This window comes from Amblyomma americanum, chromosome 8 (assembly GCF_052857255.1).
Source record: "Amblyomma americanum isolate KBUSLIRL-KWMA chromosome 8, ASM5285725v1, whole genome shotgun sequence".
In the NCBI taxonomy this organism is placed as follows: Eukaryota; Metazoa; Arthropoda; class Arachnida; order Ixodida; family Ixodidae; genus Amblyomma; species Amblyomma americanum.
Window position 1 is genome coordinate 31,318,497 of NC_135504.1, and position 72,089 is coordinate 31,390,585.

Below are 72,089 nucleotides of genomic sequence, written 5' to 3' on the forward strand. Positions count from 1 at the left end.
GTGTGTGTCTTTCACAGTTGGGCTTAGTGCTGAGCTAATGAGTAAAATGAGTGCGGGAACAATGTAATTAGTGAGACAAATAATTATATTAATTAAGTGCAGCTAAGTATACAACGGTATTACTTGATTTCATGTGTTTACTTGGCTTGTAATGGCCAAGGAGGTCCGTAACGTTTTTGCGTGGAGCATCACGGGACTAAGTATCGCCGCGCCGGCGGCGGTCACGCGCTGTGCCACGAGCGCCGGAAACTGCGATGACGTCACGCGCGCCTCCAGGAAGTTGCGAGGTGCATTTAGTGGCGTGTACGAATGCTTCCGGCGGCCCGCTGTGCATGGTGTGCCGTGTACCAGTGTACCGTGTACCGTGAATTGTGAGCTGGAGTGTCGTATGCTGGGTCCTCGTCGGGGTTATCCGAATTAATATCCTGCAATTCATGCACTGCTTCTTTTCATATTTCATTCCGGGTGGTCTCTAGAATGCCACTGTGTTTTCTAATTGGCCCCTAAAGCCAAAGCGTCAACGGTGAACTCGGCATAGGAAGTGAGAAGGCTCTGAAAGCAGCCTGACTTACTGTCTTCCTCACGTGAGTCTCCCTCACGTTCTGTGACCTCTGAAAGATACGATAACATTTTTCTGAAGTTCCCACAAACATTCTTCTATGCCTCACGAACAAGTAACTATCACCACCGGAAAAAATTATTATATTCTTTTAAAGTGCTATTTTTAGTGCTTTCGGCAAATTGTTACCCAATGGCTCATAAAATGCGATGGTGATGATCGATTTTCAGGGCGCAAGGCCAGCGTTAGCCAATCAGCGCCATTGCACAAGCTATTGTTACAGAAGAAGACGTCGTGGACCAATTTCCAAGCAATCAGCCCGTATAAGCCGACCATCAGGCCAGGGGAATATTTGTACACATTTTCTCAGCGATAAGTACCAGGCAGCCCTCGGGATCGATTGCCGAACCTACTGCATGCGGGCGCAGGGTCATTCATGAGGAACCTCTGCCCTCATTCATAAAATACTTTCTTCTCGCGAGTGGTAAAATTTCGCCTTTGCAGCTTAAGAATAGAAGGGAAGATGACCGATAGCGACACATCAGCTACTACGATCCAAAGAAAAAATAGTTTTACTTACGACTTTTATCTGAAATGTGAACGAAAAAATGCTCAGGCCCCTTGCGTTGTTGTGAGTCACTCAAAACTTGCTGGCGCATTCCACTGGTGTTCTTGAGAAATTTCTCCTGGGGTACCAAAGGCTGGGAAGGCATAAAAACACAGCCTTCAAAAATAATATCGACACTATTTTAAATGAGTCGGAATGATATAACTTAGACAGTGAGAAGGACGCAGGTGAACTTTTAAATATTTGCAAGGATTGACTTGAAAAGTAAAGTCCTAGTGTACGTACCCGCGATGAAGCTAGCTGCAAAGAACGCTAGTAATTTTCTGTTTACAATATACACTTCCGTAAACATCCTAAATTACGCACGTGAAGAGTAAATACTCCTTTGCGCGAAATATATTTAAGCTCACGATGTTTTGGCGGGCTAGTTAGTTACGAAGCAATATGAAGCGAAGGTCGACATCTACGTCCCTCGTGTTCTTCGTCCTATTGCAAGTCTAAGTTTGCGTTGTTGTCTTTATGGTAATTAACGTGTAAGCGAGAAACAGTCCAGACTTTCCAGTTTAAAACAAGCGCTGATGTCCTACATTCTAACATGTTGAAACGCAATGATCTTACAAAAGCTTTGAGAAGGGCAGAGTATATTAAATTCAAAAATTCAAAAATCGACCTGGCTACTCTTTGAGAGCGCGATCTCTTCCAAAGAAACAATGTCGTCTCGCGCAGAGTGCACCGTGCGAACACTGGGACTCTGTTCCAAGTTTGGCGCACCGTGTCTACTATAGACCAAAAAAAGAATTGAATAATAAAAAAAACCTCTCGCGAGGTTGAGTGATGCATCAGAGCTGTCGCTGTTATCTTGGCTGTCGTTTCCCGCAGTACAAGATTTCCTCTCCTCCATTTTAATAATACCTCAATTATGTCAAAAAGCAACTCAGGTCGTAAGGATTGTTTACGAAAACTTCAGTGAAATCGATCTGCGGCAGTACGTTGATGCAAGGGTGCAACAGTTCTTTTCTGTTGCTCCAGATTTTAGCACAGCCTTGCATTTTTGAAAGCTAGAGCACTTCTGTTCTTCGTTTAGAGATTGTTTTGTTGGGTGTTGAAGACACTGTATAGAGATGCTAGAAAATACTTAGAAGTACTGCACAGCGGGAAGCTTATATGAATTTCAACACGATAAAATGCCAACCAGAGAATGTGTCTAAAAAAAGCACCCTTAATTTCAATGTTCCTCACCACGTATTTACAAAAGCAGTCTGAGAGTTCGAAAGGGAATTATTAGGATTAAAGTCAACAGGGAACGCTCTAGTAATTTTCGATTTGCTGAGCATAACACTTTCTGTGGTAAGTGAGAATGAATTTCGCAGTATGGCTAAGCCCATAAAGCGCTAAAATTAATGTTGGCAGTAAAAAATGATACAATAGAAAAAATGCTCAGACCGAGAATGTTGGCAGTAAAAAATAATACAATAAAAAAAATGCTCAGACCGAGAATGGAGCAACTAATTACGACAGTCGTTGAGATTTTGCAAGAGCCGTAAGAGATTATACCTATCACGGCCACGCAGTGAGCGCAGATACGAAGACCTAGCCGATGAAACTAAGGAGAGTATGAACGAGCTGGAGTCTATTTGGCATGAAGTCTCAATTGATGTGTAGCAGCTTATCAGCAACCCTTTAAGAAGGAATTACAGAATACTACTATCTTCCTACCAGCCATCGTTGTGGTTGAAGGACTAACTAAATTAAAGGTTCGAGATAAGTTTGCGGATAGCTCTACGAGTTAAGGAAACGGAAATGACCGCTTCAGCGCTGAAAGACAGGAAGAGAGCAAGGTGGATCAGAGAAAGAAGCGTGATCCAATACCAATAGGTATGCTAGGAGGAATAAAGAAGAAAAAAATGACCACGGCCACAGAATATAATGGGAAGGGAAGGTAGCCTAATACCGCCAATGGTAGAGTAGTGGTCTATACTCGTAATTGTCCGTGCTCTATGAAACCCCACGCTCACCCATTTCAGTGGATGGACTGCCACTTCGAGGTCCTGAAGGCTGCTTGGCGGAATATAGCTGGGATGCTTTACGCCAGCAGGACCGTCCGAACCGGCGCTTCTACTTCTTCTTCTTCCTCTTAATACATGGCACGTACCCAGTTTCCAGGGAAGGTCTTTTTCGTCGACGCCAGGTTGCACGTGTTCCACCTCAGATTCATATTTCGCGTAGCGAACCGTGCTGCTTCGATATTCAGAAAGAACACCACAAAGAGCGTCACCGGGCGATGTAATAGGAGCGTAATGAACCCAAAACTTCGGAGAATGACGGATAAATTGAAACATTTCGCAGCTAAATCTGTATGAGACACTTTCGCCGGGTCTCATAATTTTGCCAGTCGGTATCAGCGCTGTAGATCGTAGGATCCGTATACTCCGATGTTCTCCTCAATTCATGCGATAACAGTTTCTGTAGTTCACAACCAATAATATAACTCTGTGCGCCCCATCAAGTGACAGCATATATGTAATAGCGTAGCCATAACAGAACGTAACGGCCTCACCACTTATGCTAGAAATGAGCCCAATGTTCGGCGAATAAATTTTTAAGTCATTAGAGCTGGTGCACAAAAAAAACAAAATATTCTTTCATTCATGCAAAGATTTTCTGGTGTAGAGTCCGAGGAATACATCTGCGACGGCAGCTGTAATGACAGTGGAGTCGTCAAGAAACTGATTATTGATTATTCATGATGATGATGATGATGATGACGATGATGATGCTTTTTTATGGCTGAAGGCAGCTTGGGCAAAAAGCGCCATGTAAAACGGAAATTTTTCTTCACTATCTGAGGAAAAAGACCCATTTTTCAATCAATCCGCCCCTGTTAAGCCGAGCACCTGGCCAGACGAACGCAAGCTATCTTTGGTTTCACCGGTGGATACCCGGCTGCTCTGAGTACCAAACCCAGATTTTCCGCATACGAAGCGGTTGTTCGAATCTCGAGGCCACAGCTGCGGTTACTGAGAGAAATTAATGGAATCCCCTCATTGCCGGAAAATCATACCAAGATTAGTTGTTTTTTTTTTTACTTGGCAATATTTGTTTGCTTGCAACTTACCTTGGTGCGTGAGGATTGCTTATTGCGCTCACGTCTGCGTGGCGCCGTATCGAAAGCACAAAAGATTCGAGCAAATTATATGCAATATGAGTGCTTGCTTGAAATGACGGTCAGCCGCCGCGGTGGATGAGTGGTTACGGCGTTCGGTTGTTCATCATGTCGCTCGTCATGAAGAACCATTCCCCCTCAATGCCGCTGCCTTACGATGCGGAGCATAATAAAAATACGCATTATTTCCGCCTTCTAATTGACCCCAAAGATACCCCGTCGATTTAGGTGTAGGCCTCCGTTACACACAAGTCTCAACTTTTTGCGAGTCGGGGAGATAAGTGTGGTTTTCGTATTTTTTCTGCCGGCTAAATTCCTACTATTTTCAGCTTGAAGGTTGGTCATTGAACTCGCAATCCACATGTTTTTGATTGACTGTAAGGAAAGATTTTTTTCCAATTTACATAAAATTCGCCCTTTCCAACTCCCCAAGAACATCATTCCACACGCGGCAAAAAGAAGACGTCAAGGAACCCGCGTGCCCTTTTCCTTCCGCGAATATGCCGCCTCCGTACGAAGAAACCGGGCAGAAAGCGTCTACTATTTGGACGGTATTACTTTGCAGACCACTTTTGCAGACCACCTACCTCCTGTTGTCGAAGTTATACAAAGCAGGACCAAGATGTATGAGTGCATTTCTATGTGTCGGAACTGATGCTTCCCCAGGTGTCAGTTATGAACATCACGTGAGCTACAAACCATCGCCGGCGAAATGCATGTCGCGCGGCGGTGTCACACTTCCCGAGGATGCGTACTCGGTCAGAGAGCGCTGACCTTGAAGGCCACTGAAGAAATGCGAGTTCTCGGCCTATCGCCTCAGCGACGACAACTAAACTTCTTCCCCATTGATTGAGTAGCTCTCCCAAAACTCTAGTCGCCAGTCACAAGTAAGATCTTGCTCCTTATTTTTATTTTACCTCGTATCTTAGCGTATAGCATGTTGAAGATAGAAAGTAGTGTGTATAATAGATATACCGAATCTATATTTCATTACTTGGGGCGGGCCAACGGTAGCAAATGCCGCACTGAAAAAGTCTTGAACGTAAGCCAAGCCATTATTTTTTCAAGGTCACGTCTCCTCGGTAAATATGGGCAAAGCTAACAAAATGACAATACTTTCGTTAGCTTAAGAAGTCTTGCATCACACTGCATATATTTATTTTCCGACACTTTATCTGCGAACTGTTTTATCTACGCATTATTAGGAGGACACGCGTTGTTAACGTGTCGGATAAGCTTCCGCTTTAAACAAACATTTAGCCCCAGAATTACGTTTTTAAAGCTAGATGTGATATTGGCCTCAATTGATGCTATATGTGCGACATGCGCCTTCATTTTTTTTTTATCTGCACTGAGAGAGTCCCTGCTTTCCTCTGCGTGTTGGGGACCACATTACTTGATACAAGTAATACGGTGCGGATACCCTTTACCAAGTTTTACTAAAGCATTAATGTATCACCACAAGTGTTTCGTCGTCGCTTATGAGAAGTTAAAGAGATTTCGGCTGCCCTTACTGTAGCAGCTCTATCGCAGCATCATTTTAGCACACTTTTAACATCGAGATAAACAGAAGTGTGGTCAGAAGTGTGTATTGTGCCTTTATTGTTCATTCTGGAGCCCCCAATTTGTTTTTCTTGTATTTTAGATTTTTCTCACACTTATAGAAAAAGACCATAATTGTGATTTCTATCCTTAAAGACGCCTTCTGAAAGTAAAAAAAAAATTAATGGAATGCGAAAGGCAGCAACTGCACGAAGTTTCTTCCCAATCTACGCACCGCACAGTTGTGACTCAGTGGCTGCTTGAGCTATTTATGTGTCTACGATGGAGCACTCCCTCTTAGCATCAACCTGCAATCGCGTCAAAAATCGCATGGTGACTTACTGCGAAACGAGAAATATCGCATTCCTATCTGACAGGTGCGAAGCACAAAAGCAAGCGCTGTGACACTAAAGGAGAAAAGGATGCGTAGCCTGCCTGAAATTAACACTAACGCGAATCCAGACTAAACCAAGATCCTGCTTGTAAGCACAACCACGACGTTTGAAGTTGTCTATCTTAAAGAACACTGCCGCTTAACGTCTGAATACGGCACCTGCCTTGCTAACAGGCTCAGAAATATGGTGTTGGTTCGAGTGAAACGAACTTATTAAGCATCCATTCTAAGACTGACTGATTCCTTTCTTTCGGAGAGCCGAGTCCCTTTCACCAAGGCTCCGGGAAAATGGCGATGGCGACATTTTTGAGCCCCGCCGCGGTGGCTCAGTGGTTAGGGCGCTCGACTACTGATCCGGAGTTCCCGGGTTCGAACCCGGCCGCGGCGGCTGCGTTTTTATGGAGGAAAAACGCGAAGGCGCCCGTGTGCTGTGCGATGTCAGTGCACGTTAAAGATCCCCAGGTGGTCGAAATTATACCGGAGCCCTCCACTACGGACCTATTTGTTCCTATCTTCTTTCACTCCCTCCTTTATCCCTTCCCTTACGGCGCGGTTCAGGTGTCCAACGATATATGAGACAGATACTGCGCCATTTCCTTTCCACCAAAAAAACCAATTATTACGGCATTATTGAAATTTTGATTACATTAAAAATATATCGCCTCAGCTTGAGCTAGCTTTTCTATAACACGGGTGTAGCAAATAACACGGTGAGATTTGTTTGTTGATATTTCATCAAAACTAACATAACGCCTAAATTTGAATATGTTTGTAGCGTTTTGCCAGACTTCACCATATTTGAACATTTTGGAGGAATAATTTCAGAGTTAGAAGGCTTTGCCAAGTTACAGTACTCAGCCCAGCGCAGCCACACAAAGCTGTCATGAACCTTGTCACCCCTTCATGAACGCTGCTTTATTTCAACGTTGTGGTACATTGAAGAACGTGGGGTGAAGTTATGTTCCCAATAAGTTTTGTTATGTAGAATGTTTCGTTTGTTGTGTTAAACACTGGTACACAAAGCTATATTGAGGCCTTGAAAGCACTCAGTCGATCTCATTAAAAGTAAGCAGCATTCTATCGTTCTCAGAAATGCGGCATTATAATACATGCATTGCATATTTTCCTATTAACGCTGGATATGAACACAGAGGTTCATGGATGCCGAATATTGGTACGGTGCCGTGAAAGTTACAATGTAATCTTTTTCAGATGAGATAAACAGACTAACATTTGTAGATATTATGATGAAAGTTGTTAAACGAACAGTATTGCTGACATCGCTTGTGGTGTTTATGCTAAAAGTGCAAGTCACAGATGGTTCCGGGAAAACTCCCGTCCGTGACCCAGAAAGTAAGCATAGTTCCGAATCTCTTTCTTGGCCAAAATTAGTGCTTCTGAATGCGAAATAAACGAAATAGGCTTGAAAGTTTGTGCTGAACGCTTAATTTTGTAATAGTATACACCCACGGAAGGCCTCTCGCACACATTAATGAATTCGGTTTTTCTCATTCCTCATGAATACCTCACAGTAACGCTGAGAGATTTTGATTTTTATTTTCCGTAGCACGTAAAAACCACCAACCCGCGTGAAACAAATTTACGCCAAATAAGAGAGGACTTCACCTTAGGACAGGCGTAGGACAGTCGGCAGCTGTCGAATTATATAGTTGCAACAGTTGACGTGGAGCGGAACTCTACCGACGCCCGCAGTCCAGGATTACTGGAACAACGCCTGCTCAAGCCACTTTAAACACAGACAGCTCTGATAATATCTAGCGGTCTGGCGCGCATTATTTCAGTAAAGTTTCGATCCATGTAGATCGGCCTCAATGCAGAAAGCTATAGTATACGTCTAAAAAAGATCACACCTTTCCAGAATAAGAAAACATCCGTGATGAGTATTAGATATTTGTAGAAGAATTCTAGCAGTGGTGTCACAAAAGTAAGTAATATCATAGCCTTATACAGGCTGACTTCAAATGGATGCCTTCAATTTCTGAAAACACTCTATCTTTTAGTGAAAAAAGGAAATCTTAGTGGTTGACGCCTTCTGCAAAACCTTAGAAACATGCATCCCGTTAAGGATAATCTTTTAATGCGCATTCTTACAAAAAACTGAAATTGCCTGCATGCCACTCCGCTTTGCTTATTGATCCTAACTTGGGAATAAATTTAGGGTTCTAGCATCGCGAAGAAAAATGCTCGATTTTTCCGTGGCTTCATGTGATGCTCGTAGCACTCCTCAGCGTGTCCTAAATGGCTTTGGCATCGTAATTGATTAGCATGGAATCTTCCCTCACTTAATTATTGGCTTCAACGTGTCACTAACCAGCAGAAATTCTTCACAAAGGCGCCGCCGCGGTGAATCAGTGGTTATGGCGCCCCCGGCTGCTGACCCTGAAAGACGCGGGTTCGATCCCGGCCGCGGCGGTCGAATTTCGATGGAGGCGAAATTCTAGAGGCCCGTGTGCTGTGCGATGTCAGTGCACGTAAATGAACTCCAGGTGGTCGAAATTTCCGGAGCCCTTCACTACGGCATCCCTCATAGGCTGAGTCGCTTTGAGACGTTAAATCCCCATAAGCCAAACCATAAACCGCAAACTTTTTCAGAAAGATGATATATGCACCGCCGCTTTTTCATTGGCATTGTTTTGTTTTTCTTTCTCTCTCGTTAGAATGCTATTCCGACCAGGGCACTGAGCTTAATCCCAAAGAACTTGAACGCTCTGCATCTAAAGAGTGCTTATTGTGACCCAGAGAACAAGACACTGATAACCGTAACGTAAGTTGGATAACACGTTTATTTTGTGGCCCATATTCTGGGCAGTACGCCTCAGCCGCAGTCATGGGCGGTATATAGATGCTAAAAATGGAACTCAGACGAATTTATCACCATACACAATAAGCACCATTAACCACGATAAGCACCAGCGGTCTTTTGTCCCATTTTTATCTTCTACCTTAACTTTAATATCACAAAATCTTCCACCCAAAGCTGAAAATGGCCTAAAACAGTTTGCATTCCAGTACGCTTTTCCGCTTTGCATAAGCATTCTCTTTGATTAAGCCAAAATCGACACAGGCATCAGTATGGATTACTAAATTAAGGTGTTTTATATACATGTCATTGGTTCCCATTTTCTATCGTTAGCCACTGCCATATCATTTAATTATTGCCTATCTTGTTTCTATTGCCTCATGATTGATATGAACGTGACTATCTCAGTCTCCTAAATTTTATGCTGCGAAGGCTATGCATGCAGCACCACTATTATTGCACTTGCATTTCGTATGACATTCGTTCGGAACGGCAAAATTTCAGGTGAACTTTTCCTCGCTTAACATCGTGCCGCGGATGACAAGTTCTGTAAAGTCGCGAAGAATCCCAAACCTTCATGTTGTATCATATGGCTTCTCCAGGCCAGAAAACACCGCTAGGCAGCCATGTTTGTGTATAAAAGCTTTACGGACAGCATTTTCAAGGCAAACTAGTCGTTGAGCATGTTTTTCTATGAATCATTGATGGATGTCAAGGAGTTCGCGTGATTCAAGTACAAAAGTCAATCTTAAATTAACGACACCTTCAAAATATTTCGCAAGGGAAATGGTAAGGGATATCGGTGTATAGATTCTAGAGAAATTAGCTGGCTTTCCAGGTTTAAGAAACGGTAGAAGAATGGCTTTCTTCCAAATCTCAGGTATGCTTCCTAGTATCAATGTTCTGTTAAAAACTTTCAAAACTCCCTCGACAGCAGGCTGCGAAAGATGGGCCATCATTGAATAGTGTATTTCATCACGTCCCGGAGCAGTTTGTTTTCCGGCAAACAACAATAGATCTGTTAATTTCTTGGAGTGTAATGAGACTGTTGTATTGTACATTTGTGCTGCCGCTTATTGGGGGCTTTTGTTTCTCGGCTATGTTTTTGCATTTTAAAAACTCGTGCGTGTAGTGTGAGGAACACGAAACCAAAGCGAAGTGCTCCCCTAATATGTCTGCCTGTTACCTTACACTTGTTTGTGTACCAGGTTTTGTCAAAACAGGAAGTGAGAACGGTAAGAAGCTTTCATTTAATTTTTGAAGCTGCTCCCACATTTTCTTTGAGATGTGGATGTTTATAGATGAGATGTAACTTTTCATTAAGCTTTCTCGGTGCTACGACGGCCGTTCCGAGCTTTATCTCTCGCTTTTAAAACTTTACGAAGATTCCTGTGGCGGGTACCATCGCAAAATATCGTTTGCTTTGTTTTCATGTTTTTTTTCCTTGCACTCTTCTGTCCACAACATTTAGTGGATTTCTCGAACAACTCCAGAGTACTTATGAATTGCTAAGTGTGCGGCAGTTATAATAGAATTTGTAAATTTTTAAGTTCCTCATTGATGTTACGATTATCTAAATTAAGTTTTTCTAAAGAGGCCTCTGCTGTAAAAATTTGTGAGTCTGCGAAATGAAGCTTCCAATATGTCTCTCTTTTGTTGGGATAAATTTTGTTGCTGATGTTAAACTGATTAGCACAGGAAGGTGAATGCTGCTATAAGCGTTGTCGATGACATCCCATTTAAAATTGCTAAAAATGCCGGGTTAACTAAAAGACAAAACTAGGCAGCTCATTTTTCCCGAAGTTCGGTAACAATATCTCGATTTACCAGAGTTTAGCAAACGAAAATACTGTTTAGAATAAACCCTCTATAATTTTACCTCTGGTATCTGTTTTCTCATTTCCCAAGAAAGACGAATGTGCGTTAAAATCCCCATATACCTGATAAGGCTTCGGTTTTAAAAGAACTTGTTGCTGGGCTAGTTGGTTTGGTTCATTCTGAATTATTTATGGCGCAAAGACAGGACGAAGGTATAAAAGCACAGGACGAGGCGCCCTTCCAACTAATTTATTACATGCAAGAAACGTACATATATAGGTTTTTGTCACTCATGCGCTGACAAGGCACGAAATATCAAGATGGAGATGACGAAGCGCGCTCCAAGAACTTCTTTTCAACACTCTGCAGCACGATCGACGTGTCGCTTATGCACGGGTTGCCTTTGTTTCTGATAAAAAACGCTTCGATGAGTTCTATGGCTGTCGTGTCCTTACTTTTGCTTAGAATGCGCACCTCAGTGAAAATGGCTAACAATTCATGGACCCGCATTTCCCAATGTGCTTCGCCGAATGCGTGCCGTCCCTCTTTTCTTCTACACTGCGCTCATGTTCCTCGTTCGCTCACTGACACATCGGCCGGTTTGTCCTATGTAGGAGATTCCCCAAGACAGGGGATTTCATAGACCACCCCTTCGGCGCATTTCACATATGGTCTCCTATGATTCGTACCACAGCCACGTTCCTTGTTTTCCTTCTTCCTTTCAATACGGCCGCAAATGCCGGCGAGCTTTCTGGGCGTAGAAAAGAGCAGTGGTACGTTATGGCGGCTTGCGACCTTTTTCAAAGGGTGTTTTTGCAAATGACTTTTTGCATTGTGACCTTTTTGCATTGGATCTTGTGTGATGCCTGTGCTATGTCACATTTTTTTTATCCCACACTGACCATGTCCAGCAGCCGGTTTTACCCGCTAACAAGGTTTTTAAAGTTTTTGGATATGTGGACGATTTTATGATTGTTTTAACTAAACAAGGAATTGCCCGTTTTGAGAAAACAGTGGAATGTGTTTGAAGATAATTTAGACTGCATGGAAGCGGCCTGAAATGTATATTTGAACTTCTGGACCATAACGTGTTGATGGAGAGTAACGCCGGTAGTAGTTGCGTGCTTCTGTAACCCAGTCAATTGGGGGCGACAGTCATTGGTGAACCTGGGAAGGGCAATGGCGACCCTCTTCCTATAACCTGAAGCGAGAGTGTTCATACGCCATGTAAACTTAAGGATAGGCTTCTGTGGCTAAGTCTCAAGCAAATACGCTGCAGGGAAATCCCCGCTGACTAAAGTCATCAGGGGTAGGGGTGTCCCTGTGTAACCAGAGCACTACCATCACTCGGGAGCGCTGCTTGAGTCTGCTCTCGGTCCCCCTCCGGGAAACCAGGGCCATCTCTAGGAAACGCCGAGGCCTGCGGGCGTCTCAGCAGGCGAAGAGACCGAGGGCGAAGCGAAATCAGGACTGGCGATTGCGTCCTTTGAGAGCCTGTGAGAAGTACCTCTGTGAGACCATACGGGTGTGGGATGAAGCCCACACTCGTACTTCCCGGTACGTAGGCGGTAGGTCATTACTTAGTACACCAGGGCCGGCGTCAAATCCAAGACGCTTAATAAAACTTGGTAGAATCGGGCTCTCGCTTGGAGCGCGGCACGAAAAGATTACCCGAAGTCAAGGGTGCTTCTGCGTCTGGCAGGGGTGCGCAGCACGGAAGCCCACCACGGGGAGTAGCGACCTTGCCTATCCAATACTCCTGGGTTGGATCCAGACACGACAAACGGGGGTGGCAGTAGTGGACCAGCCCGCCACGCTTGCTGGGAGGGCTTTCAGGCCCGAGGATGACCAAACCTAAATTGGTACAAGAGCAGTCTCTGGTGTGGGAGTCCACCAGCTGTTGAGCTTGCTCCAACTTATGGGACTCGCTTCTTGGGAACTGGTCTGGTCAAGGCCTACTCCATGTATGGTTGGGGGGGGGGGGGGAACTTTTGGGGCAGACCGAAAACTTTTTGATCGAAGCGTGGCCTTGTAGTAGAGCATCCGCCTGGCTTTCGGGAGGTGCTGGGTTCGATCCCCAGTGCCACCGGGTACCCACCGGTTTTTAATGGGTACAAGATTTCCCCCGGCCTGATGCTCTGCTCTTCTGGGTGAGATGCTTGGGAAAAGGGTCTTGACCACAGCTGCTCTGACGTATCAGCGATAAGTTCCGCCGTCATTAGCGTTAAATCCGCCTCGTGCGGTAGAAGCCCATTTGTGGTCCTTTTTTTCCATGCTCACAGAGACGAGATTTGAATGCGCAGGCTCCTTTGCCAAGCCATGTACCATAGCAAGCCGAGCACCAGGCCGGGTCATAGCTTGTACCCATTTTGAGAAAACCGGTGGGTAACCGGCCGGCAGTGGGAGTCGAACCCACTCACATCCCGAAGCCGAGGCGGGTGCTCTACCACGAGGCCACAGCTTTTAGATTTGAAACTTAAGTTTTGTGGAGATCGAGTGTGTTGATCGTACGCCCCCCGTGCAAAGAAGCAGCTTCTGCCGTTTGACTCCTCACGTTCTAAGATTGTTAAAACAGGGATTGTCTTACTTTGCCTGGAATCGGTGCTCTGGAAGTCATGCCCTCACAGAATGCGGGATAGCCTTAATGAAAAATTGGCTAGGCTGACAGCAGCCGCGTTCTTTTGTTCGCGCGTGACAGCGGTGGCTGAAAGTGTCCTAAAAAAATAAAGCGAGGTCCTCGGCGGAAAAGGCCAGAAGTCCATCGAGAAAAGGTAAGACCTGTGCTGGGGCAATATGTACACCGAGTGGCCCGCAACTTAAAAACTTGCACGGCATTTGCGGCCGTATTGAAAGGAAGAAGGAAAACAAGGAACGTGGCTGTGGTACGAATCATAGGAGACCATATGTGAAATGCGCAGAAGGGGTGGTCTATGAAATCTCCTGTCTTGGGGAATCTCCTACATAGGACAAACCGGCCGATGTCTCAGTGAGCGAACGAGGAACATGAGTGCCGTGTAGAAGAAAAGAGGGACGGCACGCATTCAGCGAAGCACATTGGGAAATGCGGGTCCATGAATTGTTAGCCATTTTCACTGAGGTGCGCATTCTAAGCAAAAGTAAGGACACGACAGCCATAGAACTCATCGAAGCGTTTTTTATCAGAAACAAAGGCAACCCGTGCATAAGCGACACGCCGATCGTGCTGCATAGTGCTGAAAAGAAGTTCTTGGAGCGCGCTTCATCATCTTCATCTTGATATTTCGTGCCTTGTCAGCGCATGAGTGACAAAAACGAAAAAGGGCGCCTCGTCCTGTGGTTTTCTACCTTCATCCTGTCTTTGCGCCACAAATAACTGAGAAGGCTCTGGTATATAGTTTCTCTAATGGTTCTCTAACTAATTCATAATTACCTTTCGGCGCGGCTTGAGGTATACGAAGCACACTGAAAGAGTTTTATATGTAAGCAGACTGGCTGCCACAGCCTCTTATCGACTTGCAAGTTTTAGTTCACGGGCTGCAATACCACTTTGGACTATAATGGCTGCACCTTCCGATAGCCTGTTTGCATGCGCTCGGTCACGGCGGAATATCTTATATTTTTTAGTGCATTTTTACGCTGGGCACCTAGGTTAGTTTCCTGTAGGCACAGAGTAACCAGACAAAAAGAGGTTAAGATGTCCTTTGTATCAGACAAATTATTTAACAGTACCCTGCAATTAAAGTGTACTGTGAAAGTCATCTTATTTTATGTACGTGGGTTAGTAAAGCAGATTTGGGTTGGCCCCGTGATTCGGGGCTTGTCTTTTTTGTGATGATCCAGGCAGTTCCGCCATACCTGTGACATCGACGGTACGGACCTACCTTGACTCGTGTCCATCGCCCCTTGAGAGGCACTGAACGATCGTGCAGGCTGCACGTGTGTTTTGTGTGATACCTCGCCTCGACAGCAGAGGCCTTGAGGCCCGCTTCCTTGAGAGGCAGCATGACCTGCTTTGGATGCGGCGGAGTAGTTTCAGCTACTTCCACCTGGCGCGAGAATGGTTCTGCCGCAGCCGCAATAAGTGAGGTCTGGGCAAGTGCCGGAGGCCGGTGTCCTGCACTGCCCCGTCGCACCACATGGGCGGGCGAAATTGGGGTGTAAAGGCAAAAAAAATTGCCTGCCATTCCGATACGTATTCTTGCCTCGCTGAATAAAATGTTTTTTGTTGTTTTCAATGTAATTTTCTTGTGTCTTCTACGATGGGCAAGACCTAGAGTAGGCTGAGTGCTCGTCTTCATAGCGCAGCGGAATGCTGCTTCGCAGTTTTCAGAGCAGTGTTCTTTTGAAGCGCATTTCGAGCAGGTTTTGTGGCCTCGGCATCTCTCAGAACCATGGCGAAATATTTTGCAAGTAAAACAAATCTGGGGTTGGGGATGTACGGTCTCACAGCAATCTTTCAATGGATTGGGGGAGTGTGCAGCAAGTAAAAGTACAATGTGCTTCGTTGAGATTTCTTCGTTTTCCTTTCTTATATTGGCTCGTTGAACTTTGGTGACATTTTGATCGGCTAGGCCGTCCAGCATCTCCAGGTCGGTCAGGTACAGAAAATCAATTTCGGAGGCCACACCGCGGACAGCATTTAGTGATCTGTGGGGTGGGACAGAGACACGGATGTCCCCAAATTACAGAATGTTGGAAAGCTCAGTTACCTGCACATTGTCGCGTATTTTAAGGAGCAAGTCTCCGCCAGCTAGTTTGTTTAATTTGCAACCAAGGCTTCCTTAAGACACTATATAACTATGGATCGGAATATTTTCCTACCTGGCTTTTCAAGATTGTCGCTGTGGACAACATGCTATTTCGGAAAAACTTCTTTCCTGTACGAACTGTTCAGTTACATCGATCCGCCCTTTTTTCAGAGGCCGATCATTGGACAAAAAAGAAGGGCCATAGGATATGTATATTATTCGCCCATGGTGCCAGCCACCCACCATGGTGCCCACCGACGGCACAGTGCAGGAACTTGCAAGCAAGCCCTGCCCACGCCAGCTCTACACCCCAACTATAACCAAATATGACGCAATTTAGGGTGGTTGGGCACACAAGGTTAACCCACGCCGCCAGGAATAAAGAAAAAAACCACGAAGTGAATATGAGACAGGAGAATTGCGAGAAAGGAGATAGAAAACTAATAGATGGAGGGAAGGACAAGAAAAGGCGAGTGCCGATTTCCCCTGGTCCGGTCAGGCCGGACGTGCCAAAGTGGTGTGTTGCCTCCGCCGAGCGGCCTTAAAGGTGCAAACGTTCGGCATCGGCGCAAACCAACAGAATCCCCTTTTCCCCGCACACGGCTGAGCCACGCGCGACTAGGCGCGGGTGCTCGGGTCCGCGGTGACGTACTGCTCATCATCATCCCCCTGCGGGGATGTCTCTGCCGATGCTCTGGAACCCGTGGTGTCGCAACTCACCATCTGCATGTCGGGACGCATGTTTTGCATAGCAGGACAGTTGGCAAATGCTGCGTCGTCTGTGATCAACACGCAACAACCCTAAAAAGGATATCGAGTTGGGACGCCGGATGATATTGGAGTGTGGGAGCGTAATATTGGTCTTTCCAGAGGACAAAAAGGATTTTCATCTAAGCACTCTGTGTCCCTGGGGAACACAGTCACTGCTGCCTGTTTATCTGAGCTGCTGAATAGTCATTATAGATACGCTGCTTTTTTAGTTCAGTGAAACAGTAGAGGCCTGTTGAGGAATTATTGACATAGCAGATATTTTAGGGTCAATGTTGCCTGTAGCCTTATCTCTTCAGGAAACCAATCTAGGTCCAAAACTAATGAAAATCCTGAAACATTACAAAACTTTTAGATGCGATTGCGAGCAGGCTCACCATCTGCATGTCGGGACGCATGTTTTGCATAGCAGGACAGTTGGCAAATGCTGCGTCTTCTGTGATCAATACGCAACAACCCTAAAAAGGATATCGAGTTGGGACGCCGGATGATATTGGAGTGTGGGAGCGTAATATTGGTCTTTCCAGAGGACAAAAAGGATTTTCATCTAAGCACTCTGTGTCCCTGGGGAACACAGTCACTGCTGCCTGTTTATCTGAGCTGCTGAATAGTCATTATAGATACGCAAAACAAAAGAATAGTGTTGTGGACTGATATCTCATTGTGCCATTTTGCCGCAAGAAAATGCTCAGCTTCTTAGGGCTTGTTTAGTAGTGGCGACCATTGATTACGAACATTTTTAGCTGCTACCCCAACCTTTATCGCTAGACACACGTTTTTAAAATGCACTGGAAAAAGGCGTTTCAAGCCGATGAAAACGTACAGAGAGCGTTGTATGACTGGTTGCACAAAAGACTTCGATCGAAATCAGCACTTTATGGCCAGATCCTACTGCATTACCTTGAGAACACGAGACATAAGGCAAGACCGCTCAGAAATCAAATAAAATTGTATGGCCGAGTAATATTGTGGACAAACATCTCCAGGACGCATACCCAGGAACAAAAGCAAATAACGGAATTCATTACACCAAACTTGCGGAAGTGATAATCGGACTCAAGTACTCGAATGTGGTGCAGTGTACGAAGATGTTCGTTGGCAGGTGTGACACCTAAGGACCTAGACCTGGAGAGATTTTCCCCCAGTAGCACATGTAGGATGCTTCGCTAACATAGATAACCTTAAAAAATGAAGACGTATTAATATAATTATTGAGCTTGCTTCCTAAATCTCTTTCAATGCATTTTTTTTCACTCTGTGAGTGAGTTCCTAGTCTGCTGACATGAGCTAATACGGGGCTGAAAATTGCTTTTTTTGGCACGCAGAGAGATCGTTCAGCATATTTGGTGTTCGGGTGTTGAGTTAGAGGCTGCGGGATTGAATCCCGGGCACTGACACTGTATTTAACGCAATAGCGTCAAAGGCCCCATTGTTCAGAAAATCCGGTGACGGCGTTGTCGGCGTTGCCGGTGTTGTAACCGAAAAATCACGGGCATGGCTCTAGAATGTGTTCCCCAGAGACCATCCTAGGAGGGAGGTGGGCAAACCTAGGTCAAGGGGCGTCACGGCGACATCACAGCCTGCCCACAGTGGCAGACGGTGCTAAAATAATGATTGGACGCTTGGGAAGAGCAATCTGGGACACTGAAGGCCCACTGTTGGGAGCAGGTGCCAACGCAGTACAGTGGCGCATCGCTTATCCTCTGCGACTATGCGCCAGGAGGGTTAGGAGGATTTCCAGGAATCCATGAAAGCAAAATAGAGAATGACCGTCTGCATATATGTCATTTAACTAATTACACTACCGCGTCATTCCGTCAAGGCGGAGCTTAAATGCTTCCTTCATTTTTTTCACTGATGGCACAGACAAACGACACCGATGTGCTGTGCTTTGTCGTTTCTTGTAAAACAATCCCAGGTGGCCGAAAATGTTCGAGTTTCTGCAAGGCTAGCTGATATATCGTTCAGAAGCTCATTTCTGCTTTGCTGCTGAACATTTAAAAGAAGCAATTGCCATCACTGAAATTAGCCTCAAGCGCAAAAAAGCGAAAAAATTTTGCGGTCTTCTATTTCTTCTTTTCGAGCCTCGTCGTTGTGCTTGTGTCTTTTGTTACCCCATCTTGGTTTAAACAGACGCTTGTTATCGGCCTACTGCGCCAATTACGCCAGCGAAAGACAGGCTACACATTGGAGACGACGCCGTGAACGATACGCGAAGGGCGTAAAAAAATTTCTTTATTGGGCGGGCATGCGCCAAAAAATAGCTTAATGAAGAGTTAAGCAGCAGCGGCAGATACAAGAGTACTCGGCGTTCGCCGAACAGAATGTGTGCTACTCTCGGCCACGCTCAATTTAAAGCTGCTAAGCAACCATATAGGTAAGGCGCCAAAGCAATTACTACGATCTGGAAGAATATGGAAGCAGTTTCACGTGGCGGCGATCATTACAGATGAGTTTGTTCGCATCTCCTGACAAACAAATAAAAAATCCAAGGGCCGGAAGTTTTTGGGCTGAACAAAAAAAAAGCAGTAAAAAAATTTGCGGCACTATTTAGCTTCACACTTGGGCAGCCTGATATCCTGAATGTTCAGCAGGCGAAGAGTGCTCTAGAGCAACTTGTGGACGCTATCGCCAGCATGATCTCGGCTCACGGACAAATACTGAAAACGCTATAATTTATTTCAGACCTTGACCGCCTTTTATCGCTGAAGGATACCTAGACGAGGATTTACAAATTTTTAAAAGCACATTCACTACCATTGCAACTTCCAAAACAAAGCAAAGAACTCTAAATTGACCATGCACAATTAACAGATATCTAAGCTGTCGCAAAATATAAAATAACCTAGTACCGAACAACTAAATAAAACAAATGCATATCAGGCTGGTATCCATACAAAAAGCATAGCGTTAAAAAGCGGCTCTCGATCCACTGCGCAAGAGATCCCCAAACTGCAGGTACTATGTTCTGCTGGGCGTGCAAGGTACTGCTAGGCCTGTTGGCTGCCAACAGTGACGCTGAACCAATGGCTGTGCTAGAGATGGCTGGCAATGAGGCCACAAAAAAAGGCTGCAGAGAAAACAGTATTTCTCCAAGAAGCCCACGGCAACGACGTTACAGGTTCGTCAGGATGATAGGGCGAAGCCAGAAGTGACTTACACCAAGAGAAGCACTGGGAACATAGAATTTGTGTGTTTGGATAGTTTTATTGTGGCGAGCATATAATGGCATTTTGCACAATCTGCAAAAAAATATTTCATGCACTGTACAACAACACCCAAGCTGTTTCGACACGACATATGAATACACTGTACAATAGAACGTCAGACATAAACCTCCTGAGCATAAATTGAAGAACGCTCCATGCGGCAGGCGCAGGTCTGTGGATAGCAGCGCTACAGCGGCGAATTCCCCTTATCTTCTAGTTGATTCTTTGTGCAAGCAGAAGCAATCTCAGTTCTCCGCTATTCGGGTTGAAGGTAGTCCTGCTCCTTTTCTGAGTACATGGTCGACATAAAAAGAAATTCGTGCGAGATCCCATTGTCTAATCAGTGACTTGAAGGTCAGTAGCATTCGCGAGTTATATTACCAGCAGTGTGGTCATATAAGAAAATTGCGTTCCTAATGAAGCTAAAAAGCACATAAACCATAAATAATTCAAACGCTGTTAATTTTCAACGTGAAAAATTCTTCGCCTGATACTAGGCGCTTAATAAAGCACAGCACGTGCAGTCTGTGCTAGAATGGCCACAGTGCCCTGTAAAGTGAGCACATTGTGCCTCTTTGCTTCCTGGAGCTTTCAATCGGCTACCAAATAGCGTCCGTTTACCAAAATATCCAAAAATATAATTTCATAATTCGGTCTTCTTCATCGATTAACGTTTTATTTTTTAACGGTAGCAAATGGTTAATGAAAGAACACTGTTTGTACCAGTGCAGATCAGATTGTAGAAAGCGCTGCTGGAACATTTTTATTGAAAAATATATTTGATATAAATCGCATATCATTGCTTGCGTTACCCACCTCCCGCAAATTTGGAAATTTTCATCCCTGCCGCTTGTATTTTCGTGCCTCTGCGATGTCATAATGGTGTCGAAATTTCTACATGTCTGAGTTCTCTCTTCTTCATAAAGATGCGCTTGTTATGAACCGTCAACAAGGCCGGCAACGTGATACGGGCTTGTCAGCGAATGAGCTCTATACAATTTAGATCACCAAAGGAAGTACTTCTTCGGCAAAGCATTTATTTCAAAAGCATGTGAAAAAGAACCATGATCTTGTGCAGATTGTTTTGAAATTTAATGCCGCTTTTTGTTCTTCAAATTATTAACTGCACGCTGAAGAATGTCACACCCCGCCGTCATAAAGAATCTTGGTGGCGAACAGGGGCTCAGCTTGCGACGATTCTTAGTCATTGAACGGCCAAGCAGCTCTGCAGCTTGCCGGCGTCAGTAAATTTGTCCCGCAAAAAATCTCGCACTTTCCTGACCGTCCTTGTGCGAGTCAGGTTTCCTACACTTAAGCCCAGTCCGGGGCAGGAACGAGGCATGAAGTCGCGCTCGGTGTCAAAAAAAGCGATACCGAACGGGATTTTTGGGTACGCCGCCTTCGCCTTGCAAATCTGCAATGCAAAGGAGAGAAGAACGTATGTGATATGGTATGGAGGTTTTAATTTTCCAAAGCCACACATAACCTATGTTAGACGCCGTAGTTAATTCTAGTACACGAGGTGTTCGTTACGAGAACGTACATTGTTAAGCACGTGACCATTTTTCTTTTCATCTCCATCGAAATACTTCGCCCGCAGCCTACACTCCATCCCACGACCTTGATATCAGCAGTCGAACACCAAAGCCCATTTAGCTGTATCGGTGTGTACAATGAAGTGATTATGATATAAATACGAACTTTCTGTTCTATCGTCCAAAGATGTTAAAATATAGTAATGTGTCCTTAGCTGCTGGCGAAAGCTTCACCTTGGTAATCAATTCTTGCACCAGCCTTGGGGCACCCAGGTAATACATTCTACGCTTCGTGTACAGTGCTCCTCAGAGTGCCGTCCGAATTACAGGGTAGCCCGGCACGCTATAACGCTAACCAGTTCTCCCTCCTCCATTGCGCAGTTGTACCTCCGAGAGCGCGCGCCGCGACTCAGCGCAGCGAGCCTGGAACAACGTTCACAATAGGGCCGCAAGCATTTTGTGACTATTGCACAACCTTAAAGAAATCTATATAAGCTGCAGGGGTCCCCTCCCAGAAATACAGAACGGCCTGTTTTGAAGCGGGAACGATCCGTCTTTTCATGCTGAAAAAAAAAAATCACCTTATCTCTTCTAGGGAAAATAGATCCTACAGTGCTGCTATAGGAACCACTGCACACCGTACAAGCAGTCACCATTGGCTGTTTACTTCTACCAACGACTCTGCATAATCTCGACTGCACGAACAGCAGAGAAGATATACGGTTCGTACATAAGTTCCAGCTGTACTCTTGATAGAAACTGCTTTGCTTTGCAAGAAACTGTGACTAGATGAATTTGAGAAAAATTTGACATTTCAAAAATAAGTCAAACGTAGTAACGCTGACATAATTTTTCCCACGAAAATGAATAACTTTTATTTACTTCCGTCGTTGAGCTGCGATGAGAAAGTTCTCAGGAAGACCCTAAAACCACTAATAACATTGCCATTCACGGACCTTTAAAATTTCAGTTATGCGACAATTCCTTGCGTTATTTCAGCGGGGCTGTCTTCCAAATCAAGCAAATAGATTATCCTCGAGTAGACAACTGTTTTTTCGTTCTGCGAGATTTTTGCAGCTTTTCCTCTGCTGCTCTGAAAGGCTATGCACAAATCTCATACCGACCGCAATTTTATTTTCCATGGAGCATAGTGAAGACCTGTGCGTATTGCCTCTCTTTAACGGCACCTTCCCCAGCCAGCATCACTGTAGTTTGGCGCTGTACAACATAATGGCGTCCTGGACTTCACATTAATGTCACAATGTGATATAGACAAGAGTCATTACCAACACCGCAGACCGTCCGCTATCACAGGTCCGGATGTTGTACGTCAGGTAACATGTCATGCGATAGCGAGGACAGCCGTAAAGCTGGACCATCACGGGTAAATTGGTCACCAGTCCCACCCACGTGACTAGTGCCACGCATATGACAGTGTGTAGGTTCTGAGCGCTGTGGCAGCCAAGTTTTCAACACAGTGCAGTGTGAAATCTAAAGTACCCATATTTCTTAAAGATGCAACATGCCAGCGAGAGCGCTCGCTAGATATGTGAAGTACAAAGCACATAACACTTGAGAAATGTTGAGCCTAAACTGTTTCTTCACGTCCGCAGGCCTATATCCTCGCATTGAATTCTTGTGTCAAGGGCACCCTAACTATTAACCTACTTCAAGAGACAAGTGTGTTTGTGTCGTCTAGCCGCGAAACAGCGGTGCTTTTCAACAGCTACGTCAATGGCCTGATATCATATCAAACTTCAGGCAAGCTACAGAAATACTGAGGAACGCTTCCGTACACTCTAGGTCTTGCAGCAGTGTGAAGCAATGCTGTGGATATGTTATAAGTGTAGATAGCGCACCGGCTAGCAAGTGTATCGGTTTTAGGGAGTAGCGCATGCTTAAGCTGAGTGCATCGTGTTCGAAAGCTTGGTATAGCAGCCACTACGCAAAGATTCGGGTCCACAAAAATATATCTTTTCTGCTGTAAGCGATCGAGCGAAGGACAAAGCTTACACAGTTCACTACAGAAGAGCAGTGAATCGCTCCAAGGCTTCGTATAGATTGCGGTTGACCATTACATGCACCGCCGTATTGTTGCAGTTTATAGTGCACCTTCCACCACAAAAGATATACAACGCAAAACGGGCAACCCATGTTTTGGCGAGGGCTTTTGTACTGTACCTGTGGAATTGGATAAAATATTTATCGAGCGCCTGAAGACCTGTCCAGGTAATATGCAACATGTGTTGACGCACTTGAATAAGCAAAGATGTGTTCATTTACCAAGATAAAAATTACCTTCAGTTTGCAAGCGCTAATAAAAATTCTGCAAAATGTTCGATGAAGTATCAATGATGCATCACTGAAAAACTTGCCTTCGAGCCCGCTAAATGAAACCCATACCATAGAAAAGTTTTTTCTGCTATACAAGTACGTATAGTTTAAATATCGGTGCCAGGGTTCTCAATGCTTTTCTCGACTAAGAGCCCCGGCGTTTGGGTTACGGCAAAAACGTGCCGGAGTAAAAGAAACTATCCAAGAACAGTTGGCGCTTTTCTCTCGATTCCGTTAATTGCTGCACCTCTAACGTACGTGATGTGCACTATATCCATTTTTTTGTTTATTACCAACACCTGCCTTTTTAATACGGATCCCAACTCGACCTGAAAGGAAACTGAAACCAAAATTTTTCTCTTTCACGTGAAGCCAATGACTCGAGTTCAGTATTGTAATTAGTAGAAACACTTCATCTAAACAAATCTTACAGTACTAGTTTAGAATGGAAGTCAGGCGCTCAATATCTGTGCGCCGGAACGTTAGGCAACTCAACAGGGCTCACCGAATACCTCCATTTGGACGGAATACACTTGACACCAAAATCTTTCGGGCTGATAGTGTTGCGAAAAAGTTTGCGTTTTATAAATTTCTTCTAGGTCTACTCTATGAGAAGTCAATGATTGGAAACATCGCACCCTGATATGCTTCAAAAAGCATGACAAAAGCTCTTCAATCGGGTGGTTGAACAATAATCGTTTTTCAACTTCTGCAAAGTCTGTGGCGCTCCTCTGGACGTCCGTCCTTTAAATGATAAAAAAAAATTGGCAGTGGCTTAACTTGGCTAACACTAGAATTTAGGGAGAAGCAAGCAAGCTTGCTAAGCGTCTGACACTCGTCCATGGCAGCTCCCCACACGACCGGGTAGCTATGAAGGGGTATCACATGGTCTTACCACACCCTCATTCGATGTCATCAAGTGGCTTCACAACACCCCATCGAATGTTCTCAAGGTTAAAGGTCAACCTAAAGGTCACCCAATATCAAAGGTCAGAGGTCAACTCAAAGTAAAGGGTCAACTAAAGGTCATAGGAAAAGATCTTGGGTCAAAGGTTCGACACCCTATGTATACAGCATATGGTCATACACGGCTAACGTGGTTGGGCTGAAGGTCGTTCAAGGTCGTTCTCCGGCTTGCGCGACGACTGATTTACCTATCCTAGTTAAGCTTTTCACTACAAAGTGTGATGCCGTGGCATCGAGTAGTCGGTAGCTGCAAAGAAAAGAAATCTCTTCAAACCTTAATCCTGGGAGAGTATTAATTACTGTATCGTGCTGTTAGCCTTTGCAAGAATTGTGACCTTTGACACTGGAGCACCAGGCATTGTCTAAAAATGTGCACTGTTTGCCCTAAGAAATGATACACGTACTCTGCTCAGGACCTGAGCATTAGTGCACCACATAGACGAAATTATTAGTGCACCACATAGACGAAATGATAAAGATCATTCCCCTTATGGCTAACAAGAGGTCGTCGATTTATCCGTGTCTTCAAAGTGTTGATACCTACAAGTAAAATTTATTAAGGCTGCCGCCATTGTAGGGTATGTACTGATGTTTCATTGAAAATCACACCAACTACGTATCAATAAACGTCTCCAAGACACACACGAGAGGTTTCGTACCACTATTCGGCTCTAAACCGATGGCCTTTTCGTGCCACGTCGGGTTCATACTTATTGTTATTCCAGAAAACAGCCCACAACCGATTAATTCACACGTAGCGTAAACAGCAGCCTAAAACCTGCCATGATCATAGGAGCTTAGTACTACCTGTCCTCATTTTTTCTCATTTTATTTTTTTCCGGAATCTCGTTTTGCCGTGCTGCTTAAAAAATGCGTGTTTTACAGGTCAACGCGGTCACTCGTACTAAGCCACCTTACACACTGGACACAGCCTTTCAAGCCCACGTTCACTATCTCACCACTCTCCACACCCTCGGATTCCTGTCTGCTGCATTGGACTTATAAGGCGAAAGCTTTATTGGCCGCGAACTTACGATTTCGCCGTGGCGGTGCTCCGAGGAGGCACATGACGTCACAATGCGCGCCTCGCCGCCGAGCCGAACCGGTCTGGCCGGACCGGCGGCGGCTGGCGCGCTTGGCACGAAATAGAGACTTGCTCCAAGTCTCCGCCAGTGCGGTCAGAGTGCGCCGAAGCCGCCGAACGCGTCGGCGGTCAAGCGCAGTTGCAGTATAGAGGGTCTCGCTTTGGCCGACGTGACGTCGCCGTGCAGCGCGCGTGCGTTACGCCGGAGTATAAACGCCTCTTAGAGCCTGCGCTTAACCGCTAACGAACGTATTCGGCGTCGGGATCTATGGGAGGCACTGAAGCTCCCCGCTCACTCACTGAATAAGAAAAACCTGTGCCGAGTCTCGGAATCGAACCAGGGCCTTTGGCGTTTTGAGGCAGAGACCCTCCAGGTTGTAACATCATTCGCTCTTCAAGCCCTCCTCTCCGTTTTACAGAGCCTTCCACTTCGGAGTGAAGGCACTGTTTAAACTTCACAAATGATAGACGCTTTGTGCAGACGAAGACGAGACCTCTTGCTGGAACATAGGCAAGCACCCTGAGCCATACACGCGTTTCTCTAGAAGAGCGCCCACTGCGCAGCTGGCATGCACATCCCTACAACATCGAATCAGGCCAGCATACCTGCATCATGACGCATTAAATGACCATCAATTTAAAAAATCAGCTGCGGTTTGACTACTGTTACACCTGTTTAGAGAGAAAGTGCTGTGGAGGATAGGACAACTAGACGTGGCTTGGCGCCTCCCACGTTGAGTGCGTTCCGGACAACTTCGCTACTCGCTTAATTGGAACATCTGTAATTTGCATGCTCATAATAAAATACTCATGAACCCCTGAGTGCATAACTCGAATCTAGATTTCTAATACGTATGTACATTAACTAGACGCCCGCCATCTGCTGTACCATCGCCGTACATTGCGTGTTGGGGGTTTTAGTGTTTACCGCATGTTGGCGCTACGACTGCACGCCATGAACAAAGCAATGTCACCGAAAACATACTTCGCTGCTCGCTTAATTGGGATATCAGTAATAACATGCTGATTATTAAGCTATTCACGCACGCTTGAGTATAAATTTGGAAGGTACGTTGCTTAGACATCTGTGCCATCACTAAACGCGCCTTCATTAACTTCCAAGAGTCGCACAATTGTGGCGGAGTGGAAGTGTCCCCCTCCTGTATACCGGAGGAGCGAGTTCAATTCCCACCTACACCACATTCTTCATCGGCACTTTATTAATTTAGGCCGCTTCAAGGTAATATCTGCGCCGAAACACGACTTTCTTGGTTTGTACGCGGCAAGTAGAGCTTACAGTCCAGAAACAGACACATATTTGTTATCGACGGCACCTCACGTAGAAGACCGCAAGAAATGACCAAACAGCGCAGACCTGCGATTGAAAATGACGGTTTACACTTCGTTGCCTGCAAGGTAGACTACCTCCGGTTATGCAGGTAAGCGAGGAACAACGCGCGTCAGTAATATTAGTTCTCTCTACTAGATGGACACTGGACGTTGCGATGCGTACTAAACTAATGGTGGCACAGTGTATCAATAACAGAAATGAAAAGCGTCAAATTAACGGCGAATTTTATGCGCGTAGACCGCGCGATTAAAAGACCACCTGGCAGCACGGGCATATAGGTGGCGCCAGACGTCCGGAATATTCACGTATCGGCAGCCAACCAACTAGTGTAAAATATTGTGGTTTAGGCTTCAGTTCCTCCCAGATGTATTGGGCACGCAACAGTGACCTTGGAGGTAACTTAAACTGGAATGAAAGCCCTTAAACGCATGTCCCTGCCATTCGAGGTGCCTTCTACGGCACCTCAAATCTCTGTGACCGCCGCAGCATCCATTACAAATCCCCCAAACTGGAGGGCCCTCACCTAGCTGCTAAGCAAACATCAGTGCCGCATTGCGCTCAGAGTGGTGTATTGAAACCTTACTGCAGGATAAAGCCTTACCTTTGCTTTCAAGACCCGGTCGTTGTCAAATATATACGTATCTTGTCTTGATAAACTGTAAGTGAACACTACTTCTATATCAGGGCGGTATTGAAGATTGTTGACTTCATCACCGGTGCAGATCTGTGCCCAAAAAATAGCTCTCATGAAATGAAGACGTTCGCCATAAATGCAAAGCATTATCAGAGGTGCTAACGGCGTTACTATTATACTTGACGGCCGTACTTGCCAGTAATGTTAATTGCACTGCATTCATCCTCATTTTCTGCGCAGCATCATAACAAAAAGTAAGAGACAGCAAACTATTTGTAAGACATCTGAGGGCGCAGGATTATACAGATTAAATTAGTTAAACTATATTATTAGCAATCAGTTTTTATGTGTTTATGGGGTTTAACATCTCAAAACAACTCAGGCTATGAGGAACGCCGTAGTGAAGGGTTTCGGTAATTTCGACCAGATGGGGCTCCTTAATGTGCAATGACATCGCAGAGTACATGGTCCTCTAGAATTTCGCCTCGTTCGAAAGAGTAATGGGTTTTTAATTTATTTCTTCTTAATATATATTTTTCTAGAGGCAACCAAGGAGCAATAGAAAAATGGCGTGCGGTTTTGCCTGTTTAGGCCAGGTGCTAATGAGGCCTGCTAGCACTTTGTTTCCGTGTCGAGACTCGGTTTTCAAGGTCAACCAGGCTTGCAGCAATGATAGGCGAAATCGGACTTAAGCTCCGCCGTAAGAGTATGACGCGACAGCTTTATTGGGCTGATTGCCACTTATGCGGAATTGGTCTTCCTCTGGTTAACATTCACAGATATCGGGAGTTCATCGTACCAGTCCTGGTGCAGTGGTTCAGGGGTTAGGTGGATCGACACTTTCCTGCTATAGCGGGAGCTTCCAGCGGTGCGGTTGGTGAGACCCAGGATGCTCTACCCGAGCATCCCCTCGAGACCAATCACCGATTTAACTGCCACCTGCCAAGATGTGGAGTCCGAAAACCGCACTACCTGACTGACAGGCTACGGTTTTTGGGATGACTGGAATCTTTAGTGTTACCTCACCAAAAACTTTCGAATGTTAACATGATTGTGCCCACTGTGTAAGCGTGCACGTACTATCGCGCTCAATATGAGTTGCAACGCGCCGTCATCGACCGGAGGTGGCTCCCTCGTCTACATCCTCCAACAATCACTCGGAATTCTGGGAAGAACTGCCATTCCAGGAAACGACCACACTCCCTCTCACAAAACAGCTTAGTATAACTGTAATGCATTCTGTTTGACTGTGGTATTATTCTACTGTATCCCAACTACCATCGATAATCGTTATATATTTCCTGTTATTGGCCCAATTAAGAATTCAAGACGAAATATGTGAAACTGAATTCAATTTCATGCAAGCCAATTCCGTGAACACGTTTCACGTAAAACGTAAACGGGCAGTCCAAATCAAGAGGAATAAATGTGCACATGAGCAGGAAATGTAATGCGAAGGCAAGATAACCGATGGTCATTAAGAGTAACGGAGTGGATTCCATGTGAAGGCATGCGTAGCATTGGGCGGCAGAAAGTTAACTGGGCAGATGTGATTAAGAAATCTGCAGGGACATTACGTTCAGGCCCGGTTTATATGGAGAGACATGAGAAAAGCTTTGACCTGCAGTCGCCTTAATCGGGCTCATGTCCACAATGTCTTTTTCAAGCAATCCTTGAACTCGAAAAGAAAGCTCTTATATCACCAAAAGCGACTCTTGTGAAGATGAGCTCACATTTGATCTCTCATAAAAAAAGGCATGCACGCAAAGAGCACGCTAGACTTTTCGTCACAATTAACATGATGGCTCTTTCATAACTCATTCAGTGAAAGTGCGCATTGGGGCATGTACCGAAAGTTGCCTATTCCGTTAGGATTTTCTTTAAGGTCACTAGACGGGTAACGTTTGTTGCACTGCGTTTGTCGCAGAAAAGTTTTAAGAAGCCTTTTTGACGTATAATCCTTCAACAGCAGTGGACTCACATCTAGACGGGAGAGCGAACCCTGGCTTCTGCATGGCTCGAACACTTCGTAGTGCTTCGTCACCCACCGTCCAGACTCATAGGTTTGGTACAGTGGCTGGAACTTCCGAATATCACTTGTGAAAGAAATGGCCATCGGCATGCTGATATCGTTCGACACTGTCATATTCAAGTGAGCCATCGCTTTCATCTGTGCATTCGCAGAGCAAACAAAAGAAAGAAAGGTGAAAATCATTGGCAAGTTGTTCAGGGCTGAACGTTTCATTGCATTTCCTGAACCCGTTAAGGCTACGATGCAATCGTTTAATCGTTTGCGATGCAATCGTTTAACAGGTCACAGAAAATTGCAAACAATTCACCACTTCGGCTATATACAGAGCACTTAGGATGACATATACGTGTAGGAGCACTTAGGAAGACATCTACGCGTCTACATCAGAATTTATATGTGCATGTAGCACAGGTCCAGACATTGATGAATGATTCGTTCACCACAATTCTCGCAGCTAGTTTCATCACCGCGCCGACTTGTCTATTAACTCCACATAGGTGCCTCTGTATGTAAAAACACCTAAGTGAATAATTTCATCATCTGTGAGTCTCAGTTTTAAACATAAACTTTAAGTTTTTGCATCTTCCTATAAAGAGTCACATCGTGTGAAAGAGTGCAATGACGTTTCATACAGGAGGCCGATCCTCTTTAGGAGAAAATTCCATTTAAAGGAAGAATGTTATGTGGCGCCTAAAGCCAAAAGTTAAGAATTTCATTAGTATAACTAAACCAACTATGCCAATAGTGCTTTATAAATGACCTGTCCTAGTCTCTAGTTAGCCCGACTTCTATTTACTACCCACTGGATAACGTTCCTGCGTGAGATAAATCACTGAGTGTGGCATTGCTTTGTTCTAGTTGCAACCTGCCTCCCAGAGCAGAATTTTCGACTTGCCATTTATACACCATTTCACGAATTCCATTATTTTCCGATTGTTTTTTTTAACCTCACACATATTCATACGTCTAGCCATGTTTTGTCCGTGATACATAATTTACTGCGATAATCTGATATGTGTTCAGTGGGCGGGTGACTGCCAGGGTGGTATGCAGAATCTCTATGCGGTTTTTGAATTGCAAGTGTCGGCGATAATTTCGTAGGGCTCACTAAACCTTGTAAACAAGCTTTGAACAGTGCCAATGGAAATTAGTAGATCACTCATTTCGAGCTCGTGATTTAAAGCAAAAAATTTGCCGCGCCACCGTCTGGAAGTCGTTGAAATAACGAGCGTTAGCGTTTGGTACCGCAATCTATCATCCACAAGATGCATTACCACGTGATTAGGTTACTTTTCCCTACCTCACGGCGATCGGGCGCCGACCGCCTTGAGGTCAGATATTTCTGGCCATTATGGGCCGAAAAGGTTTTTCGACTCTCTGGAGGTGCAATTTTTTCTTACCTCAAGGCAGTAGGTGCCCGGTCGACATGAGGTATGAAATTGTAAGCTGCCGAATGCTGACGTCACGGCCGCCATGTCAATTAAGCCTAACTAGAACTAAATATTAACCTAATTAGGCGATATTGGTTTTAAACATATTCTACTCATTGAGCCTGTTACGAATATGCCATTATATAGATCATGACATCAACGGGTAATGAATTATAATCAAATAAATTCAAGGCTAACCATACCTAAACTTTACCTTAATTAGTTCATTCTGACGTCTACCGTACTCTCCTCATCTGTTGGATCACAAATATCCCATTCGTTTTATCATGACCTCTTTAGTTACAGAGTTATAAGCGAATAAAAATAGTCACGTTACTAGTTAATTATCACCACAAAATCAGTGACCTCTCAAATCAATCAGCAATTCTGTATTACTAATGACGTCACCAATGACCAGTTGGGTTGCTATATCGATTTACTATGGGGGCCGCCATCTTAAATTCCTCGGACTTATAGAAAATTTCACGCCGAAGGGAGGTGGTAGCCGACCCCAAGAAATCGAGAAACGTGATGAATGAAAGCTAATATATATACATATATATATATATATATATATATATATATATATATATATATATATATATATATATATATATATATATATATATATATATATATATATATATATATATATATATATATATATATATATAAGGATATGATTGATCCGGTGTCGACCCCTTACGACTGAAATCGAAGCGCTGAAGTTTCTCGGGGAATTCAGCATGGAAATTGGATGGATCAAGCAGGTTGCGTCGTCGGTGTTAGTCTTGTGTGACACGGCAATGTACAGCGACGGCATGAAAATGCTCCTGCGAAAGGATAGCAAGCACACGAGCATAATTTCAGACGAGCCGATAACACTGCGAAATAAAGTCATCAAAGTCTTACAGGCGTGGTTATTTCAGTCGAAAACTCGCGCTTGGGTAACTCTACTTGGGTACCAGTGATATCAACCGCGTGCATTTCGCTTTATTTGAACAGTGGGTAGCTTAGTGCTAGCATTCTATATTAGCAATATTCGAACCGTCCCGGGAAAAAGCTTTAACGCCTGCCCCCCATTTGCAGCATGGCATAGTCGAGTTGGCGCATGTTGGCAATGCCAGAGTATTGCTGCGGAAAACATCTTTTTGATGAGAAATTTGCACTTGTTGGTATACTAAAACAAGCTGCCTAGAAAATCAAAAGTTTATTTTTTCTTTTTTATGACCAATGTCGGTTCTTGTATCGCCTCTCCATGTAGGAAATATATTCTTAAACCTTCCCAACTCATGAAAGCCGGCCTCACGTCTCGTGTCAAATACGAATGCAATATCTTAAGTCGCGAGTGTCGTAGTTTTACGGACTCTTCGTAAAAAAGAACGAAGGCTGGCAAACATTACAAGATGAGCATTTTGAATTAAACGGTCAATAATAATAGCACAAGAATCTTTTGTTCAATAAAACGTGTGGTGAACGAGTAGTTGTATTATTTCTAGGAACCACAAATTCTCGTGGCCGCTCAAAAAGCACGATCTCTCAGACAACAGGCGTGCTACATGGCGCGGTTTTAGGGCCTGTATTATTCTTAATTTACATTAACGACCTCCCAAGTAATCTGTCTTCAACCGTTGGTCTGTTAGCCGTTAACTGCGTCATTTACTGGAGCATCATTAATAACAGAGACACCATCTCCAATGCGACATAAAACTTGTGGGAGAGTGGTGCGCAAACTGGCTAATGTCCTTAAACGTTAATAAAACAACTCTAATATCATTTCATCGCCGTCAATCGTATCCTGTTCCTAACTACACCCTTCGCGGTTCCTCGATATCCCACGCATCTTCTAGAAATATATAGGAATCAGCCTAACGCAGGATTTCTCTTGGACCACCTACATAAGGAACATAACCAACGAAGCTAACCGTGTTCTTGGTCATCCAAAACTTAACTTGAGTTTAGCACCTGCTTCCGTAAAACTTTCTGCCTATTTAACTATCGTAGTCCTAAACTTGAATTTTCATGCTCAATCTGGGACTCCAACAAATTAACCTAGCCAAAACCCTTGAGTTTTTCCAGAGCTGTGAGGTAAGGTTCGCGGTAAGGTTCTTATATTCTGATTATTCATATCATACGAGTGTAGCAGCATTGAAACCAAAAACTAACCTGCCCAGTCTTGAATCTCGTCGAAAAATGACCAGACTATGCCCTTTCCACCGGTTTTATTATTCCTCTTTGAGTCATTTTGTTATTACCCCTGCACGCCGCCTATCAATTCGCATCAGTCATCCGAAAGCTGTTCATTCAGGTCGAGCATCCACTTCTGCGCATCTGAAATCATTCTTCGCCCACACCAGAAGAGACTGGAACAACATGCCCACTGAAGCTTTCATCCGTCCTGGCCTGGAATTCTTCCAATCATTCATCACTGACCTAATAAAATATGTTAGCCTGCCCCTCATGTAATGACCGTAGTGAGCAGTTGCAGTACTAATAAATAAATAAATGAAATTGAGCCACATTCGAAAATAAAGACACCAGAGAAAAGACTTGCTTGGTGTGTAGGATGGCCTGGTGATGAACTGGATTTTCGAACCTGGCGCCGAAAACAGTGTAACACGGTCGCTGAGCAGTTTCTTTGGTCCGGATTATGGAGTATATTTTCTGCGGTAGGAGAAAGACAATTTTTATACACGGTGTTAAGAAAGCTTTTTGAGATTTGTGTAGTGCAGAGAAAACATTGCAGTGGTAAAATTGCCCTCCGCTCTTTGGCGCCAGCGCCTCCCTAATAACGAGTTTGTTTTTATAGGAACTCACGGAAATTATTGCGCTAATGGACAGTTATCTTGAGGACAATTGATCAAGACGCTAATCTGCTTCGCGAAAACCTTCTGTATATAATTAAAAAATACTTTTCTCGGGATTTAGGATTGCTTATTCACAATGTGGCAAAAAAAAGGGGGGGGGGGGTTGCTGTCCGTCGCCATTTGTGCTTTTTTCCAGCTGCACCTGCCACGCCAGTAATGTAATGCTCCCAGCTACTTTCGTGTAATGAATTTGGCTGGCTGACTGGTAGCGATTATAGGGCACGCTTTCTCAGTAATGATTTCAGCGCTGATGAAGCCGCTTTTTGTAATGAATTATAACTCTATTAAAGACCAAGATAAAAGCTTAGTAGCGGCAATTTCTGCGTCTGCTAGTGACGCAGCAGTCTCCTTACATTTTGCAAATGCAGAGAAACTAGACTGCAAGATTAGTTTGCATAAATACTTTGTGCCACATTTCTATATCGATTCATTATAACTTCTTATTTACAAAGAACACTCTCACCATAGGGCCTGGGCCCAAACACCTCCTTGTAAATAATAAATGTTTACCACCACCACACTTCAATTTCACATGTACAGCGCGCCGACGTCCCCGAAGATTAGGCGCCGATCACTGAGGCTGACAATTGTGCACAAGCATTACGCGTATAAAGACTGTAGCAAGTGTCGTTCCGTAGTCTTTAGGTCTCTCATGTCACACAATGAAGATGAAAAGTAGAAACTCTGAAAATTACAAATCGAAGAAGCCTTATTAGTACCGCCGCCACGAGCGGCGAGCTGAACTCTGTGCATTGAGTGCTCGAATAGTTAAGTTTAGAGTGCGCATTTTCAACTACGAAGTAAAAGAGGGGGGCCCTATAGTTTTGAGTGAACAAAGTTCATGCCTCGACGGCCACGCGCGACGCTTTTCTTCCGTTGCTTTCCAACGTACTCTGTCCTGTTACTGGCTTTCATTTTACTCGGGAGTAAATCATTAACCGTACGATGTGTGTGCACCAAGATAACGCCTTCATTTCCGGCCCGCAGCTGAAGGCCACAGGCGAATAACTGCAGTTGGGCGCTTCCTTTGTTTTGGCGTTCATTGCGATCGCACATTGTACGAGTGCCTTGCATTTTGCCCCTTACAGAAACACGTCCAACACACACGAAAATAAACAATGGTTGCGTTATAGCACTCAGCAGGCGAGCTTCCTAACCACTAAGCCAACGCTGAGGGAGCGATCGGGGGGAGAGCAGGTTTTAATGTGAAAGCGTTTCTTCTCTCGTGAATGGCGTGTACAGGGACCTGTAACAAAAAAAAATCGACAGTGGCTTAGCTCGGCTATGCCAGAATATACGTAGCGAAAGCTAAGGCATAATTTGTTTAGCCTTGGTTAATCTTGGTTGCAAATCCAGGTTAGTCTGGTTGTCTGGCTAGTTGTTGTCACGTGGTTGGTCACACGGTTGGTCACGTGACCAGTCCCGTGGTGTGGTTCGACCACGGTGGGAATGCCAGCACGGCGAAACTGCGGGTTCGTGGCCAAGGTAGCTTTGGCTACAAAACAAATATAAACACGCTAATTTTGTGTCAGAAATTGGAGAATCAAATGGAGGTGCTATGTTGCTTCTTTTTACTGGAGCAAAAAGTGTGTGTGTATTTGTAGTTAATGGCATTGTATGCCGCTCAGTGTACACTAGGCAGTGATTTGTGATCTCTAATCGGTAATCGTGATTGGCGCTTCGTAATCGGTAAGGTTACCGGTAATTGTAATTGTAATCGCTGACCGTGATTGGTAATGGGATTGTGGATTGGTAATCGGTGAGAAATGTGAAAAAATAGAATAAGAAGACAAAAACGGAATAGCGTGTTATCGCGTTTACTATCCAGGCCAAGGTGAAGCATCCTCCTAAGTATTCTACCGTTATATCTAATCGGGTTTTTCTCTTCTCTCTTTCGAGGCTCCCGTTTGTACGTTGTTCACCGCTGTGGCGTTTCACATTACTTCAAATGACGGCTACTTTACAATCTCCTCGCGTTTCAAATTACGTATAGAGAAACCAACAATCATCCGTGCTGGCATGTATTCCCACGTTTGCGGTCAAAAGAGTAGGTTACGCGATTTCACGCGTCCACGCGCAATTCCTCACCTGAAGCAATTTGAGGCACGCAATGATCACGCGCTCTTCAGTGTTTCCGTAAATGTCGAGGACTCCGAAATGAGACACACCACGATTCCAAAGGTCCACCACGGCAGACTCGAAGGACCGGCTGTAGGCTCGTGCACTAACTTCGTTGGAACTGAAAGTAAGGTTAAATGGCATCTATTGCAATGTTATAAAGAGGGCCTACTCAGGTGCGGCCTACAATATTACGGACCAATTTGAAGAGGTGCAAGCGCCTTTAAACGTTCCCGCTCATTGTTGTTTTCTACTTAGCAAAAATCCATGCTTTCTCCCTGATTAGAATGTAGTAACCATTCCCTGTAATTTTTTTCTGAAATAGATGCCGTTGCCGTGGCGTAGGCTCGATACAATTTGGGCGTTTCTGTCGTTCGTTATTGTAAACATTTGTTTCATCTTTTGAGGCTACGAAGCACCGGCGCTGCAATGTCATAAGCCCTTGCTCGTTGCAATGTACGCTATAGATGATGTTGCACCTGACGCATTTCCGGCAGTTTCGAACAAACGCTCATAATTGCACATTAATTCGTTATGAATCAATACAGAGAGACTGACGTTTGCCTTGTAGGCGGCACAGCCATAATGCGTGAATCCGAAAGTCATGCGTGTAAGCCCCCCCCCCTATGCATTTACATTTCATGTCTGTCTGAAACTCTCCGAGATACCCTAACGAAGAGTACAGAGGGGCAAATGGTTGTGGATCATGGGGCGTTAATTTTACCAAAATCAGTGACCGCATGAGCATTTATAAAAAAAACGACAGCGAAGAATTTGAAACGATAATTTTGCCTACGAAAGCGAAAGAGGAACCTGGTTCCCGGGCGCTTATTGGTTGATATGTCATATAGGCGAAACTTTGCTTCGGAAACTAGGAAAAACAAAAAAGTTGGAATATTGTTCTGTGAGACCAACTGAAGCTCCTAGCCGTCAACGCGCATCTAAGGGGACCGGCGCATCACTTGTTCTACCTTATCTGCGACGGCACCGTGAAAAGCTCATCTCCGAGATGCTTTCCCGCTGCTGTCCACAGACCCTGCGTGCTGTTTAGCGACCTCGAAATTTTCTCCCGCCGCCAGGCATAAACCTACGCCCCATTTTCAGGCTGCCGAGAATTTTGCACCCGCTGCACACTCAGTAACGGTGCACTGAGGCTTCGTTATTATCTGGCATCAGATGTATCGGAGAACCATTAGAGCAGGTAAGGTACAAAAAGATTCCCGGAAGGTTTTCGCAGTAACGGATCTTTCGAAGGCCCAAAGTCAGATAAATTGAAGGTATTTCGCAGAGGCATCATTTCCCTCGTTTCTTTTTTTCTTTTCCGAGTTTTTAATCAAGTTTCGGCCTCTGCCTGACGTGGATTCGCTTAAAAATCAACCACGTAATCACGGAAGTTAGTGTTTTAAAATCCAGATAGGCCTATACACGTGCATATACCTCAAGAGGTGGTGTCAATACGCGTGTGCTCTGCACTCACTCTTTGTGGAAGGATACGCCGATTCCAGTGGCCCTCAGCACGGTCGACAAGCTGATGAAAAACCTCAGCCCGGAGTTGTATCCATGGCCCAGCTTGTTCTGGCCACCGCGCGACAGGGAATCGTAGAAGAGCAGGTCACATAGGCCATCCGTCGGGACTACACTTGCGCTGCCGAACACGTTGGAGACTGTGCACAGCAGGGTGTAGGCAGGTACGGCAGGGGAGCCTGCGGAGATCACAACGGTGGTATGCAAATGTTTAGAAGCATAAATGAAATGAGTAATTCTATTAATGCACTGCAGATAAGACCACAACGAAAATGTAAAGAAGGAACCGAGAGGAAATGATACAAACACGTTCTCTTGGTCAGATTGGTTTTTTTTTTAGTTATCGGATTACAATAGCGGTATTTAAATTGCACCCTTCAGTGTGCAGGGAATCCTTATAAAGCACAGCATAGAAGAGATTTCTATGTAACGCATCTTCTGAGGGTTATGATTCCACGTGCACAAGCCTGTATCATGCTTATTAAGCGCGGCACTTAGGAGATAAAGCCACAATTTGTCCACCTGAGGTTCTTTCACATGTATCACACATTTAGCGCCAGCCAAGTGCATTTTAAAACTTCAAGTAAAATGCCTGCCATCTCGGGAGATGTGTCTGATACTTCTATGCATTACCCCATCGCTGGTTATATATTGCAATTGAGACGTAGAAACTAAGCCAGTGTAGATAAACATAGTCGACTCAACAGCAGTGAGTGAGGAACTCGAGTAGTAGTTGGAACAGCAACCCGCCGTAATGTGGAATAAAAAAAATTGGTGGTGGTTTAGCTCTAGTTAAGCCTGGAGTGACGCGATAGCTACAGCTGGCCGAGTGAAACTTGCCCAGTTGAACTGCAAAGTCGGTCTTGCGCCGCTCCGTTTCGCTGGGCGTTCCTTCTTCATCTTCGTCCCAATTGACACGGCGCATGCCGTGTTTGTTTACAAGCTATCGAAGCTGGGAATACGCAATTTTTTTTGGCTACTGGGAAATTAACTTTCCAAAGCGGCCCAGGTTATGCAAATATGCAGTGCATGCCGCATAATAATCCACTACAATAACGAATAAATGCCGAAAGTAACGACCCAGCTAGTTTCCTCACAGGAGTTCTTTCTGGCTTTTGTCTGCAGTGAGTCATCAGGGGATGTTGCCCTGTACAGCGCAAAGGAAAAATATAAGCGTAACTGAATAAAATTGCACTCCATCTCGAAACACACGCTTCAGAACACAAGGAATATCTTTGCTATCCCATTCTAGAAAGATAACCTTGATAGTTTTGGTTTCGTTTTATGGCGTTCAATGGCCCAAGGTGACTCAGGCTATGAGAGGCGCTGTAGTGAAAGGTTTCGTATAATTTCGACCACCTAAGTTTCGACCACCTAAGCAACCCGCCGTACTGTGGGAGAAAAAAAAATTGGTGGTGGTTTAGCTCTGGTTAAGCCTGGAGTGACCCGATAGCTACAGCTGGCCGAGTGAAACTTGCTGAGTTGAACTGCAAAGTCAGTCTTTCGCCGCTCCGTTTCGCTGGGTGTTCCTTCTTCAACTTCGTCCCAGTTGAGACGGCGCATGCCCACAGCTGTGGCAGCTCGGTTTCGCTGGCGGCGCGGCTCCGCATTACGTGGCTGGTCACGTAACCAACCAGGTGACGAGGCACGTGATCAGCCACGGCGCCGCGCCGCCGGCAGCTGCTCCGCACCACGTGACCAACCACGTGACAGCGTGGCGGCACAACCACGGAGTGACGGCGCAGCCACAAGGTGGCAGCACCACCACCGCCACGCTGAAGACTCGAATTGCTACCGTAATGTAGCTATCGCTACAAAGAGAATTTTAGACCACGCAACAATAGCAAGTCCGTGCAGGGAACGAATGCGTACTCAATGGCTGGTTTGGACTGAGCATCAGCGGAAAAGAGCCAATCATTGTGACGCAATAGTGAATGCAAGCGGGCTGCCTTGGACAAGAGAATACATTCTCGCACCCCGAACACGGATTTCAGGCAACGTGAAGCCAAGACGACAACAGCTACGGGCACGCGCGTACAAAAATTTCTTTGCAGTTCGTAGACTCAATAGACTTTAGTCTGTGAAATCCTTAGACTCTATACACAAATCCTATGAACTGTTCTATTGACAATCTATAGACTTATGGTCGTACGCTTGTAGTAGACTTTTGTCTATAGACAAATATCTACTGAAAGTCTGACAGATCTATGTACAGTATATAGACATTCCATAGACTTATGTCCATGCACTTCCTGTATATTTCTGTCTATAGACTGTCTATAAACAAAAGTGTGCTGTTCCAGTAGGCAGAGGTCTACAGACTGTCTGTAGACATTCAGTATATTTATGGCCTGGCAATGCCATATACCTTTGTCTAAAGACAGTCTAGCCCTGTGTCTACTAAACCTTTAGTAAATCATTCTCTACAGACACTCTACATCCGTTGAAAAATGTCACCACATGGTTTTAACAAACGCTATGACGATCATTATACTTAGAAATTTAGTTTGTTTACAAGCTATCGAAGCTGGGAATACGCAATTTTCTTTGGCTACTGGGAAATTAACGTTCCAAAGCAGCTCAGGTTATGCAAATATGCAATGCATGCAGCATAAGAATCCACTACTATAACGAATAAATGCCGAAAGTGACGACCCAGCTAGTTTCCTCACAAGAGTTCTTGCTGGCTTTTGTCTGCAGTGAGTCATGAGGGGATGTTGCCCTGTACAGTGCAAAGTAAAAATATAAGCGTAAGTGAAAAAGATTGCACTCCATCTCGACACACACGCTTTAGAACGCAAGGCATATCTTGGCTATCCCATTCTAGAAAGATAACCTTGATCGTTTTGGTTTGGTTTTATGGCGTTCAAAGGGCCAAGGTGACTCAGGCTATGAGAGACGCTGTGGATAAAGGTTGCGTATAGTTTCGACCACCTAGGTTTCTTTACCGTGCACTGACATCCCGTAGTACGCGTGTATCTATAGAAGCACTCCACCTCCATGAAAATGCGACCGCCGAGGCCGGGATCGAACCTACGTGTTTCAGGTCACCAGACGAACACTATAAACATTGGTCCATCACGCCGATTTCATCAGTTGACCAAAGACACATGCTGAAGTCTAAATAGTTGTCCTAAAGCATTGTAACAAAGACCCATAATCCCTGGAGCAATCCTCCTCCGCACTGTATACCTAATGCCAATACTGAGTCTGGATGGCAGTTCTTTTACATTGTAACAGAAGACTTCGAAGAATTCTGCTACAAATCAGCATTTACTCACTAGGGGCTGTTGAGAATGGCACCCCCATAAAATGCAAATGCAGTGCTCCTTACACAAGCATCGCAAAAGGAGAATATTACAGCATTTATTCTTGTACTCGCTATTAAACAAGCGCTTAAAAATACCCTGCGTGAACCCCGGTAGGTGAAATCGCATTTGAATGGTGCGTATCATCCAATGAGAGGTCGTTGTGGAGGCTACTCCCATACCCAAACGAGCACAAGCCATGCGAAACCTACCAGGACACTGCGAACTAGTTCGCCATAGTTTGGCACCCATAGCTTAAAGCACAGATAGAGAATAGTGTTGTCAGAGACCAGCGCGCGCTCTTAAAAACAAGCGGGTTGCAACGCATCCATAGCGAGAATTAACCAAAACAACTCAAACAGCTCAAAACAGCACATAGTGACTGCAGTTGCGCAGTTCCAAAAATCAGTTGTGAGCTTGAGACAACATACGCATCACTCTCACGATGAAACACCGTCTTAAATCACTTAGATTTTTCTTAAAGTGCAGTCCGAACAGCGCAGTAAAAAGTTGGTTCTCGCATGCAGGTACACAAACCCTAAAAACATCAACGAAAGCAAAGAACGCGCTCCAAGTAAGAAATATTTCAATGTAACAGTTAACGTCTTCAACCACAGGCGCAACCATGACACGACGTAAGCTGAATTGCACTCATTTGCGCAAATAACGGCCGAGTTACATTGCCGTTTTGGTAACCTAGCAATCCGAGATCAGAAACGCATGCTCTGGCTCTCACGCAAATGCTGTTGGAGAAATTTGCGCACGTGTGAGCGCGTTTTATGAACGAGCCTTTCGGTACGAAATTTAAGCCATGTCTTGTCGGGCCACCTTTACACAGCTTTCAAAATGAAGTGCCGTAGACCAACGGCGGTGGCAAACAGCTTGAATAAGAGGGCTGGCCGAATTCAGACGTGTGCAACGAAAGGGGAGACGGGATGAAGCTCGTAGGTTCTTCGCAGTGTTTGATTAGCACAATGACGTCCCCGGAGCGGCGAAAATCGCATCCTGCGGCTGGCGGGGTGCCGTGCTTTGCGAACACACTTGGTACTTTTGTTATCGGCGTGTTCGTAACCGCAGCACAGAGCGCTGCTATGTACCGCTTCCGAGGCACGTCACTAGTGCTAATCTTTTTTACTGCCGACTGTACACGCTGGCCATTCGCGTCGGCAACGACTTTTATTCAGACATCACACTGTAAGCTTTTCTACAGCGCTGCTTGACTGCAACTTTTACGAACGTCGCAACCTCCAGTCTATAAAGTTACAAAACAACATTGATCAAACGTCGCTGTCCACGATGAGCGCAGAGCGAGAGTCTACACGTAGCAAGCAATGCACACCTCCCAATGAATAGTACGACACGGTCCGGACAGGAGATAACATTGCAGCCATCACCTGTCCATCAACCTTCCTAGAAAAAATTACATCCCACCTGTCATCATGAAAAAATGTTTTGCTCCCTCATGTTAACCCCACCCCTTATGTAAAACCCCCTACAGGGGGTCTTTAAGGAAATAAAAATGAAATGAAACATAGATTAAAAAAGTCAACTTAATCCACCTCAGAACGTGAATGTGCGTTTCCGGAGGCGCCATGTAAACCGAGCTCACATTGCGCTAAGTAATGAGCACTTTCATAGAGGCCATCATTCACGGTCTAAGCGATATTTCTGGCCGTGCATCTACCTTGCAACATGTAGAAGCCAATAGACAGCTCGCGAGCTGTGGCTTATCATAACGGGTTACGCACCGACTGCAGTTCCGCGCGTTAAAAACAACATAGCGGCACATAGTGGCACATAGCCCAAAAGTTTCTGCTACTTATTGGCTTGGTTTATGGGGGTTTAACGTCCGAAAGCGACTCAGGCTATAAGAGACGCCGTAATGAAGGGCTCCGGGAATTTCGACCACCTGGGGTTCTTTAATGTGCACTAAAATCGCACAGCACACGGGCCTCTAGAATTTCGCCTCCATCGAAATTCGACCGCCGCGGCCGGGATCGAACCCGCGTCTTTCGGGCCAGCAGCCGAGCGTCATAACCACTCTGCCACAGCGGCGGTTTTCTGCTACTTATAACGCAGCTTAAAAACTAGGATAGGAAGTTTGTCACTGCGCAAATAACCTGTTCTGCACACACAGCCCTACTTGTAGTGATTTAGCAGACCAAATTAATAAAACAATCGGGCAGACTAACCGTGATTGGACGATAGAGTGTGATTTCGTTGAAAACGTAACACACGAGAGAACACGCCCACTTCACCGGCCACACCGACACATCCGTGCACACAGTTGTTTGCATACTGAATGATTTTCCGCCGTTTCGCGGTAAAATTGGTAAAACGTGACACGGAAACTCATTTCACGCTTTTATCTTACCATTCGCGCTCCTGCCGTGCGTTGCTCGATCTGGTATCCAAGACTACACAGGGTGACCGTATTGTCTTCGCGAAACCAAAACCGAGACATTACTTCTTTGCCCATGCGCACTGCGTCTTTCAAAGAATAGTCTGTGGCGCGCTTTTCGAATGAGAAACCAAAACCGAGACATTACTTCTTTGCCCATGCTCACCGCGTCCTTCAAAGAATAGTCTGTGGCGCGCTTTTCGAATAATAATTAAAAGGTTTCATAGCATAAAATCCTATTTGTGTGCCTCTGTTTAGAAAACTGGTATGGGCGACATCAGCATGTCATCGGCTCCGAAGAAGGAAGTATATGGGGAGGAACAAAAAAAATGCTGCCTTTGTGATGATTGCATCACAGCATTTTTCATATCAATGTCAAAGAAAAAGGTACAAATGCCAGAAGTCAATCGCGCGGAGGACCGCGCTCTTTAAGACTCTTCTAATGCTGTTTCTGAGAGATGGGCGCATCCTTGAATTCTCGCACCCGTCTTTCCCCCTTTATCTTAAGGAAGTTTTAAAGTGAACTGTGCAACCGCTGGAGAAACGTTAATGAGTTTAGTGCCTTGTACAGCAACGATCGAAAGATGGAATGGAATTGTCTCGAGCGATTGCATTAAGGGAGAGAATGTTCGTTCGATTTAATGCAGTTTGTGGCACCCTTACATCAGGAATGGCTATCTGTGCTCGCTTTACCTGTTACCATCAAATATTTTTAGTTGTGTTCACAATATACATGACGGTATTACAAAAACAGGTTTTCGAGGTTTCTAAAAACAATATACAGGAAGGCATTGCATTGTGCTCACCCAATGTTTTTCAAATTCCCAAAACAACGAAGGAGATCGACGACTCTAGCCATAGCAGCGGTCACGCGCGACTTCCCTTCGGCATGCTGTGCAAAAAGGCTTTGAAATTGTTATAGACTTAATCGAAAGGCAATTTATATATTGTGCACAAAAAAGAAATTGTATTGTTATAGAGTTTCCTCTATGCTCATTTTCTATCCCCATCACGGTGGCTCAGTGGTTACGGCCCTCCACTGCTGACCCGAAAGACGCGGGTTGGATCTCGGTCGCGGCAGTCTAATTTCGATGGAGGTGAAATTCTAGAGGCCCGTGTGCTGGGCGATGTCAGTGCGCGTTAAAGAACACCAGGTGGTCGAAATTTCCGGAGGCCTTCACTACGGCGTCTCTCATAGCCTGAGTCGCTTTGGGACGTTAAACTCCCATAAACCAAACTATACAAATTCTATAGGCTGTTTATAGACAAAAAGAAATTAAGGCTGTTATAGAGTTTAGTATACAAATTTTATAGACTGTTTATAGACAAAACGAATTAAGGCTGTTAAAGAGTTTAGTCTACAGACAAAAAGAAATTATGGCTGTTATCGACTTTAGTCCGTAGGCAGTCTAAACACCAAAAGAAATTAAGGCAGTTATATATAGTCTATAGACTGTCTATACATAAGAGAACATTAGTGTGGTTATAGACCTTAGTCTATACACCGTCTAAAGACAAAAGAAAATTAAGGCGGTCATAGACTTTAATCTATAGCTTTATACACTGTCTATAATTGGTTGGTTTTTTTTTTTTGGGGGGGGGGGAAGGAAATGGCGCAGTATCTGTCTCATATATCGTTGGACACCTGAACAGCGCCGTAAGGGAAGGGATAAAGGAGGGAGTGAAACAAAATGAAATTAAGGTGGTTATAGACTTTAGTGTATAGGTATTCTATAGACAAAAAAAAATTAAGGCCGTTATAGACTTTATTCTTAAGGCTCTCTATAGACAAATTAAAAGTCTAAAGGATGAATATAGAGGCTATAAAAAGGCTTCAAAAAGTCTATACACCATTTTTATAATGGCCAGATGGGAAGAAAGCTAAGACAAAAAAAAAGTCGCAAGAACTGTTCGCGCTATTTTCCTTGCCTCGTGAAGTGTATCTTGTCGCACACCGCTAACTTTCGGCAGCGGGAAGCAATAAACTGCAATAATTCATACCAAAAAATCCTAAAATTTGCGAAAAAGATCTGAAATATTCTTTTCCTTTAAACACGCCTCGGGAACTCGAAACCTAAAGCAAAGAAATTGGAGGTGCCTATTATAATTCTGTGCTATGTAGTGTTTTTTTCCTTACAGTTCAATGCTCATGATTTGAAGCTGACACCTGTTTAACGCTATGGCACAACACCGACTGAATACTCTGTCTCATGAAACCCCGTTCGAATGTCCTTCACCTATTGTGGACACCGAGCAAGAGAGTCCGACGCTGACCAAAGCAAAATCGGCATGCACTTGACGGTCACTTCCACTTCGTGGCAGCTGACTATCCACAAGAAAAAGCCCCAGCATAGGATGCCAGGCACTCCTGCTAATACTGCTACCCCAGCGTCATCATCCTAACGAAGGGATATCCCGGGCTGCTGAACGAGCTGCCACGCTTGTCGCGCAAACTTACCCAAGCAGGTAGAAAATCAAGCACGTCGTCATCAGCTGAACATCATTCGTTACCACATTCTAACTTCAGCTATTTGCTGCTCTTGAAGGAAGCTAAGGCGACCTATACCGCTAGTTTTGTGATTGCCGAGAAGCCAGCGTCTCAGAGGTCTTGGTTGAAGCGTGCGGTGGACAGTGGCAAAGCAAAGGGAGAGGTTGTCATTGGTGTTAAAAGAATGCACAGCTCTCATTGAGGAAGAGTATTCACCGAAAAGTTATGTTCAGTATAGAAACGGAAGAACAAATATACTTAGGTCAGGGCAGCGGGAAGCACAAAGCAGAGGGAGGGACGCCAGTGGCAGCACCAGCTGCATGATGCGTGGCAGGCTGCGTTCATTACACATCGGAGTGTTCCTGTGCTCGACCGTGGGGCCCAGGTCAGAAGCTTAATTTCTAAAGTAGCAAACACGTACAGTCTTTGTGAGAAAAAAATACAGCGCAAAGGGTTTACTTCCAAGTCGTGCAGAGGAGCTATTTAGAAAATTTCACAGTCCTAAGCTTGACAGGATTGAGGACGCAAGTTCCTTCTGCCTTCGTAAGATCTTGGTCCCTGAGCATGCAAAAGCAGCCGCGCTGTCTCATTCAAAAGCTGACCACTTGGACTTTTTGACAAGGACTCTACATGCGTTACGTCCTCATTTAACGAGCCGTAAGCTTTTCTTTAGGAGGGGGAGAAGAGGATCGAGGCGCAGTTACGGCGTATTTAAACAATGTGCGATAAAGTTGTGATCGTAAAATTCTTTTTATCCATTTGGCTGCCAGATTAGGTCGATTAGGTAGATTAGGTAGATTATTGTAAATGACTTGAATATTCTATCGCACTGCCTCTATTATACTAATCGCTGCAGAAATAGCGTAAAAAAATAGCGAATGTGACTGCTATCTCAATATTGCGTGGGTAACTGCTCTCAAGTTTAGTTTTTCTTGGACTCGCGCGAACCGAGGTCCCATAATTACATTCATTCAACTCAAATTGCGTCTAAAAGGCTTAAAAGCGCGAACTTGGAGAAACTTCTATACCGCTAGCGTTGTTCACAACTTTCGCATGCCTTAATAGGGTTTGACAATTGGTATATTCCACTGAAAGATGCTGACCCCGGGCGGCTACAGAAGGAGGAAATTTATGCTCAACAAAGCAATGCCATAGACACTCTGTTATAGCGGGGCGCCTCTTTAGCGTACCCTGATTGAATCCTAATAACCACAGACTTAAGCGCCGAAGAAAAAATTGGCAGTGGCATAACTTGGTAAACCCTTGAATTAAGCGCAAAGCAAGTACTCTTGCTAAACGTCTGAGGCTCGTTCATGGAAGCTCCGATGCACACTCGCAACAGCCGTTCTATATATACCCACACGACCACGTGGCTCTGAGGCCTTATGAAATCGTCTTAGGACACCCCCATCGGATGACATCACATGGCTTCACATCACCCCATCGGATGTCCTTAAAGGGAAGCTGAAACACTTTTCGAAAAAATTGAGTTCCATGCGGCATTTTATAGTTTATATTCCGCTGAAAAAGAATATCGCATTCGAAAAGGGCAGAAATGAACGCAAAAAGTTGTTTTTTGGAAGAAAACGGGCACCAGCGTCTCAGGGCGCCGAGCGAACGCCGCGAATGGCCAGGATCGTCGTGACGTCATCTACGGGGATCTCCGGCCAGCACCGACTGTATTGCTGCGTAGCGCGTTGCTTCAGCTGCCTTGAGAACTGATTTTCGCAAATTATGGATCCGTCGTTCACCAAAGTGGAGGCCGAAAAGCAGCAAGCAAAGCAGGACGGCCGGCAGACTACGCGTGAATGGCGTCACTTCCGCCAGTTCCCTCCCCCCATTCGGCGCTTCCGGAAGCGAAGAGGGCGTGTCGGCGGCGGGTTTTTAACAAGCGATTGCGGCTCATTTTGCGAACAGAATCGATAAAAAAATTACACACGTGATTTTCAAAGTCCCTTCCCAACCACAGAGTTTCATGCAATTTGAAAACCGTTTCAGCTTCCCTTTAAAGGGGCTCTGAAAGGTGCTGTAATAAAGTTGCGGTTTGACTGGCATATTAAAGCACGCCGCTTCACGAATGTTGTCCAGGAATAATTTTTTAATGCGTTTTGTAGAAAAAAAAAGTTATCTGTAGTTAGAATTTGATTTTCAGCGCCTTCGCGCCTTTCCCTCTCCTCTCGTACACTTTTTGCATATTGGAAGGTCGGCGCTCCTCTCCGCCGGGCCCACCTCCGGGGGAGAGTTCCCTGACCCGCCGGAGCTGCGCGGCTTATTGGCCGCGGCCTTGGTATCTGCCTGACGTATGTACGAATCTAACCAATGGCCATCTCTCAACATGTATGCGTAGATGCGAGTGACGGAGGAGGGTGCGAGCATGAAAAAGTCGCCGGGAAGGGCTCGCCAACTTTCGCGCGTGATTGTGGGTTCTCTGCTCCCTGTAGAAGTGCATTATTTGGATCAGGTGTTCATGGCAACAGAATGCAGTGATTGAGAAAGTTGATGTCCTCTCCTCGGAAGGTGTTTCAGAATCCCTTTAAAGTCGAAGAGGAACTCAAAGATAAACCAATGTCAAAGGTCAGAGGCCAACTAAAGGACATGGGTCAAGGTCAGTGGTCAAGGGTTCGACACCATAGATGTACCACATATGGTCATACGCGGCTAATGAGGTTGGGCTGAAGGTCGTTCTAGGTCATTCTCCGGCCTACGCCACGACTCCTTCACCTACCTTAGTGAAGCTTTTCGCCTCAAAAACAACTTCGTTCACTTTCCTGCTGTATCCGGAAAACGTTTCAGTACACTGACTGGCGGCATTCTATTTGTGCATTTGTTGGTTCTCCTTCAAGCAAACTGAAACTCGATTAGGTCGCTTAAAAATCAGAGCCCATATTTCACTTTTCTACTGCGTCATATTTGGGACTCTTGTTTTAAGAGCATTTCTTTTCTAAGTGTGCACTTAAAAGCAATACTAATGCAATCCCCCATGTTCGAAGCCGCTCACAGGAATCTCCTTAGCCAGGATTCATGTCAAAACGCACAAGAATTCAAAGCACTCATTTACGTGGGTTCTAAACTCTACACAGAAAGTAGTAAAAATGGAGTGGCCTGTCTACTAGCGCACTCGCTTTTATATACGGGAGTGCGTTAGAGGACAGGTCACTCTATTTTTCATTCCTATATAGGTGAATTTTTCGCTCCCGTATAGGCTAAATCGTTTTAATGGTGTAACCACTTTTTATTGTCACGGGTCGCTTTAAGGCTAGCGCAACATAATGAGAGAGCGCCACTTTTGTGACGACATGCATATGAGCTATACACAGCAGGTTGCATCTAGAAAATTCATGCGCTGTATCTGTTATACTGTGCCACAGAACGGTTTCAAAAGGTATAAAATAGTGAGAGCGATTGGCTCAAAGCTTTGAAAAAAAAGTGCAGGAATGGGAGATGAGCTAGAATTCATATATTCCAGCTCCAGAAGAACTCACTCCTCGGAGGCGCTGTGGTTGTGGTCGTCGATGTGCTCTTCGTGGTCGTCGTTGTGGTGGTGCTCGTGGTTGTCGTTACGGTGGTGCTGCTGGTGGTCGTCGTGGTGGTCGGGACAGTTGTGGTGGTCGCCGCGGTCGTTGTGGTTAATTCCGAGGTGGCGCTGGTAACAGTGGCCGGGTTCGCGAGGCCTTGTGCGATGGGCGGCGCTAGTGCAGCCACGGGCTTGTATGTAGCCTCAATAGACGTCCTGGGAATTTCTTCTTCGTCTAAGTAAAAATATACAAATAAAACGTGGGCACCTCATTGAAGAAAATGGGAGCTGTGGTAACATGACAATCTAGACTCCACCGCAATATGACAATAGTCAGAGTTTCGACGTCGATCGCCGGGTCGTTTACGGCAACCAATTTTTCACCTTATCTTTTGTTCGTATATTCAGAAAGGTATACCGAGACGCATCAACCAAGAAGTTAAAAAGCGTTAAACCCTATTGAATCCTCGGACATCAAAAAAGTCCCCGAAGCAAATTTACAACTTTTGATCTTGATTCTCATAAATCTGAGTAGTGCCTAAGAATAACATCAGAATAGAAGATTTGCCTGAGTGACTTTTTGAAATACACTATATACCCGAGAAATGAGGAGAACGAGGGGGGGGGGATGCTTTCTCACCCAGCCACAGCAGGCCAATGACAAGCATCAGGCAGATAAGGAAGCCCAAAGCGACAAAGACGCAGCCCACCAGCCAGCACCACCAGAGCAACCAGCCTTCCCTGCGAAAGGAACACTTGTAGCGACTTGCATTGTGACAAAAAACAATGAACGACGTTCTATCAAACACAACTGTAGCCGAAGCTCGCTGAAGTGACAAGAACGCTGTTGAAAATTCTGGCGTAAAAATAACTTCAAAAGCTTAGTTGTAAACTGCGTAAAATTTTTCGAAACAATGTATAGAACTTCGCCTAGGTGATGGCTGCACAAGTTTTATTGCATTAGCTGACATTTCTACTAAATTACACGTGGTATGTTTCGACGTTGATTGGCAGCGGTGGACACTGAAAATAATTGTACGGGTCAGAACGAGAGAGAACAGACAAACTGCGCCTCTATTACGGAGTACAAAACCAACGTCATTTTTCTACTTACTCGACTTCCGTTGATACTGCAATGAAAAAGTAAATTAGGCGCCCGTCCAGCTACTGAAAAAAAAACACTACGCTCTTTAGCCCTGCCACCTTGTGCTAATTTTTTAAGCTTTAAGGCATTGCCATATAAATTGCGAACATTTAACCGCCAAAGCACTTCCTCAAAGTGTATTACATCTAGCAGTGATTTACTTTTCAAGCAATAGTTTTAAGACTATTTTTCTGCGAAAAACCCGGCGTTATTCCGTCGATGTCTGCTGTGTCTTGAACCTCTCCGCCCGCAAATGTGTCGCGAAACCTCGCTACAGAATAGGCAGGTTGACTTTGCTGAGGTGGATTAGCGTTGATGTGCGCATGATGTTCCCTAATTGAAGCATACTGCAGCACTTATCACTACAGAGCGTTGTACACGTGGTAATTAGTGAAATGCTAATAAATAATTAGCAGGATGAAAGTGAATTAGCGATTAGTGCGTGTGTCAGCGAATTTATGGTTAAGTGATGTCATAATTATTGCTTGTAGTGGACTAGAGTCGAGCTCATTAGTGAGATACTAATTCGAATAATTAAGTGGAAGAAATTTATTCATCAGTAAGTGCGTGTCTTTGACAGTTGGGCTTAGTGATGAGCTAATGAGTAAAGTGAGTGCGGAGACAATTTAATTAGCGAGACAAACAATTAGAGCAACTAAGTGCTGCTAAGTATACCACGGCATTACGTGACGTCATGTGTGAACTTGGCTTGTAATGGCCAAGGAGGTCCGTAACCTTTTTGCGCGGAGCATCACGGGACTAAGTATCGCCGCGCCGGCGACAGTCACGCGCTGTGCCACGAGCGCCGGAAAGTGCAATGACGTCACGCGCGCCTCCAGGAAGTTGCGCGGTGTGATTTAGTGGCATGTACGAGTGCTTGCGGCGGCTCCGATGTGCATGGTGTGCCGTGTACTAGTGTACCGTGTACCGTGAATCGTGAGCTGGAGTGTCGTATGCTGGGTCCTCGTCGGGGTTGTCCGAATTAATATCCTGCAATTCATGCACTGCTTCTTTTCCTATTTCATTCCTGGTGGTCTCTAAAATACCACTGTGTTTTCTAATTGGGCCCTGAAGCCAAAGCGTCAATCATGAACTCGGCATAGGAAGTGCGGAGAATCTGAAAGCGGCCTGACTTACCGTCTTCCTCACGTGAGTCTCCCTCACGTTCTGTGGCCTCTGAAAAATATGAGAACATTTTTCTCAAGTTCGCGCACACATTCTTCTATGCTTCACTAACAAGTAACTATCGCCACCGAAAAAATTATTATATTCGTCTAAAGTGCTGTTTTTAGTGCTTTCGGCAAATCGTTACCCAATGGCTCATAAAATGCGATGGTGATGATCGATTTTCACGGCGCAAGGCCAGCGTTAGCCAATCAGCGCCATTGCACAAGCTATTGTTACAGAAGGAGACGTCGTGAACAAATTTCCAAGCAATCAGCCCGTATAAGCCGACCATCAGGCCAGGGGAATATTTGTGCACATTGTATCAGAAATGGGCACCAGGCAGCCCTCAGGATCGATTGCCGGACCTACTGCATGCGGGCGCAGGGTCATTCATGAGGAACCTCTGCCCTCATTCATAAAATACTTTCTTCTCGCGAGTGGTAAAATTTCGCCTTTGCAGCTTAAGAATAGAAGGGAAGATGACCGATAGCGACACATCAGCTACTACGATCCAAAGAAAAAATAGTTTTACTTACGACTTTTATCTGAAATGTGAACGAAAAAATGCTCAGGCCCCTTGCGTTGTTGTGAGTCACTCAAAAATTGCTGGCGCATTCCACTGGTGTTCTTGAGAAATTTCTCCTGGGGTACTAAAGGCTGGGAAGGCATAAAAACACAGCCTTCAAAAATAATACCGACACTATTTTAAATGAGTCGGAATGATATAACTTAGACAGTGAGAAGGACGCAGGTGAACTTTTAAATATTTGCAAGGTTTGACATGGAAAGTACAGTCCTATTGTTCGTACCCGCGATGAAGCTAGCTGCAAAGAACGCTAGTAACTTTCTGTTTACAATATACACTTCCGTAAACATCCTAAATTACGCACGTGAAGAGTAACTTTCTGTTTACAATATACACTTCCGTAAACATCCTAAATTACGCACGTGAAGAGTAAATACTCCTTTGCGCGAAATATATTTAAGCTCACGATGTTTTGGCGGGCTAGTTGGTTACGAAGCAATATGAAGCGAAGGTCGACATCTACGTCCCTCGTGTTCTTCGTCCTATTGCAAGTCTAAGTTTGCGTTGTTGTCTTTATGGTAATTAACGTGTAAGCGAGAAACTGTCCAGACTTTTAAGTTTAGAACAAGAGCTGATGTCCTAGTTTATAACATGTTGAAACGCAATGATCTTACAAAAGCTTTGAGGAGGGTAGAGTATGTTAATTTCAAAAATTGAAAAATCGACCTGGCTACTCCTTGAGAGCGCGATCTCTTCCAAAGAAACAATGTTGTCCCGCGCAGAGTGCACAGTGCGAACGGTGGGACTCTGTTCCAAGTTTGGCGCACCGTGTCTACTATAGACCAAAAAAAGAATTGAATAATAAAAAAAACCTCTCGCGAGGTTGAGTGATGCATCAGAGCTGTCGCTGTTATCTTGGCTGTCGTTTCCCGCAGTACAAGGTTTCCTCTCCTCCATTTTAATAATACCTCAATTATGTCAAAAAGCAACTCAGGTCGTAAGGATTGTTTACGAAAACTTCAGTGAAATCGATCTGCGGCAGTACGTTGATGCAAGGGTGCAACAGTTCTTTTCTGTTGCTCCAGATTTTAGCACAGCCTTGCATTTTTGAAAGCTAGAGCACTTCTGTTCTTCGTTTAGAGATTGTTTTGTTGGGTGTTGAAGACACTGTATAGAGATGCTAGAAAATACTTAGAAGTACTGCACAGCGGGAAGCTTATATGAATTTCAACACGATAAAATGCCAACCAGAAAGTGTGTCTAAAAAAAAGCACCCTTAATTTCAATGTTCCTCACCACGTATTTACAAAAGCAGTCTGAGAGTTCGAAAGGGAATTATTAGGATTAAAGTCAACAGGGAACGCTCTAGTAATTTTCGATTTGCTGAGCAAAACACTTTCTGTGGTAAGTGAGAATAAATTTCGCAGTATGGCTAAGCCCATAAAGCGCTAAAATTAATGTTGGCAGTAAAAAATAATACAATAGAAAAAATGCTCAGACCGAGAATGTTGGCAGTAAAAAGTAATACAATAGAAAAAATGCTCAGACCGAGAATGGAGCAACTAATTACGACAGTCGTTGAGATTTTGCAAGAGCCGTAAGAGATTATACCTATCACGGCCACGCAGTGAGCGCAGATACGAAGACCTAGCCGATGAAACTAAGGAGAGTATGAACGAGCTGGAGTCCATTTGGCATGAAGTCTCAATTGATGTGTAGCAGCTTATCAGCAACCCTTTAAGAAGGAATTACAGAATACTACTATCTTCCTACCAGCCATCGTTGTGGTTGAAGGACTAACTAAATTAATGGTTCGAGATTAGGTTGAAGATAGCTCTACGAGTTAAGGAAACCGAAATGACCGCTTCAGCGCTGAAAGACACGAAAAGAGCAAGGTGGATCAGAGAAAGAAGCGTGATCTATTGGTATGCTGGGAGGAATAAAAAGACAAAAATGACCACGGCTACAGAATGTAATGCGAAGGGAAGGTAGCCTAATATCGCTAAGGGTAGAGTAGTGGTCTATACTCCTAATTGTACGTGCTCTGGGAAACCTCACTCTCACCCATTTCAGTGGATGGACTGCCACTTCGAGGTCCTGAAGGCTGCTTGGCGGAATATAGCTGGGATGCTTTACGCCAGCAGGACCGTCCGAACCGGCGCTTCTACTTCTTCTTCTTCCTCTTAATACATGGCACGTACCCAGTTTCCAGAAAAGGTCTTTTTCGTCGACGCCAGGTTGCACGTGTTCCACCTCAGATTCATATTTCGCGCAGCGAACCGTGCTGCTTCGATATTCAGAAAGAACACCACAAAGAGCGTCACCGGGCGATGTAATAGAAGCGTAATGAACCCAAAACTTCGGTGAATGACGGATAAATTGAAACATTTCGCAGCTAAATCTGTATGAGACACTTTCGCCGGGTCTCATAATTTTGCCAGTCGGTATCAGAGCTGTAGATCGTAGGATCCGTATACTCCGATGTTCTCCTCAATTCATGCGATAACAGTTTCTGTAGTTCACAACCAATAATATAACTCTGTGCGCCCCATCAAGTGACAGCATATATGTAATAGCGTAGCCATAAAAGAACGTAACGGCCTCACCACTTATGCAAGAAATGAGCCCACTGTTCGGCGAATAAATTTTTAAGTCATTAGAGCTGGTGCACAAAAAAACAAAATATTCTTTCATTCATGCAAAGATTTTCTGGTGTAGTGTCCGAGGAATACATCTGCGACGGCAGCTGTAATGACAGTGGAGTCGTCAAGAAACTGATTATTGATTATTCATGATGATGATGATGATGACGATGATGATGCTTTTTTATGGCTGAAGGCAGCTTGGGCAAAAAGCGCCATGTAAAACGGAAATTTTTCTTCACTATCTGAGGAAAAAGACCCATTTTTCAATCAATCCGCCCCTGTTAAGCCGAGCACCTGGCCAGACGAACGCAAGCTATCTTTGGTTTCACCGGTGGATACCCGGCTGCTCTGAGTACCAAACCCAGATTTTCCGCATACGAAGCGGTTGTTCGAATCTCGAGGCCACAGCTGCGGTTACTGAGAGAAATTAATGGAATCCCCTCATTGCCGGAAAATGATACCAAGATTAGTTGTTTTTTTTTTACTTGGCAATATTTGTTTGCTTGCAACTTACCTTGGTGCGTGAGGATTGCTTATTGCGCTCACGTCTGCGCGGCGCCGTATCGAAAGCACAAAAGATTCGAGCAAATTATATGCAATATGAGTGCTTGCTTGAAATGACGGTCAGCCGCCGCGGTGGATGAGTGGTTACAGCGTTCGGTTGTTCATCATGTCGCTCGTCATGAAGAATCATTCCCCCTCAATGCCGCTGCCTTACGATGCGGAGCATAATAAAAATACGCATTATTGCCGCCTTCTAATTGACCCCAAAGATACCCCGTCGATTTAGGTGTAGGCCTCCGTTACACACAAGTCTCAACTTTTTGCGAGTCGGGGAGATAAGTGTGGTTTTCGTATTTTTTCTGCCGGCTAAATTCCTACTATTTTCAGATTGAAGGTTGGTCATTGAACTCGCAATCCACATGTTTTTGATTGACTGTAAGGAAAGATTTTTTTCCAATTTACATAAAATTCGCCCTTTCCAACTCCCCAAGAACATCATTCCACACGCGGCAAAAAGAAGACGTCAAGGAACCCGCGTGCCCTTTTCCTTCCGCGAATATGCCGCCTCCGTACGAAGAAACCGGGCAGAAAGCGTCTACTATTTGGAAGGTATTACTTTGCAGACCACTTTTGCAGACCACCTACCTCCTGTTGTCGAAGTTATACAAAGCAGGAGCAAGATATATGAGTGCATTTCCAAGTGTCGGAACTGATGCTTCCCCAGGTGTCAGTTATGAACATCACGTGAGCTACAAACTATCGCTTGCGAAATGCATGTCGCGCGGCGGTGTCACACTTCCCGAGGATGCGTACTCGGTCAGAGAGCGCTGACCTTGAAGGCCACTGAAGAAATGCGAGTTGTCGGCCTATCGCCTCAGCGACGACAACTAAACTTCTTCCCCATTGATTGAGTAGCTCTCCCAAAACTCTAGTCGCCAGTCACAAGTAAGATCTTGCTCCTTATTTTTATTTTACCTCGTATCTTAGCGTATAGCATGTTGAAGATAGAAAGTAGTGTGTATAATAGATATACCGAATCTATATTTCATTACTTGGGGCGGGCCAACGGTAGCAAATGCCGCACTGAAAAAGACTTGAACGTAAGCCTAGCCATTATTTTTTCGAGGTCACGTCTCCTCGGCAAATATGGGCAAAGCTAACAAAATGACAATACTTTCGTTAGCTTAAGAAGTCTTGCATCACACTGCATATATTTATTTTCCGACACTTTATCTGCGAACTGTTTTATCTACTCATTATTAGGAGGACACGCGTTGTTAACGTGTCGGATAAGCTTCCGCTTTAAACAAACATTTAGCCCCAGAATTACGTTTTTAAAGCTAGATGTGATATTGGCCTCAATTGATGCTATATGTGCGACATGCGCCTTCATTTTTTTTATCTGCACTGAGAGAGTCCCTGCTTTCCTCTGCGTGTTGGGGACCACATTACTTGATATAAGTAATACGGTGCGGATACCCTTTACTAAGTTTTACTAAAGCATTAATGTATCACCACAAGTGTTTCGTCGTCGCTTATGAGAAGTTAAAGAGATTTCGGCTGCCCTTACTGTAGCAGCTCTATCGCAGCATCATTTTAGCACACTTTTAACATCGAGATAAACAGAAGTGTGGTCAGAAGTTTGTATTGTGCCTTTATTGTTCATTTCTGGAGCCCCCAATTTGTTTTTCTTGTATTTTAGATTTTTCTCACACTTATAGAAAAAGACCATAATTGTGATTTCTATCCTTAAAGACGCCTTCTGAAAGTAAAAAAAAATTAATGGAATGCTAAAGGCAGCAACTGCACGAAGTTTCTTCACAATCTACGCACCGCACAGTTGTGACTCAGCGGCTGCTTGAGCTATTTATGTGTCTACGATGGAGCACTCCCTCTTAGCATCAACCTGCAATCGCGTCAAAAATCGCATGGTGACTTACTGCGAAACGAGAAATATCGCATTCCTATCTGACAGGTGCGAAGCACAAAAGCAAGCGCTGTGACACTAAAAGAGAAAAAGATGAGTACCCTGCCTATAATTAGTACTAACGCGAATCCAGACTAAACCCAGATCCTGCTTGTAAGCCCAACCACGACGTTTGAAGTTTTCTATCTTAAAAAACACTGCCGCTTAGCGTCTGAATGCGGCACCTTCCTTTCGAACAGGCACAGAAATATGGTGTTGGTTTGAGTGAAACGAACTTATTAAGCATCCATTCTAAGACTGACTGATTCCTTTCTTTCGGAGAGCCGAGTCCCTTTCACCAAGGCTCCGGGAAAATGGCGATGGCGACATTTTTGAGCCCCGCCGCGGTGGCTCAGTGGTTAGGGCGCTCGACTACTGATCCGGAGTTCCCGGGTTCGAACCCGGCCGCAGCGGCTGCGTTTTTATGGAGGAAAAACGCGAAGGCGCCCGTGTGCTGTGCGATGTCAGTGCACGTTAAAGATCACCAGGTGGTCGAAATTATTCCGGAGCCCTCCACTACGGACCTATTTGTTCCTATCTTCTTTCACTCCCTCCTTTATCCCTTCCCTTACGGCGCGGTTCAGGTGTCCAACGATATATGAGACAGATACTGCGCCATTTCCTTTCCACCAAAAAAACCAATTATTACGACATTTCTGAAATTTTGATTACATTAAAAATATATCGCCTCAGCTTGAGCTAGCTTTTCTATAACACGGGTGTAGCAAATAACACGGTGAGATTTGTTTGTTGATATTTCATCAAAACTAACATAACGCCTAAATTTGAATATGTTTGTAGCGCTTTGCCAGACTTCTCCATATTTGAACATTTTGGAGGAATAATTTCAGAGTTAGAAGGCTTTGCCAAGTTAAAGTACTCAGCCCAGCGCAGCCACACAAAGCTGTCATGAACCTTGTCACCCCTTCATGAACGCTGCTTTATTTCAACGTTGTGGTACATTGAAGAACGTGGGGTGAAGTTATGTTCCCAATAAGTTTTGTTATGTAGAATGTTTCGTTTGTTGTGTTAAACACTGGTACACAAAGCTATATTGAGACCTTGAAACCACGCAGTCGCTCTCATTAAAAGTAAGCAGCATTCTATCGTTCTCAGAAATGCGGCATTATAATACATGCATTGCATATTTTCCTATTAACGCTGGATATGAACACAGAGGTTCATGGATGCCGAATATTGGTACGGTGCCGTGAAAGTTACAATGTAATCTTTTTCAGATGAGATAAACAGACTAACATTTGTAGATATTATGATGAAAGTTGTTAAACGAACAGTATTGCTGACATCGCTTGTGGTGTTTATGCTAAATGTGCAAGCCACAGATGGTTCCGGAAAAACTCCCGTCCGTGACCCAGAAAGTAAGCATAGTTCCGAATCTCTTTCTTGGCCAAAATTAGTGCTTCTGAATGCGAAATAAACGAAATAGGCTTGAAAGTTTGTGCTGAACGCTTAATTTTGTAATAGTATACACCCACGAAAGGCCTCTCGCATACATTAATGAATTCGGTTTTTCTCATCCCTCATGAATACACCTCACAGTAATGCTGAGAGATTTTGATTTTGATTTTCCGTACCACTTAAAAACATAACCCGCGTGAAACTAATTTACGCCAAATAAGAGAGGACTTCACCTTAGGACAGGCGTAGGACAGTCGGCAGCTGTCGAATTATATAGTTGCAACAGTTGACGTGGAGCGGAACTCTACCGACGCCCGCAGTCCAGGATTACTGGAACAACGCCTGCTCAAGCCACTTTAAACACAGACAGCTCTAATAATATCTAGCGGTCTGGCGCGCATTATTTCAGTAAAGCTTCGATCCATGTAGATCGGCCTCAATGCAGAAAGCTTTAGTATACGTCTAAAAAAGATCACACCTTTCCAGAATAAGAAAACATCCGTGATGAGTATTAGATATTTGTAGAAGCATTCTAGCAGTGGTGTCACAAAATTAAGTAATATCATAGCCTTATACAGGCTGACTTAAAATGGATGCCTTCAATTTCTGAAAACACTCTATCTTTTAGTGAAAAAAGGAAATCTTAGTGGTTGACGCCTTCTGCAAAACCTTAGAAACATGCATCCCGTTAAGGATAATCTTTTAATGCGCATTCTTACAAAAAACTGAAATTGCCTGCATGCCACTCCGCTTTGCTTATTGATCCTAACTTGGGAATAAATTTAGGGTTCTAGCATCGCGAAGAAAAATGCTCGATTTTTCCGTGGCTTCATGTGATGCTCGTAGCACTCCTCAGCGTGTCCTAAATGGCCTTGGCATCGTAATTGATTAGCATGGAATCTTCCCTCACTTAATTATTGGTTTCAACGTGTCACTATCCAGCAGCAACTTTTCACAAACGCGCCGCCGCGGTGAATCAATCGTTATGGCGCCCCCTGCTGCTGACCCGAAAGACGCGGGTTCGATCCCGGCCGCGGCGGAAGAATTTCGATGGAGGCGAAATTCTAGAGGCCCGTGTCCTATGCGATGTCAGTGCGCGTTAAAGAACCCCAGGTGGTCGAAATTTCCGGAGCCCTTCACTACGGCGTCCCTCAGAGCCTGAGTCGCTTTGGGACGTTAAATCCCCCTAAACCAAACCATAAACCATAAACTTTTTCAGAAAGATAAGATATGCACCGCCGCTTTTTCACTGACATTGATTTTTTCTTTCTCCTTCGTTAGAATGCTATTCCGACAAGGGCACTGAACTTAATCCCAAAGAACTGGAACGCTCTGCATCTAAAGAGTGCTTATTAAACTATTGTGATCCAGAGAACAAGACACTGATAACCATAACGTAAGTTGGAGTAACACGTTTATATTGTGGCCCATATTGTAGGCAGTACGCCTCAGCCGTATTCAGGGGCTATATAGGCTATAAATGGGACTCAGACGAATTTATCACCATGCACAATAAGCACCATTATCCATGATAAGCACCAGCGGTCTTTTCTCTCGTTTTATCTTCTACCTTAACTTTAGTACACAAAATCTTCCACACTAAACTAAAAATGCCCTAAAACTGTGTTCATTCCAGTACGCTTTTCCGCTTTGTATAAGACTGTCCTTGATTCAGCCAAAATTGACACAGGCATCAGTATGGATTACTAAATTAAGGTGTTTTATATACATGTCATTGGTTCACATTTTCTATCGTTAGCCACTGCCATATCATTTAATTATTGCCTATCTTGTTTCTACTGGCTCATGATTGATATGAACGTGACTATCTCAATCTCCTAAATTTTATGCTGCGAAGGCTATGCATGCAGCACCACTATTATTGCACTTGCATTTCGTATGACATTCATTCGGAACGGCAAAATGTCAGGTGAACTTTTCCTCGCTTAACATCGTGCCGCGGATGACAAGTTCTGTAAAGTCGCGAAGAATCCCAAACCTTCATGTTGTATCATATGCCTTCTCAAGGTCAAAAAACACCGCTAGGAAGTCTTGTTTGTGTATAAAAGCTTTACGGACAGCATTTTCAAGGCAAACTAGTCGTTGAGCATGTTTTTCTATGAATCATTGATGGATGTCAAGGAGTTCGCGTGATTCAAGTACAAAAGTCAATCTTAAATTAACGACACTTTCAAAATATTTCGCAAGGGAAATGGTAAGAGATATCGGTGTATAGATTCTAGAGAAATTAGCTGGCTTTCCAGGTTTAAGAAACGGTAGAATAATGGCTTTCTTCCAAATCTCAGGTATTCTTCCTAGTATCAATGTTTTGTTAAAAACTTTCAAAAGTCCCTCGACAGCAGGCTGCGAAAGATGGGCCAGCATTGAATAGTGTATTTCATCAGGTCCCGGAGCAGTTTGTTTTCCGGCAGACAACATTAGATCTGTTAATTTCTTGTAGTGTAATGAGACTGTCGTATTGTACATTTGTGCTGCCGCTTATTGGGGGCTTTTGTTTCTAGGCTATGTTTTTGCATCTAGAAAAGCGTGTGTGTAGTGTGAGGAACACGAAACCGAAGCGAAGTGCTCCCCTAATATGTCTTCCTGTTACCTTACACTTGTTTGTGTACCAGGTTTTGTCAAAAGAGGAAGTGAGAACGGTAAGAAGCTTTCATTTATTTTTGAAGCTGCTCCCACATTTTCTTTGAGATGTGGATGTTTATAGATGAGATGTAACTTTTCATTAAGCTTTCTCGGTGCTACGACGGCCGTTCCGAGCTTTATCTCTCGGGGAATGTCTTGGGGAATCTCCTACATAGGACAAACTGGTCGATGTGCCAGTGAGCGAACGAGGAACATGAGCGCAGTGTAGAAGAAAAAAGGGACGGCACGCATTCAGCGAAGCACATTGGGAAATGCGGGTCCATGAATTGTTAGCCATTTTCACTGAGGTGCGCATTCTAAGCAAAAGTAAGGACACGACAGCCATAGAACTCATCGAAGCGTTTTTTATCAGAAACAAAGGCAACCCGTCCATAAGCGACACGCCGATCGTGCTGCATAGTGCTGAAAAGAAGTTCTTGGAGCGCGCTTCATCATCTCCATCTTGATATTTCGTGCCTTGTCAGCGCATGAGCGACAAGAACGAAAAAGGGCGCCTCGTCCTGTGGTTTTCTACCTTCGTCCTGTCTTTGCGTCAAAAATAACTGAGAAGGCTCTGGTATATAGTTTCTCTAATGGTTCTCTAACTAATTCATAATTACTTTTCGCCGTGGCTTGAGGTATACGAAGCACACTGAAAGAGTTTTATATGTAAGCAGACTGGCTGCCACAGCCTCTTATCGACTTGCAAGTTTTAGTTCACGGGCTGCAATACCACTTTGGACTATAATGGCTGCACCTTCCGATAGCCTGTTTGCATGCGCTCGGTCACGGCGGAATATCTTATATTTTTTAATGCATTTTTACGCTGGGCACCTAGGTTAGTTTCCTGTAGGCACAGAGCAACCAGACAAAAAGAGGTTAAGATGTCCTTTGTATCAGACAAATTATTTAACAGTACCCTGCAATTAAAATGTATTGTGAAAGCCATCTTATTTTATGTACGTGGGTTAGTAAAGCAGGTTTGGGTTGGCCCCGTGATTCGGGGCTTGTCTTTTTTGTGATGATCCAGGCAGTTCCGCCATACCTGTGCCATCGACGGTACGGACCTACCTTGACTCGTGTCCATCGCCCCTTGAGAGGCACTGGACGATCGTGCAGGCTGCACGTGTGTTTTGTGTGAGACCTCGCCTCGACAGCAGAGGCCTTGAGGCCCGATTCCTTGAGAGGCAGCATGACCTGCTTTGGGTGTGGTGGAGTAGTTTTAGCTACTTCCACCTGGCGCGAGAATGATTCTGCCGCAGCCGCAATAAGTGAGGTCTGGGCAAGTGCCGGAGGCCGGTGTCCTGCACTGCCCCGTCGCACCACATGGGCGGGCGAAATTGGGGCGTAAAGGCAAAAAAAAAATTGCCTGCCATTCGGATACGTATTCTTGCCTCGCTGAATAAAATGTTTTTTGCTGTTTTCAATGTTATTTTTTTCTGTCTTCTACGATGGGCAAGACCTAGAGTAGGCTGAGTGCTCGTCTTCATAGTTAGCGCAGCGGAATGCTGCTTCGCAGTTTTCAGAGGAGTGTTCTTTCGAAGCGCATTTCGAGCAGGATTTGTGGCCTCGGCAACTCTCAGAACCATGGCGAAATCTTTTGCAAGTAAAACAAATCTGGGGTTGGGGATGTACGGTCTCACAGCGATCTTTGTGCACCCCACTTCAATGGATTGGGGGAGTGTGCAGCAAGTAAAAGTACAATGTGCTTCGTTGAGATTTCTTCGTTTTCCTTTTTTATATTTGCTCGTTGAACTTTGGTGACATTTTGATCGGCTAGGAAGTCCAGCATTTCCAGGTCGGTCAGGTACAGAAAATCAATTTCGGAGGCCACACCGTGGACAGCATTTAGTGACCTGTGGGGTGGGACAGACACACGGATGTCCCCAAATTACAGAATGTTGGAAAGCTCAGTTACCTGCACATTGTCGCGTATTTTAAGGAGCAAGTCTCCGCCAGCTAGTTTGTTTAACTTGCAACCAAGGCTTCCCTAAGACACTATATAACTATGGATCGGAATATTTTCCTACCTGGTTTTTCAGGATTGTCGCTGTGGACAACATGCTATTTCGGAAGAACTTCTTTCCTGTACGAACTGTTCAGTTAAATCGATCCGCCCTTTCTTCAGAGGCCGATCATTGGACAAAAGAGAAGGGCCATAGGATATGTATATTATTCGCCCATGGTGCCAGCCACCCATCTTGGTGCCCAACGACGGCACAGTGCAGGAACTTGCAAGCAAGCCCTGCCCACGCCAGCTCTACACCCCAACTATAACCAAATATGACGCCATTTAGCGTGGTTGGGCACACAAGGTTAACCCGCGCCGCCAGGAATAAAGAAAAAGCCACGAAGTGAATATGAGACAGGAGAATTGCGAGAAAGGAGATAGAAAACTAATAGATGGAGGGAAGGACAAGAAAAAGCGAGTGCCGATTTCCCCTGGTCGGGTCAGGCCGGAAGTGCCAAAGTGGTGTGTTTCCTCCGCCGAGCGGCCTTAAAGGTCCAAACGTTCGGCATCGCCGCAAACCAACAGAATCCCCTTTTCCCCGCACACGGCTGAGCCACGCGCGACTAGGCGCGGGTGCTCGGGTCCGCGGTGACGTACTGCTCATCATCATCCCCCTGCGGGGATGTCTCTGCCGATGCTCAGGAACCCGTGGTGTCGCAACTCACCATCTGCATGTCGGGACGCATGTTTGGCATAGCAGGACAGTTGGCAAATGCTGCATCGTCTGTGATCAACACGCAACAACCCTAAAAAGGATATCGAGTTGGGACGCCGGATGATATTGCAGTGTGGGAGCGTAATATTGGTCTTTCCAGAGGATGAAAAGGATTTTCATCTAAGCACTCTGTGTCCCTGGGGAACACAGTCACTGCTGCCTGTTTATCTGAGCTGCTGAATAGTCATTATAGATACGCAAAACAAAAGAAAAGTGTTCTGGACTGATATCTGATTGTGCCATTTTGCCGCAAGAAAATGCTCAGCTTCTTAGGGCTTGTTTAGTAGTGGCGACCATTGATAACGAACATTTTCAGCTGCTACCCCAACCTTTATCGCTAGACACACGTTTTTAAAATGCGCTGGAACAAGGCGTTTCAAGCCGATGAAAACGTACAGAGAGCGTTGTATGACTGGTTGCACAAAAGACTTCGATCGAAATCAGCCCTTTATGGCCAGATCCTACTGCATTACCTTGAGAACACGAGACATAAGGCAAGACCGCTCATAAATCAAATAAAATTGTATGGCCGAGTAATATTGTCGACAAGCATCTCCAGGACGCATACCCAGGAACAAAAGCAAATAACGGAATTCATTACACCAAACTTGCGGAAGTGATAGTCGGACTCAAGTACTCGAATGTGGTGCAGTGTACGAAGATGTTCGTTGGCAGGTGTGACACCTAAGGACCTAGACCTGGAGAGTTTTTCCCCCAGTAGCACATGTAGGATGCTTCGCTAACATAGATAACCTTAAAAAATGAAGACGTATTAATATAATTATTGAGCTTGCTTCCAAAATCTCTTTCAATACATTTTTTTTTCACTCTGTGAGCGAGTTCCTAATCTGCTGACATGAGCTAATACGGGGCTGAAAATTGCTTTTTTTGCACGCAGAGAGATCGTTCAGCATATTTGGTGTTCGGGTGTTGAGTTAGAGGCTGCGGGATTGAATCCCGGGCACTGACACTGTATTTAACGCAATAGCGTCAAAGGCCCCATTGTTCAGAAAATCCGGTAACGGTGTTGTCGGCGTTGCCGGTGTTGTAACCGAAAAATCACGGGCATGGCTCTAGAATGTTGTCCCCAGAGACCATCCTAGGAGGGAGATGGGCAAACCTAGGTCAAGGGGCGTCACGGCGACATCACAGCCTGCCCACAGTGGCAGATAGTGCTGAAATAATGATTGGACGCTTGGGAAGAGCAATCTGGGACACACAAGGCCCACTGTTGGGAACAGCTGCCATCGCAGGACAGTGGCGCATCGCTTATCCTCTGCAGCACTGCGCCAGGAGGGGTAGGAGGATTTTCAGGAATCCATGAAAGCAAAATAGAGAATGACCGTCTGCATATATGTCAATTAACTAATTACACTACCGCGTCATTCCGTCAAGGCGGAGCTTAAATGCTTCCTTCATTTTTTTCACTGATGGCACAGACAAACGACACCCATGTGCTGTGCTTTGTCGTTTCTTGTAAAACAATCCCAGGTGGCCGAAAATGTTCGAGTTTCTGCAAGGCTAGCTGATATATCGTTCAGAAGCTCATTTCTGCATTGCTGCTGAACATTTAAAAGAAGCAATTGCCATCACTGAAATTACCCTCAAGCGCAAAAAAAGAGCGAAAAAATTTTGCGGTCTTCTATTTCTTCTCTTCGAGCCTCGTCGTTGTGCTTGCGTCTTTTATTACCCCATCCTGGTTTAAACAGACGCTTGTTATCGGCCTACTGCGCCAATTACGCCAGCGAAAGACAGGCTACACATTGGAGACAACGCCGTGAACGATACGCGAAGGGCGTAAAAAAATTTCTTTATTGGGCGGGCTTGCGCCAAAAAATAGCTTAATGAAGAGTTAAGCAGCAGCGGCAGATACAAGAGTACTCGGCGTTCGCCGAACAGAATGTGTGCTACTCTCGGCCACGCTCAATTTAAAGCTGCTAAGCAACCATATAGGTAAGGCGCCAAAGCAATTACTACGATCTGGAAGAATATGGAAGCAGTTTCACGTGGCGGCGATCATTACAGATGAGTTTGTTCGCATCTCCTGACAAACAAATAAAAAATCCAAGGGCCGGAGGTTTTCGGGCTGAACAAAAAAAGCAGTAAAAAAATTTGCGGCACTATTTAGCTGCACACTTGGGCAGCCTGATATCCTGAATGTTCAGCAGGCGAAGAGTGCTCTAGAGCAACTTGTGGACGCTATCGCCAACATGATCTCGGCGCATGGACAAATACTGAAAACGCTATAATTTATTTCAGACCTTGAAAGCCTCCTATCGCTGAAGGATACCTAGACGAGCATTTACAAATTTTTAAAAGCACATTCACAACCATTGCAACTTCCAAAACGAAGCAAAGAACTCTAAATTGACCATGCACAATTAACAGATATCTAAGCTGTCGCAAAATATAAAATAACCTCGTACCGAACAACTAAATAAAACGAATGCATATCAGGCTGGTATCCATACAAAAAGCTTAGCGTTAAAAAGCGGCTCTCGATCCACTGCGCAAGAGATCCCCAAACTACAGGTACTATGTTCTGCTGGGCGTGCAAGGTACTGCTAGGCCTGTTGGCTGCCAACAGTGACGCTGAACCAATGGCTGTGCTAGAGATGTCTGGTAATGAGGCCACAAAAGAGGCTGCAGAGAAAACAGCATTTCTCCAAGAAGGCAATGGCAACGACGTTACAGGTTCGTCAGGGTGATATGGCGAAGCCAGAAGTTACATAAACCAAGAGATGCACTGGGAACATAGAATTTGTGTTTTAGGGTAGTTTTATTTTGGTGAGCATATAATGGAATTTTGCATAATTTGCAAAAAAAATTATTTCGTGCACTGTACAACAACGTCCAAGCTGTTTCGACACGACACATGAATACACTGTACAGTAGAATGTCAGACATAAACCTCCTGAGCATAAATTGAAGAACGCGGCAGGCGCAGGTCTGAGGATAGCAGTGCATCAGCGGTGAATTGCCCTTATCTTCTAGTTGATTCTTTGTGCAAGCAGAAGCAATCTCAGTTCTCCGCTATTCGGGTTGAAGGTAGTCCTGCTCCTTTTCTGAGTACATGCTCGAAATAAAAAGAAATTCTTGCGAGATGCTATTGCCTAATCAGTGACTTGAAGGTCAGTAGCATTCGCGAGTTATATTACCAGCAGTGTGGCCATATAAGAAAATTGCGTTCCTAATGAAGCGAAAAAGCACACAAGCCATAAATAATTCAAACGCTGGAAATTTTCGACGTGAAAAATTCTTCGCCTGATACTAGGCGCTTAAGAAAGCACAGCACGGGCAGTCTGTGCTAGCATGACCACAGTGCTCTGTAAAGTGAGCACATTGTGCCGCTTTGCTTCCTGGAGCTTTCAATCGGCTACCAAATAGCGTCCGTTTACCAAAATATCCAAAAATATAATTTCATAATTTGGTCTTCTTCATCGATTAACGTTTTATTTTTTAACGGTAGCAAACGGTTAATGAAAGAACACTGTTTGTACGACTGCAGATCAGATTGTAGAAAGCGTTGCTGGAACATTTTATTGAAAAATATATTTCATATAAATCGCGTATCATTGCTTCCATTACCCCCTTCCGCAAATTTGGAAATTTTCATCCCTGCCGCTTGTATTTTCGTGCTACTGCGATGTCATAATGGTGTCGAAATTTCTACATGCCTGAGTTCTCTCTTCTTCATAAAGATTCTCTTGTTATGAACCGTCAACAAGGCCGGCAACGTGATATGGGCTTGTCAGCGAATGAGCTCTATACAATTTAGATCACCAAAGGAAGTACTTCTTCGGCAAAGCATTTATTTCAAATGCATGTGAAAAAGAACCATGATCTTGTGCAGATTCTTTTGGAATTCAATGCCACATTTTGTTCGCGAAATTATTAACTGCACGCTGAAGAATGTTACACCCCGCCGACATCAAGAATCTTGGTGGCGAACAGGGGCTCAGCTTGCGACGATTCTTAGTCATTGAACGGCCAAGCAGCTCTGCAGCTTGCCGGCGTCAGTAAATTTGTCCCGCAAAAAATCTCGCACTTTCCTGACCGTCCTTGTGCGAGTCAGGTTTCCTACACTTAAGCCCAGTCCGGGGCAGGAACGAGGCATGAAGTCGCGCTCGGTGTCAAAAAAAGCGATACCGAAGGGGATTTTTGGATACGCCGCCTTCGCCTTGCAAATCTGCAATACAAAGGAGAGAAGAACGTATGTGATAGGCTATGGAGGTTTTAATGTTCCAAAGCAACACATAACCTATGTTAAACGTCGTAGTTGAATTATTACACAAGGTGTTCTTTACGAGAGCGTACGTTGTTAAGCACGTGGCTATTTTTCTTTTCACCTCCATCGAAATACTTCAACCGCAGCCTAGATTCCATCCCACGACCTTGATATCAGCAGCCGAACACCAAAGCAATTTTAGCTGTATCGACGGGCACGATGAAGTGATTATAATATAAACACGACCTTTCTGTTGTATCGTCCAAAGATGTTCTAATATAGCCTAGCTGCTTCCGAAAGCTTCATCTTGGTAATAATTCTTGCACCAGTCTTGGGGCACCCAGGTAATACATTCTACGCTTCGTGTACAGTGCTCCTCAGAGTGCCGTCCGAATTACAGGGTAGCCCGACACGCTATGACACTAACCAGTTCTTCCTCCTCCATTCCGCTGTTGTACCTCTGAGAGCGCGCACCGCAGCTCACCACAGCGAGATTAGAACAACGTTCACAATAGGGCCGGACGCATTTTGTGACTATTGCACAACCTTACAGAAATCTATATAAGCCACAGGGGTCCCCTCCCAGAAATACAAAACGGCCTGTTTTGAAACGGGAACGATCCAAGTCTTTTCATGCTGAAAAAAAATCACCTTATCTCTTCTAGGGGAAATAGATCCTACAGTGCTGCTATAGGAACCACTGCACACGGTACAAGCAGTCACCATGCGCTGTTCACTTCTACCAACGACTCTGGATAATCTCGACTGCACGAACAGCAGAGAAGATATACGGCTCGTACACAAGTTCCTGCTGTATACTTGCTAGAAATTGCTTTGCTTTGCAAGAAACTGTGACTGGATGAATTTGAGAAAAATTTGACATTTCAGAAATAAATCAAACGTAGTAACGCAGACATAATTTTTCCCACAAAAATTAATAACTTTTATTTAGTTCCATTGTTGAGCTGCGATGAGAAAGTTCCCAGTAAGACCCTAAAACCACTAGTAACATTGCCATTCTCGGACCTTTAAAATTTCAGTTATGCGACAATTTCTTGCGTTATTTAAGCGGGGCTGTCTTCCAAATCAAGCAAATAGATTATCCTCGAGTAGACAACTGTTTTTTCGTTCTGCGAGAATTTGGCAGCTTTTCCTCTGCTGCTCTGAAAGGCTATGCACAAATCTCATACCGACCGCAATTTTATTTTCCATGGAGCATAATGAAGACCTGTGCGTATTGCCTCTCTTTAACGGCACCTTCCCCGGCCAGCATCACTGCAGTTTGGCGCTGTACAACATAATGGCGTCCTGGACTTCACATGAATGTCGCTAATGTGATATAGACAAGAGTCATTACCAACACCGCAGACCGTCCGCTGTCACAAATCCGGATGTTGTACGTCAGGTAACATGTCATGCGATAGCGAGGACAGCCGTAAAACTGGACCATCACGGGTAAATTTCTCACCAGTCCCACCCACGTGACTAGTGCCACGCAAATGACAGTGTGTAGGTTCCGAGCGCTGTGGCAGCCAAGCTTTCAACACAGTGCAGTGTGAAATCTAAAGTACCCATATTTCTTAAAGATGCAACATGCCAGCGGGAGCGCTTGCTAGATATGTGAAGTACAAAGCACATAACAATTGAGAAATGTTGAATCTAAACTGTTTCTTCACGTCCGCAGGCCTATATCCTCGCATTGAATTCTTGTGTCAAGGGCACCCTAACTATTAACCTACTGCAAGAGACAAGTGTGTTTGTGTCGTCTAGCCGCGAAACAGCGGTGCTTTTCAACAGCTACGTCAATGACCTGATGTCATCATATCAGGCAAGTTACAGAAATACTGAGGCACGCTCCCGTACACTCCAGGTCTTGCAGCAGTGTGAAGCAATGCTGTGGATATGTTATAAGTATAGATAGCGCACCGCCTAGCAAGTGTATCGGTTTTAGGGAGTAGCGAATGCTTTAGCTGAGTGCATCGTGTTCGAAAGCTTGGTATAGCAGCCACTACGCAAAGATTCGGGTCCACAAAAAATATATATTTTTCTGCTGTAAGCGATGGAGCGAAGGACAAAGCTTAGACAGTTCTCTGCAGAAGAGCAGTGAATCGCTCCAAGGCTTCGTATAGATTGCGGTTGACCATTACATGCGCCGCCGTATTGTTGCAGTTTATAGTGCACCTTCCACCACAAAAGTTATACAACGCAAAACGGGCAACCCATGTTTTGGCGAGGGCTTTTGTACTGTACCTGTGGAATTGGATAAAATATTTATCGAGCGCCTCAAGACCTGTCCAAGTAATCTGAAACATGTGTTGACGCACTTGAATAAGCAAAGATGTGTTCATTTACCAAGATAAAAACTAACTGCAGTTTGCAAGCCCTAATAAAAATTCTGCGAAATGTTCGATGAAGTATCAATGATGCATCTCTGAAAAACTTGCCCTCGAGCCCTCTAAATAAAACCCACACCATTGACAAGGTTTTTTCTGTTAGACATGTACCTATAGCTTAAATATTGGTGCCGGGGTTCTCACTGCTTTTCTCGATTAAGAGCCCAAGCGTTTGAATTACGGCGAACACAAACGTGCAGAAGTAAAAAAAAACTGTCGAAGAAATGTTGGCGCTTTTCTATCGATTCCGCTAATTGTTGCACCTCGAACTTTCGTGAGGTGCACTCTTTATCCATTTTTTATTTATTACCAACACCTGCCTTTTTAATACGGAGCCCAATTCGACCGGAAAGGAAACTGAAATCAAAATCTTGCTCATTCACGAGAAGCCAATGACTCTAGAGTTCATTACTGTATTTAGTGGAAACAATTCATCTAAACGAATCTTACAGTACTAGTTTAGAATGGAAGTCAGGCGCTCAGAATCTGTGCGCTTGAACATTAGGCACTCAACAGGGCTCATCGAATACCTCTATTCGGACGGAATACACTTTACACCAAAATCTTTCAGGGTGATCGTGTTGCGAAAAAGTTTGTATTGTATAAATTTCATCTAGCTCTGCTCTATGGGGAGTTAACTACTGGAAGTCCCGAACCCTGTTCTACTTCGAAAAGCAGGTCAAAAGCTCTGCCGACGGGTAAACAATAATGGTGTTTTTAACATTTGCAAAGTCTAAATTTTGGGTGCTCCTCTGGACGTCCGTCCTTTAGAAGTTGATTCGTTCATTTAGAAAAAAAAATTGGCTGTGGCTTAACTTGACTAACCCTAGAATACGGCGAAAAGAAAGCACGCTTGCTAAGCGTCTCAGGATCGTCCATGACAGCTCCGCTACACGCTCGCGATAGCCGTTCTATATATATCTACACGACCACATGACTATGACATGGTAACACATGGTCTTACGACATCCTCATCGGATGTCATCACGTGGCATCACATCACCCCATCCGTTGTTCTTAAGTTCAAAGGTCAACCTAAATGTCACCCAATGTCAAAGGTCAGAGGTCAACTCAAGGTCAGGTGTCAAAAGTAGAGTGTCAACTAAAGGTCATAAAACAAGGTCAGGGTTGAATGGTTGGACACCATAAGTGTACAACATATGGTCATAGACGGCTAACGTGGTTATGCTGAAGGTCGTTCAAGGTCGTTTTCCGGCTTGCGCGACGACTGATTTACCTATCCTAGTTAAGCTTTTCACTTCAAAGTGTGATGCCTTGGCATCGAGTATTCGGTGCCTGCAAAGAAAAGAGATCACCTCAAACCTGAATCCCGAGAAAGTATTAATTACAGTAGCGTGCTTTTAGGCTTTGCAAGAATTGTGGCGTTTGACACTGGAGCAGCAGGCATTATGTCTGGAAATGTGCACTGTTTGCCCTAGAAAATGATGCACTCTGCTCAGGACCTGAGCTTATCATTATTAGCGCCCCACATAGACAAAATGATAAAGATCATTCCTCTTATGGTTAACAGGAGGCCATCGATTGATCTGTGTCTTGAAGTGCTGATACCTAC

At 44.6% G+C, this 72,089-nt stretch overlaps 1 protein-coding gene and 1 non-coding gene across 2 annotated transcripts; one reads left to right on the forward strand and one right to left on the reverse strand.

Annotated features, from left to right (window-relative positions):
• The first annotated feature begins 6,541 nt into the window (after nucleotides 1-6,541).
• Nucleotides 6,542-6,613, forward strand: TRNAS-ACU (transfer RNA serine (anticodon ACU)). The gene has a single exon. It is a non-coding gene; the product is annotated as a tRNA-Ser (tRNA).
• Nucleotides 6,614-16,210: 9,597 nt separating this feature from the next.
• Nucleotides 16,211-36,013, reverse strand: LOC144102271 (uncharacterized). Its single transcript, XM_077635576.1, has 6 exons — nucleotides 35,891-36,013; nucleotides 33,490-33,599; nucleotides 31,642-31,768; nucleotides 29,455-29,643; nucleotides 27,441-27,563; nucleotides 16,211-16,315 (listed from the first exon to the last, which is right to left on the reverse strand). Exons 3-6 carry the CDS (start codon nucleotides 31,756-31,758, stop codon nucleotides 16,211-16,213), a joined length of 534 nt encoding a protein of 177 aa, XP_077491702.1. The 5' UTR covers nucleotides 31,759-31,768; nucleotides 33,490-33,599; nucleotides 35,891-36,013.
• Nucleotides 36,014-72,089: the final 36,076 nt, after the last annotated feature.

Coding starts and splice junctions, on each gene's coding strand:
- LOC144102271 (XM_077635576.1), bottom strand. CDS start 31,758: ATGCCGTCGCTGTACATTGCCGTGTCACACAAGACTAACACCGACGAC. Junction 27,564..29,454: donor GTTCGCTCTCCCGTCTAGAT/GTGAGTCCACTG, acceptor TTTTGGGCACAG/ATCTGCACCGGTGATGAAGT. Junction 16,316..27,440: donor ACCGGGTCTTGAAAGCAAAG/GTAAGGCTTTAT, acceptor CCCGACATGCAG/ATGGTGAGTTGCGACACCAC.